We start from the raw sequence: 72,089 nt of genomic DNA, 5'->3' as shown, positions 1-72,089 counted from the left end.
AAAGACACCAGTTATATCGGATTAAAGGTCCAACCTACTCGGTGTGACCTCACCTGAACTTCACTTTTCTGAGAACTGGGAAGAAGACATCATTTAACCCAAAACATCCCCTTAATCCACCTCAAATTATTTTTGTATGTGATATGGCAAATGATAAACACCCAGTTTTCCCAGAAGCATTCACAGAAAATCTCGTTCTTTCCCCACTCATCTAAAATACCCTTTTTTTCATTTATCGAATGTCTGTAACTGTTGGATGCTATATACTGTTTCACTGGTCTTTTTATTCTACTACATGGTCTTACTGTATCTTTATAACAACACTCGAAATGTGGAAGGGAAAGTCCTCCCATCTGCTCCCATCTGAACTTTTTATTATTTTTTAAAAATTATTTATTTATTTATTTGCCGGGGGGGCACATAAGCCTGCAGGGTGGGGGGCAGTGGTGAGGAGCAGAGGGAAAGGGACAAGCAGACTCCATGCTGAGCACAGAACCTGATGCTGGGCTCAATCCCATGACCCTAAGATCGTGGCCTGATCCAAAATCAAGAGTCAGACACTTAACTAACTGACCACCTAGGCATCCCCCCATCTGAACTTTTTAAAAGTGTCGTTTTTTTTTTTAAAGATTTTCTTTATTTATTGGACAGAGAGAGAGATCACAAGTAGGCAGAGAGGCAGGCAGGGGTGGGGGGAGAAGCAGGTTCCCCGCTGAGCAGAGAGCCCGATGTGGGGCTCGATCCCAGGACCCTGAGACCATGACCTGAGCCGAAGGCAGAGGCTTAACCCACTGAGCCACCCAGTGCCCCTAAAAGGTGTCTTAATTATTTCTGGAACTTAGAAATTACACATAATTTTATAATCACCTTGTCAAGAATTTTATAATCACCTTTCACAAAAATCTAAATTTTCACTGGAATTGTAGTTTTTTTCTAAAATATTTTTCCTTTCTCTTTTTATAAAACAATTTTATTTACTTATTTGAGACAGAGAGAGAGCACAAGCAGGGGCAGCAGCAGGCAGAGGAAGAAGCAGTCTTCTCGCTGAGTAAAGAGTCTGATGCGGGGCTCCATCCCAGGACCCTGGGATCATGACCCGAGCTGAAGGCAGATCCTTAACTGGCTGAACCACCCAGGCACCCCATCACTGGAATTCTATTATATCTGTTACCTAATTTTAACAAATACTGACTTCTCAATCCATAACTACAATCCATATTTCCCCATTTAAAAAAAATATTTTTTGATGCCACTTGCTGTATTTCATACATTTTCCCATAGAGTTTTCATATGTCCTATGTATCTTTCATGCTACTACAAACAATTCTTTTATTTCATTTTCTAATAGTTTACTATTGGTGTGTAGATACACAGTTGTGCTTTGGAGATTGAATTCATGCCTAGAAGCCCTGCTAAACTCTCATATTAATATTTTTAATTTATCCATGGATTTTTTTTTTCTCTACAGGATACCTGGCCAATACTCCTTAAGACTATAAATGTCATGAAAAATACAGAAAAATTGAGAAAATGTCATAGACCAGAGAAGACTGAGAAGACATGGGAACGACAGGCAATATAGTACCCTGGAATGAATCCTGGAACAGAAATAGAAAAATTAGAGAAATCTGAATTAAGTCTAAAGTTTACTTAACAATAATGTGCCAATGTTAACTTGACTAGTTTAGAAAATTTGCCGTACTAATTGAACTGAGTATGCAGAAATTCTCTGCACTGCCTTTGCAATTTTCTGTACAAAAGTACACAAATAAAAATTTATAAAGTTTATTTTTTTAATCTGTGGTATTGGTGCAAAAATAAACAAACAGGCCAATGAGAAGAATGAGATCCAGAAACAGACCCACACATCAATGGTCAATACATTTCTAGAAAGTGCTGATGCAATTTCATGTAGACTGAAAATCTTCCCAACAAATGGCCCAGAAACAACAGGACAGCTGCCTGAGGAAAAGAATTCATCTCTCCTTTTTCCTCATACCGGATATCAAAATTAACTTACAGTGTACTACAGATTTAATTGTAAAAGGCAGAACTATAAAATTTCCAGAAGAAAACATTTTCAACTTTGGAATACACGAACATTTCTGAAGATGAGAAACCAAAACACAAGCATCAATGGGGAAATATGGAAAAAAATAGATTTTATCAAAATTAAAAACTTCTGCTCTTGTAGACATAATTGTAAAAGTCAAAGGGCAAAACATGAACTGGGAGAAAATATTTGCAACACATATATCTGACAAAGTATTTGTATCCAGAATCCATGAAGGACTCTTACAACCCAATACCAAGCAATAACCCAGATGTCCATCCACAGGAGAATGGATAAATCAAAGGTTATATATGTTCATATAATGGAATGTCAGGGAAACAATGCTCCATGAATATTTTCATGTTTCTGGACAGTCTGCCTCCTTAAGCAAAGGAAACTGGCACATCATAGAATACCTCCTCTTCTCCTCTTCCCTGACTTTTCTGCTTCTCACACTGCAAGGGGGTTAACCTGGAGCCCTATGTTCTCGTTCAAAAAACAAGAAAACTTATCTCCCCCAGAGCCAAGTGTTTGCAGTCCGTGGTAGGGACTTTCCCCTTTGCCTTCCTGAGAGTATTCATTTACTTTCCAAAGTATTAGTTTGCATTAAAGAGATAGAGCTTCTGTCCCTCTCTCAGAAAGACAGAGGAGCAGCTAAGCAGTGTGTAGCCTATCTAAAGTTCTAGATTCATAATTTTGGGTTTCCTCTCCTGTAGTGCACCCAGGGGATTCACCTGGCTCTCATCACGTCACCCCCAAGGGGAATGGAAGCCAGGGACCGGATGCAATTATTGCTATGGGTAATCCTAAGAATCTGATCTCTGCCCTGGAAACCTCATATTTGCTTTTGACATAAAAATTAACAGATATCATTTCTTTTGATGGCTGAAATCTTGCCATTTGCGACGACGTGGATCGAACTAGAGGGTATCATGCTTAGCGAAATAAGTCATTCGGAGAAAGACAACTATCATATGATTTCCCTGATATGAGGAAGTGGAGATGCAACATGGGGGGTTAAGGGGGTAGGAGAAGAATAAATGAAACAAGATGGGATTGGGAGGGAGACAAACCATAAGTGACTCTTAATCTCACAAAACAAACTGAGGGTTGCTGGGGGAGGGGGATTGGGAGAGGGGGGTGGGGTTATGGACATTGGGGAAGGTATGTGCTATGGTGAGTGCTGTGAAGTGTGTAAACCTGGCGATTCACAGACCTGTGCCCTTGGGGATAAAAATATATTATATGTTTATAAAAAATAAAAAATTAAAAAATTAAAAATAAACAGATATCAAAAACTTATCATGAAACACTCCTAACAATAATTTTTAAAAAGGGGAAGGGGGCAAAACCTACTCATCTGTAGAACAACATGAATGAACCTCAAAGATATTATTATGTTGAATAGAAGAAGCTAGGCACAGAAGAATACCTACTGGATAGTTCCACCAATAGGAAGGTCAAGAAGGGTCAGAACTAATCTGATGGTAATGCAAGTCAAAACAGGAGCCCCCAGGGGGCTCAGCTGTTTAAGCGGCTGCCTTCAGCTCAGGTCATGATCCCAGGGTCCTGGGATCAGGCTCCGCATCAGGCTACCTGCTCAGCGGAGAGCCTGCCTCTCTCTCTCCCTCTGCCTGCCACTCTGCCTACTTGTGCTCACTCTCTCTCTGTCAAATAAATAAAATATTTTCTTAAAAAAAGTCAAAACAGTGAGTTCCTGTGTTCAAGGTATATGAGAAGAAGCATGAGGGAATCTTCTGGAGTGCTGGAAATACCCTATATTTTGATCTTAGGTTGGTAACACGGTTGTGTATATATGAAAAAGGTTAAGACTAGTGTGCTTTAGGTATCTTGTTTTGTGTATGCTATGACTTAATAAAAGAAAAGCTTAAAAAAAAGTCAGCCAGTTGTTTTGTGGGAACTCACAAGTGATTCTAAAATTCATATGAAAATACAAAGGACAAAATTATTTACTCAAATAAAAACAAAATAGAGGGACTTGGTCTACCAGCAAAAAGAAAGGAATTAAAATAGTGTGAGATCAGGGGAGGAGTCAAGATGGCAGAGAAGTAGCAGGCTGAGACTACTTCAGGTAGCGGAAGATCAGCTAGATAGCTTATCTAAAGATTGCAAACACCTACAATCCAACAGGAGATCGAAGAGAAGAAGAACAGCAATTCTAGAAACAGAAAATCAACCACTTTCTGAAAGGTAAGACTGGCGGAGAAGTGAATCCAAAGGGACGGGAAGAGAGACCATGGGGGGAGGGGCCGGCTCCCGGCAAGCAGCGGAGCAACAGAGCACAAAATCGGGACTTTTAAAAGTCTGTTCCGCTGAGGGACATCGCTCCAGAGGCTTAACTGGGGTGAAGCCCATGCGGGGTCAGTGTGGCCTCAGGTCCCGTAGGGTTGCAGAAGGATCGGGGGTGTCTGAGTGTCACAGAGCTTGCAGGTATTAGAACGGGGAAGCCAGTTATAGAGACAGAGCCGAGGAGTGAGCTCACAGCTCGAGGTTACCTTGAACCGGTCGCAGGCTCGGTCAGCTCAGAGCGCAGCCGGAGGCCAAGGTGACGGGAGTAATTGGGTGCTGTTCTCTGAGGGGGCACTGAGGAGTGGGGCCGGAGACTGGGAGGCCGCCATCTTCATTCCCATCCTCAGGAACTCTACGGAAAGCACTCAGAGAACAAAAGCTCCCGAAAGCAAACCCGAGCGGATTACTCAGCCCAGCCCCTGGTAAGGGCAGTGCAACTCCACCTGGAGCAAAGATGCTTGAGAATCACTACAACAGGCCCCTCCCCCAGAAGATCAACTAGAAACCCAGCCAGGACCAAGTTCACCTACCAAGGAGTGCAGTTTCAATACCAAGGAGAGCATCGGAATTCCAGAGGAGGAGAAAGCAAAGCACGGAACTCATGGCTTTCTCCCCATGATTCTTTAGCCTTGCAGTTAATTTTTTTTTCTTTTTCAATTTTTTTTCTCTTCTTCTGCTAAATTTTTTTAACTTTTACCCTTTTCTTTTTTAACATTTTTAACTAGTTTATCTAATATATATATTTTTTTTCCTTTTTATATTTTTTCTTTATTCGTTTTCTTTTTTTAATAGTTTCTTTTTTTTTTTCCTTTCTGAACCTCTTTTTATCTGCTTTCTCCCAACTCACAATTTGGGATCTCTTCTGATTTGGTTAAAGCATATTTTCCTGGGGTTGTTCCACCATTTTAGTATTTTACTTGCTCCTTCATATACTCTTATCTGGACAAAATGACAAGGCGGAAAAATTCACCACAAAAAAAAGAACAAGAGGCAGTACCAAAAGCTAGGGACCTAATCAATACAGACATTGGTAATATGTCAGATCTAGAGTACAGAATGACGATTCTCAAGGTTCTAGCCGGGCTCGAAAAAGGCATGGGAAATATTAGAGAAACCCTCTCGGGAGATATAAAAGCCCTTTCTGGAGAAATAAAAGAACTAAAATCTAACCAAGTTGAAATCAAAAAAGCTATTAATGAGGTGCAATCAAAAATGGAGGCTCTCGGGCGCCTGGGTGGCTCAGTGGATTAAAGCCTCTGCCTTCGGCTCAGGTCATGATCTCAGGGTCCTGGGATCGAGTCCCGATTTGGGCTCTCTGCTCAGCAGGGTGCCTGCTTCCCTCTCTCTCTCTCTCTGCCTGCCTCTCCGTCTACTTGTGATCTCTCTCTGTCAAATAAATAAATAAATAAAATCTTTAAAAAAAAATGGAGGCTCTCACTGCTAGGATAAATGAGGCAGAAGAAAGAATTAGCGAATAGAAGACCAAATGACAGAGAATAAAGAAGCTGAGCAAAAGAGGGACAAACAGCTACTGGACCACGAGGGGAGAATTCAAGAGATAAGTGACACCATAAGATGAACGAACATTAGAATAATTGGTATTCCAGAAGAAGAAGAAAGAGAGGGGAGCAGAAGGTTTATTGGAGAGAATTTCCCCAATATGGCAAAGGGAACAAGCATCAAAATCCAGGAGGTTCAGAGAACCCCCCTCAAAATCAATAAGAATAGGTCCACACCCCGTCACCTAATAGTAAAATTTACAAGTCTTAGTGACAAAGAGAAAATCCTGAAAGCAGCCCAGGAAAAGAAGTCTGTAACATACAATGGTAAAAATATTAGATTGGCAGCAGACTTATCCACAGAGACCTGGCAGGCCAGAAAGAGCTGGCATGATATATTCAGAGCACTAAACGAGAAAAACATGCAGCCAAGAATACTATACCCAGCTAGGCTATCATTGAAAATAAAAGGAGAGATTAAAAAAAACTTCCAGGACAAACAAAAACTGAAAGAATTTGCAAATACCAAACCAGCTCTACAGGAAATATTGAAAGGGGTCCTCTAAGCAAAGAGAGACCCTAAAAGTAGTAGATCAGAAAGAAACAGAGACAATATACAATAACAGTCACCTTACAGGCAATACAATGGCACTAAATTCATATCTCTCAATACTTACCTTGAATGTTAATGGGCTAAATGCCCCAATCAAAAGACACAGGGTATCAGAATGGATAAAAAAACAAAACCCATCTATATGTTGCCTACAAGAAACTCATTTCAGACCTGAAGACACCTCCAGATTTAAAGTGAGGGGGTGGAAAACAATTTACCATGCTAATGGACATCAGAAGAAAGCAGGAGTGGCAATCCTTATAGCAGATCAATTAGATTTTAAGCCAAAGACTATAATAAGAGATGAGGAAGGACACTATATCATACTCAAAGGAACTGTCCAACAAGAAGATCTAACAATTTTAAATATCTATGCCCCTAACATGGGAGCAGCCAACTATATAAACCAATTAATAACAAAATCAAAGAAACACATCAACAATAATACAATCATAGTAGGGGACTTTAACACTCCCCTCACTGAAATGGACAGATCATCCAAGCAAAAGATCAACAAGGAAATAAAGGCCTTAAATGACACTGGACCAGATGGACATCACAGATATATTCAGAACATTTCATCCCAAAGCAACAGAATACACATTCTTCTCTGGTGCACATGGAACATTCTCCAGAATAGATCACATCCTCGGTCCTAAATCAGGTCTCAACCGGTATCAAAAGATTGGGATCATTCCCTGCATATTTTCAGACCACAATGCTCTGAAGCTAGAACTCAATCACAAGAGGAAATTTGGATAGAACCTAAATACATGGAGACTAAACAGCATCCTTCTAAAGAATGAATGGGTCAACCAGGAAATTAAAGAAGAATTGAAAAAATTCATGGAAACAAATGATAATGAAAACACAACGGTTCAAAATCTGTGGGACACAACAAAGGCAGTCCTGAGAGGAAAATATATAGCGGTACAAGCCTTTCTCAAGAAACAAGAAAGGTCTCAGGTACACAACCTAACCCTATACCAAAAGGAGCTGGAGAAAGAACAAGAAAGAAACCCTAAACCCAGCAGGAGAAGAGAAATCATAAAGATCAGAGCAGAAATCAATGAAAGAGAAACCAAAAAAACAATAGAACAAATCAACGAAACGAGGAGCTGGTTCTTTGAAAGAATTAATAAGATTGATAAACCCCTAGCCAGACTTATCAAAAAGAAAAGAGAGAGGACCCAAATAAATAAAATCATGAATGAAAGAGGAGAGATCACAACGAACACCAAAGAAATGCAGACAATTATAAGAACATACTATGAGCAACACTACACCAACAAATTTGACAATATGGAAGAAATGGATGCATTCCTAGCGACATATAAACTACCACAACTGAACCAGGAAGAAATAGAAAGCCTGAACAGACCCATAACCAGTAAGGAGATTGAAACAGTCATCAAAAATCTCCAAACAAACAAAAGCCCAGGGCCAGACGGCTTCCCGGGGGAATTCTACCAAACATTGAAAGAAGAACTAAATCCTCTTCTCCTGAAACTGTTCCAAAAAATAGAAAGGGAAGGAAAACTTCCAAACTCATTTTATGAGGCCAGCATCACCTTGATCCCAAAACCGTACAAGGATCCCATCAAAAAAGAGAACTACAGACCAATATCCTTGATGAACACAGATGCAAAAATTCTCACAAAATACTAGCCAATAGGATTCAACAGTACATTAAAAGGATTATTCACCACGACCAAGTGGGATTTATTCAAGGGCTGCAAGGTTGGTTCAACATCCGCAAATCAATCAATGTGATACAACACATTAATAAAAGAAAGAACAAGAACCATGTGATACTCTCAATAGATGCCAAAAAAGCATTTGACAAAGTACAGCATCCCTTCCTGATCAAAACTCTTCAAAGTGTAGGGATAGACAGCACATACCTCAATATTATCAAAGCCATCTATGAAAAACCCACCGCAAATATCATTCTCAATGGAGAAAAACTGAAAGCTTTTCGGCTAAGGTCAGGAACACGGCAGGGATGTCCGTTATCACCACTGCTATTCAACATATTACTAGAAGTTCTAGACTCAGCAATCAGACAACAAAAAGGAAATTAAAGGCATCCAAATTGGCAAAGAAGAAGTCAAACTATCACTCTTCGCAGATGATATGATACTATATGTGGAAAACCCAAAAGACTCCACTCCAAAACTGCTAGAACTTGTACAGGAATTCAGTAAAGTGTCAGGATATAAAATCAATGCACAGAAATCAGTTGCATTTCTCTACACCAACAACAAGAAAGAAGAAAGAGAAATTAAGAAGTCAATCCCATTTACAATTGCACCCAAAACTATAAGATACCTAGGAATAAACCTAACCAAAGAGACTAAGAATCTATACTCAGAAAACTATAAAGTACTCATGAAAGAAATTGAGGAAGACACAAAGAAATGGAAAAATGTTCCATGCTCCTGGATTGGAAGAATAAATATTGTGAAAATGTCTATGCTACCTAAAGCAATCTACACATTTAATGCAATTCCTATCAAAGTGCCATCCATTTTTTTTCAAAGAAATGGAACAAATAATCCTACAATTTATATGGAACCAGAAAAGACCTCAAATAGCCAAAGGAATATTGAAAAAGAAAGCCAAAGTGGGTGGCATCACAATTCTGGACTTCAAGCTCTATTACAATGCTGTCATCATCAAGACAGCATGGTACTGGCACAAAAACAGACACATAGATCAATGGAACAGAATAGAGAGCCCAGAAATAGACCCTCAACTCTATGGTCAACTCATCTTTGACAAAGCAGGAAAGAATGTCCAATGGAAAAAAGACAGCCTCTTCAATAAATGGTGTTGGGAAAATTGGACAGCCACATGCAGAAAAATGAAATTGGCCCATTTCCTTACACCACACACGAAAATAGACTCAAAATGGATGAAGGATCTCAATGTGAGAAAGGAATCCATCAAAATCCTTGAGGAGAACACAGGCAGCAACCTCTTCGACCTCAGCTGCAGCAACATCTTCCTAGGAACATCGCCAAAGGCAAGGGAAGGAAGGGCAAAAATGAACTATTGGGATTTTATCAAGATCAAAAGCTTTTGCACAGCAAAGGAAACAGTTAACAAAACCAAAAGACAACTGACAGATAGGGAGAAGATATTTGCAAACGACATATCAGATAAAGGGCTAGTGTCCAAAATCTATAAAGAACTTAGCAAACTCAACACCCAAAGAACAAATAATCCAATCAAGAAATGGGCAGAAGATATGAACAGGCATTTCTGCAAAGAAGACATCCAGATGGCCAACAGACACATGAAAAAGTGCTCCATATCACTCGGCATCAGGGAAATACAAATCAAAACCACCATGAGATATCACCTCACACCAGTCAGAATGGTTAAAATGAACAAGTCAGGAAATGACAGATGCTGGCGAGGATGCGGAGAAAGGGGCACCCTCCTACACTGTTGGTGGGAATGCAAGCTGGTGCAACCACTCTGGAAAACAGCATCGAGGTTCCTCAAAATGTTGAAAATAGAACTACCCTATGACCCAGCAATCGCACTGCTGGGTATTTACCCTAAAGATACAAACGTAGTGATCCGAAGGGGCTCGTGCACCCGAATATTTATAGCAGCAATGTCTACAATAGCCAAACTATGGAAAGAACCTAGATGTCCATCAACAGACGAATGGATAAAGAAGATGTGGTATATATACACAATGGAATACTATGCAGCCATCAAAAGAAATGAAATCTTGCCATTTGCGACGACGTGGATGGAACTAGAGGGTATCATGCTTATCGAAATAAGTCAATCAGAGAAAGACAACTATCATATGATCTCCCTGATATGAGGGAAAGGAGATGCAACATGGGGGGTTAAGAGGGTAGGAGAAGAGTAAATGAAACAAGATGGGATTGGGAGGGAGACAAACAATAAGTGACTCTTTTTTTTTTTTAAAGATTTTATTTATTTATTTGACAGAGAGAGATCACAAGCAGGCAGAGAGGCAGGTAGAGAGAGAGGAGGAAGCAGGCTCCCTGCCGAGCAGAGAGCCCGATGCGGGGCTCAATCCCAGGACCCTGAGATCATGACCTGAGCCGAAGGCAGTGGCTTAACCCACTGAGCCACCCAGGCGCCCCCCCATAAGTGACTCTTAATCTCACAAAACAAATGGAGGGTTGATGGGGGGAGGGGGGTTGGGAGGGTGGGGTTATGGACATTGGGGAGGGTATGTGCTATGGTGAGTGCTGTGAAGTGTGTAAACCTGGTGATTCACAGACCTGTACCCCTGGGGATAAAAATATATGTTTATAAAAAATAAAATTTAATAAAAAAATAGTGTGAGATCTGGCAATATAATAGACAAAGAGACCAACAGAACAGAGCATAGTCTATACACAGACCCATTAATGAATGACATTTAGTTTATGAAGAAGACAGAGTTTTAGCAAAAAGATGATTTTTTAATGAACAGTGCTGAGTCTGCCAGACTTACATAAAAAATAACATTTGAACTCCAAATTTAAATCACATAAAAATCAGTTCAAGGCAGATCATAATTTTACATGTGAAAAATAAAGCAGTAAAGTTTTCAGAAGAGCCCTTAGAAGAATACCTTATGATCCTAGGGTGGGATAACATTTTTTAAACAGGGCACACACACAAAAAAATTACCATAAGAGATATAATTGGTAAGTTACACTATATTATACTTAGAAACTCCTTACTCTATTGAGAGAGCAGAAAGGCAAGCCACAATAAAGGGAGAAATGTTGGTAACATATAGAACTACCAAAGGTTTCATATTCAGCATATGTAACAAATTTTTTCAAACAAAAATAAAATAAAAAGACGACCTAATAGAAAAAATAGGCAAGAAATGGGAACAGATCCTTGACACAAGGATATATCCAAATGGCTAATAAACTTATGAAAAAGTTCTCAGTGTCATTGCAGCTGATGGAAATGTAAATTGTTATAACCACTTTGGAAAACAGCTTTGTCATTATTTACTTAAGCAGAAATATGTCTGTCCTATGACCCAGTAATTACACTTCTGGGTATATACCTGCCAGAAATATGTGCACCTAGGCAAGAGATATGAACTAGAATGTTCCAAGAAGCACCAGTGCTCATAACTGTAAACAGGAAATAATCTAAATGTCATCAAAATAAAATGTATAAAGAAATTATAGCATAATTGATAACAGAGTTGCACTAAATCTTTAGGCAGTAACACAGATGATCCTTAGCTTAATGTTGAGTAAGAGAAGCCAGATACAATGGAATACACACTGAATGACTGATTCTGGGGAGGAGGGAAGGGGAAAGAGGACAGTCTCTGTAGGGTTAACATTGTTTTATTTCTTGACTGGGTGATGCCTATCAGTGCATTCCCCTAGTGATAACTCCCTGAGCTGTAACATCTGTCTTGGTGCATTTTTTCTGTATGTATATTATACTTAACAATTTTAAAAAAGTTTAAATGCAGGGACCACTTCTCCAAAACATTTCTGGAAGAATTGGAAGAAGGTCTGATGAGATAGGATTCCATAAGGTTTTAACTGTTTTGATATTATTAAGATTTGAGCAGACAGCATAATGTAAACACCGTTAGGAGTCCCAAATATCCACAACGAGTGGCAGGGTAGACTAAAAGAATTTCGGAAATCTCCTAAAACTGGATGCTTATTACCTCCAGGACTCTTTCCTTTCCCCCTTTTCCCCAGCCCTCATCTGCCCTCTAATCTTCAGGTTTACTTTTGGAAGCTTAGTATATTCTGAACCTGCCCCTGACTATACCTGTGTGTCCAGGAATGAGCATCAGTTCCTAGTCACAATGTAGTTTAAGATATGGAAATCACACCAATGTTGCATTTTTTTGTAAACTAATAAGTATAATCTTCTTATGTGTGTTATTTTGCAGTTCACCCCATTAATGTATTTCCTTTATTTTTTCTTAAGTGCAGAGGCCTATAAGGAAGTCGTTATGAGTGACACAGGCTTTGGAATTAGATTAACCGGGCTTTGGATCCCAGTTCTGTCGTTTATTAAGTGGACAACATGACCTGGCATGTTTCCTCATTTTGTCATTTGGGAGAATGTGACTAACTCACAGAACTGTTGTAAGGGCCTGAGAAGGTGGTAAATGTAAAATTCTTAGCATGATACCTAGCTCCAAGTAAGAATTCAGTAACCTCGTGTGATGGGATGATGGTGATGATCATCAAGATGTATCATTCCTGGAAACTGTTAGGAGTTCAACTGGAATGGGAAAAGCTTTGTATTTTTTGTTAGTAGTATTAGTGCTGGGGTTGAGGGTGGAAGGTATTGGTTTACAGCCTTGCTGATCAAAAAGCTCAAAAACCCATACATCAGATCCCACAAAATTAAGATCTCAGCAGGTGGTAAATCATGGCAAGAAGGATTGTCATCTAGACATTTCTCCAAAGAAGACATACAGATGGCCAACGGACACAGCATCTGTCATCAGGGAAGTGCCTATCAGAACTACAATGAGAAATCACCCGTAGCTGTCAGAATGGCTAAGACTAAAAACACAAGAAACAGCAAGTGTTGAGGAGGAGGTAGAGAAAAAGGAACCCTCCCGCACTGTTGGTGGGAAAGCAAACTGGGGCAGCCACTGTGGAAAACAGTATGGAGGTTCCTTAAAAGGTTAAAAATAGAACTACCCTAAAATTGCATAATCATGCTACTGGTAGTTACTTCCAGTATTTGCCAAATAATACAAAAACCGTAATTAACAGGGACCCATGCACCCCTATGTTTATAGCAGCATTATTTACAATAACCAAATTATAGAAGCAGCCCAAGTGTCCACGGATAGATGACTAGGTAAAGAAGATGTGGTATATACATACAGTGGAATATTACTCAGCCATAAAAAGAATGAATCTTGCCATTTGCAACAACATGGACAGATCCAGAAGGTATAATGCTAAGCAAAATAAGTCAGTCAGAGAAAGACAAGTACCACAGGATTTTACTCATATGTGGAACTTAAGAAATAAAACAAATGAGCAAAGGAAGAAGAGGGACAAATCAAGAAAGAGACTCTTAACTATAGAGAACAAACTGGTGGCTACCAGAGAGGAGGTGGGTGGGGATGGGTGAAAGAGGTTAGGCGGATTAAGAGTGCACTTATCCCGAGGAGCACTGAACAATGCCTAATGTTGACTCACTGTATTGTACACCTTAAACTAATATAACACTGTATATTTCCTATACTGGAATTAAAATTAAAAACTTTTTAAAAAGATTTTATTTATTTATTTGACACAGAGAGCACAAGCAGGGGGAGCAGCAGAGGGAGAGGGAGAAGCAGGCTTCTCACTGAGCAGAACACCCAACACCAGGTCAATCCCAGGACCCTGGGATCATGAACAGAAGGCAGACACCTAAACGACGGAACCACCCAGGCTCCCCCAAATTAAAAACTTAATAGAAAAATAAGGCACCCATCAGGAAAAAAAGAAAAGAAAGAATGGTTGTAATCTTTATGACAGAAGAAAACATCAGTTTGAATGTGCTGAGTCGTTTCAAAAATCTTCTGAAGGATATACTAGGATTTATTTTGACTGGGAAAGTTTAGACTAGGAGACAACCGGACTGCCTCTTCCTGCAGTTCACAGGGTGGGGAAGGAGGCAGAATTTAAAGGTACAAAGGAAACTCCCTAAGGTGAGTTCCAGGTCATAGGTAAAAACAAAAGGAGTCATGAATACACTCTTGAATTTAATGCATGGAAAACATCAACTGAACACTTAGCAATGTTTTAGGTCCCACTCATCCTACAAGAACCACAGGCATCTGGGGAGGACAGAGAGGTGAATTTGTTACAGGTAGCAGATGGTGAAATTCTGACATGCTGTCTGACAAGTGCAAAGGGGAACTTGAAGAGGACAGAGGGAAGACGTGTGTACTGAAGGAACAGGACTGTTACTCCCCAAGTTAAGAAGGGAAGGGGATAAGGGAGGGAGGAGGGCTATGGACATTTCTGCTTTAGCTCCTTTGGGGCCAGGAATGATTCCTATTTGAATAGAAACGCAAATAAGTCCTAAAGTTTAGATACCAAAAAAAATTGGCCCCAAATACTTTTGTGGCAAATATATGTCACATTTAACCCACTAGATTTAAAATGACAAGGATGAAACCCTACTAATAAAATTGACAGTCAGTAAAAACAACAGTAATTCACCACAATGCTGATGATCTACGATAGCGTCCTTCCTAGGAGGCCAATGCCTTATCCATTAGCGTCCTTCCTAAAATGTTCAGTCCTTCCTATTGCTTACTGAACCAGTAAGACCCCAGCCAGGAAAACAGTGGAAGTAACTACCAGAAGCAACCCCTCCTCCCCCAGGGCTGAAGGAACAAAGGGAAGATGTGGGGGTTCTATCCTGGCAGAGGAACCCGGAAGCTGGAACTCTGGCCTCTGCGAATGGACCCGGCCAGCCCACTGCTGGTGTCTCTGAGGGGGCGCAGGGAAGCTGGTTCTGGGAGTATGGAACCAGCTACACCTGCCAAGGTGAGGGGACACTGTGGGGCATGGCTAAGGAAAACGGCAAAGAGGAAGCGCACTCCCCTGGCTTCTCCTCCAGCTGTCAGCGTTCATCCAGCGGCCCCTATGGATGGAACCTAGAGGAGTCGGCTGACAAATGTTTGTAGAGTCCCACTGTGGCGTCCCAACACGGAGCCCAGCCAAAAGGACAACCGACCGGGACTTACTCTCTGTTTCCAAGTCTTCCTGTGGAGAAGGAAATGGCATATTTAGGGCACTCTTGAAAATCCTGCCCGTCCTCTCACTCCCTCCCAGCAAAAAGACTTCTTTCTTTTTCAATTCCTTTAGATTCTTTTTTTGTAAGATGAAGGTAGTTGAGCTAAATTCAGGGGTTTAATTTTGTATCCTTTGGTTATCTGTGAGGAAAAGAGGGAACACACCAGGGGTCTATTTTAAGGCGGTGCCCAGCCTTTAGAACTCCCTCTCAGGGACCAGGGCTGAGACTGGCTCTCAGGTTTTCTTTATCCCGTTTTAATGATTTCAACACATTATTTCCCTTGCACCCCCGCCGTCCCGTTTTGAAGAGCCTGGGACCTAGAAGCGGGCCCGTGTGGAAGTCTGCAGGCCCTTGCTCACAAGCTCGCAAGCTAGGGGGACTTCATTCAAGCAGACGCCTCGCCTTTATGCGTTTCCCTCTCTCTTCTGTGCAGTGGAACAGTACCCGTTGCAGGTGGAGAAGACTGCGTGAAATCAAACAACGCATGGCAGAGTGCCTGCGGGTATGTTGAGGAAGAGCCATCTCCTTCTTCCGGCACCGAACTCTGACATTCAGAAGTGCGGAGGAGCGACTCTCGGGCCTGAATACCAGACTCACTTGCCGGCGTGCTCACCTCACTCTCTCTTCCCCGGGAGCGAGGCTTTTACCTGCACCCGCGACCTCGCAGGTGGGGACGTGGACACTCGCTCAGACTCTCGGAACTGCGCGGCTGGGGAGCAGAAATCGCGGGGTCCCTCCCCTCGCGCTGGCATCCAGCTGGGCGGCCGCGGAACGCGGGTGGGGCGCAGCCGGGGTACCGCCTCCTTGGGCTCCGGGCTGCAGAGAGAGCGTCGCGCGCCGCCCCAGCAGCCGAGGGCCGGGGGCGCCGAGGAAGACCGGGCTCGAGGGGTGGGGGGCCGCTGCGGGCCGCCCGCCGAGATGTGACCCGGCTCCGCCGCCCATGTGGGCCCGCCGACCCGCGGCGGGAGCGGCGGCCGGAGGGGTCCAGGAGCCCCGCCGCCAGGCCCTGCGCCTGCTGCTGCCGCCGCTACTGCTACTGCTCGCGGCCGCGCCTTCGGGCAGCGCAGGTGAGTGGATGGCGGCCGGGCCGCCTGGTGCGGGACGCGGACGCGGACGGGAGCGGGCCGGGCCCGCCGCCTGCCCAGCGCCGCCGGGGTCCGTCCGCTCGCGGGTTTCGCGTTCGCGCGCGCCGAGCGGGAGGTGCGGGGGTCGGCGCTCCGAGCCCCGGGGAGAAACTCCCCACCGCCCCCCGCGCGCCTGCTGCGGCGTCAAGGCTGCGGGACTGAGAGTTTCATTCTGCCCGTCGCGGGGCTGCAGGGAGGCGGAGGGAGTGTGACCGCGGTCGCTCTAAGGGGAACCCGCAGCTCGGGACTCGAGGTTGGCGACGGTGACCGTGCGCTGCGCCCTCGGCCGCACCGACCCGCCGCCCTTTAACAGGTACTAATCCCGCGGCTGGCGGTGACGGTTCTGCTTCCATGAAAATACCGAGTCCCGGGAACGCTCTGCTCCGAAAGAACAGGGTCTAGAAAGAGGCGGTGTTTCTAGTGTAAGATGCCTCTCTCGAGTACGGCATTGTTTTTCCTTTGCAGTTAGGACCCTGTACAGATAGATACGTGCTCTTCGATTTTTACTTTTAACTCTTATATTAAAAGTAAATTTTTAACTGATTTATGACATCAGGTAACTGAAATTTGCTTTGCTGTGCTGTTCAGTTTAAATTCTACCAAGTGGAATCCAGTAAGCCAGGATGATTCATTAACCTGATTTCTTTTTTTCTTCTGGTATGTAAGAAAAAGGTTTCTTTTAAAGCAAGAAATCGGGGATTTTTTTTTTTTTTAATTAAAACCAACAGAGCTTCCCAGAATACTGTACTTTGTAGGAAGGCGGTTCAGGCTTTAATGTCTAATGACTTTTCACCCAGAGCTGAACAACAGTGAATGCAGAAGGAAAGTTGCCCTCGAAAGTGCAGTGTTCTTAGTAGTCAAAGAAAAACGGTTTTAAATTTGATGCAGTTATTTTGGAAGTAACCCCAGTGTCTGAAGATGAATGGATGAAGATGTGATACACACACATACCACATATGGGAATATTACTCACTCATAGAAAAGAATGTGGTCTTGCCATTTGCAACAACATGGGTATTACACTAAGTGAAATAAGTCAGGCAGAAAAAAACAAATACCATATGATTTCACTTATGTGTGGAGTTTAAAAAAACAAAACAAATGAATAAACAAACAAAAAGCAGAAACAGACCCATAAATAGTGAGACCAACCTGATGATTCCGGGAGGGAAGGGGTGGGAGTTGGGAAATGGGCAAAATGTGTGAAGGGGAGTGGGAGAGGCAGCTTCCAGATATGGAATGAGTGAGTCCTGGGGATAAATGGTACAGCACAGGGACTATAGTCAGTGGCTTTATAATAGTGTTGTATGGTGGTAGTAGGTATACATGTGAGCAGAGCATAACTATACTTGTGGATCCCTATGTCGTACACCTGAAAGTAATGTAACATCGTGTGTCAACTATGCTTCGATAGGAAGGAATCAGGGAGGGAGACAGTGAGAGACTATGGACTCCAGGAACCAAACTGAAGGTTACAGAAGGGAGGGGCGTGGGGATGGGGTAACAGAGTGATGGTTATTAAGGAGGGCACGTATGGTGATGAGCACTGGGTGTTTTACGCAACTAATGAATCGTTGAACACTACATCAAAAACTAATGTTGTACCATATGCTGGCTATTGAACATAATAAAAAAAATCTTTTAAATAAAAAATAAAAACACAGTAATAATAAGTTCAATACAGTCACAAAGATTATGAAGTGTGCATATAGATGTTGGAAAGATCGTTGAACCATAGATATTATACCCCCCAAAATGTTTCTCTTCTAAATCCTACATTTATTAAAAATTATAGTTTTTAATTTTGTATTTATAAATATATTCATGATATATTATGAGTTTTTAGTTCTTTCCTACATATGCTGAGTGGGAAGAGACTACTCCTGACTTATGCAAATATTGAGCCTTCAACTAACATATGAATTTGCTTGTTTCTTTTTTTTTTTTTTTAATTTTTTTTAAAGATTTTATTTATTTATTTGACAGAGAGAGATCACAAGTAGACAGAGAGGCAGGCAGAGAGAGAGAGAGAGGGAAGCAGGCTCCCCGCTGAGCAGAGAGCCCGATGCGGGACTCGATCCCAGGACCCTGAGATCATGACCTGAGCCGAAGGCAGCGGCTTAACCCACTGAGCCACCCAGGCGCCCCAAGAATTTGCTTGTTTCTATATTTAATCAGAGAGAGAAATAAAAAGCTTGCTCCAGGGGCGCCTGGGTGGCTCAGTGGGTTAAAGCCTCTGCTTTCGGCTCAGGTCATGATCCCAGGGTCTTGGGATCGAGCCCCGAATCGTGCTCTCTGCTCAGCAGGGAGCCTGCTTCCTCCTCTCTCTCTCTGCCTGCCTCTCTGCCTACCTGTGATCTCTGTCTGTCAAATGAAATGAATAAAATCTTTAAAAAAAAAAAAAAGCTTGCTCCATAATTGGGTTAGGGGCTGACATTAGAAAGTAGTAATATTCTTAGCATCAGAGCAAAATTTGGGGGAAGAAAAACAGAAGAAACTCTTTCCTGATCCACAAGATCTAGGTACTTTCTTAGCTCTTCTTTAAGCATTGCTCTTTTCTTCTGGGTCTTCAGGCAACCTAAGGACTGCTGGAAAAACCAGGTTAGAAGCTACCTGGAATACCATACTTACCTCTTAATAGAGAGTGATTTCTATCCTGATAGGTCAGCCACAATATCTGCTAAACAATGTGAGCTTTCTTTTTTTTTTTTTTTTTAATTTTTTTTATTTTTTTCAGCATAACAGTATTCATTATTTTTGCACCACACCCAGTGCTCCATGCAATCCGTGCCCTCTACAATACCCACCACCTGGTGCCCCCAACCTCCCACCCCCCACCCCTTCAAAATTCTCAGATCGTTTTTCAGAGTCCATAGTCTCTCATGGTTCACCTCCCCTTCCAATTTCCCTCAACTCCCTTCTCCTCTCCAACTCCCCTTGTCCTCCATGCTATTTGTTATGCTCCACAAATAAGTGAAACCATATAATAATTGACTCTCTCTGCTTGACTTATTTCACTCAGCATAATCTCTTCCAGTCCCGTCCATGTTGCTACAAAACTTGGGGATTCATCCTTTCTTTCTTTTTTTTTTTTTTTTTTTTTTTTTTTTTTTTTTTTTTTTTTACAGCTTTATAAACATATATTTTTATCCCCAAGGGTACAGGTCTGCGAATCGCCAGGTTTACACACTTCACAACACTCACCATAGCACATACCCTCCCCGATATCCATAACCCCACCCCCTCTCCCAACACCCTCCCCCCATCAACCCTCAGTTTGTTTTGTGAGATTAAGAGTCACTTATGGTTTGTCTCCCTCCCAATCCCATCTTGTTTCATTTACTCTTCTCCTACCCCCTCAACCCCCCATGTTGCATCTCCTCTCCCTCATATCAAGGAGATCATATGATAGTTGTCTTTCTCCGATTGACTTATTTCGCTAAGCATGATACCCTCTAGTTCCATCCACGTCGTCGCAAATGGCAAGATTTCATTTCTTTTGATGGCTGCATAGTATTCCATTGTGTATATATACCACATCTTCTTTATCCATTCGTCTGTTGATGGACATCTAGGTTCTTTCCATAGTTTGGCTATTGTAGACATTGCTGCTATAAACATTCGGGTGCATGTGCCCCTTCGGATCACTACGTTTGCATCTTTAGGGTAAATACCCAGCAGTGCAATTGCAGGGTCATAGGGTAGTTCTATTTTCAACATTTTGAGGAACCTCCATGCTGTTTTCCAGAGTGGTTGCACCAGCTTGCATTCCCACCAACAGTGTAGGAGGGTTCCCCTTTCTCCGCATCCTCGCCAGCATCTGTCATTTCCTGACTTGTTAATTTTAGCCATTCTGACTGGTGTGAGGTGATATCTCATGGTGGTTTTGATTTGTATTTCCCTGATGCCGAGTGATATGGAGCACTTTTTCATGTGTCTGTTGGCCATCTGGATGTCTTCTTTGCAGAAATGTCTGTTCATGTCCTCTGCCCATTTCTTGATTGGATTATTTGTTCTTTGGGTGTTGAGTTTGCTAAGTTCTTTATAGATTTTGGACACTAGCCCTTTATCTGATATGTCGTTTGCAAATATCTTCTCCCATTCTGTCAGTTGTCTTTTGGTTTTGTTCACTGTTTCCTTTGCTGTGCAAAAGCTTTTGATCTTGATAAAATCCCAAAAGTTCATTTTTGCCCTTGCTTCCCTTGCCTTTGGTGATGTTCCTAGGAAGATGTTGCTGCGGCTGAGGTCGAAGAGGTTGCTGCCTGTGTTCTCCTCGAGGATTTTGATGGATTCCTTTCTCACGTTGAGATCCTTCATCCATTTTGAGTCTATTTTCGTGTGTGGTGTAAGGAAATGATCCAATTTCATTTTTCTGCATGTGGCTGTCCAATTTTCCCAACACCATTTATTGAAGAGGCTGTCTTTGGTCCATTGGACATTCTTTCCTGCTTTGTCGAAGATGAGTTGACCATAGACTTGAGGGTCCATTTCTGGGCTCTCTATTCTGTTCCATTGATCTATGTGTCTGTTTTTGTGCCAGTACCATGCTGTCTTGATGATGACAGCTTTGTAATAGAGCTTGAAGTCCGGAATTGTGATGCCACCAACTTTGGCTTTCTTTTTCAATATTCCTTTGGCTATTCGAGGTCTTTTCTGGTTCCATATAAATTTTAGGATTGTTTGTTCCATTTCTTTGAAAAAAATGGATGGTACTTTGATAGGAATTGCATTAAATGTGTAGATTGCTTTAGGTAGCATAGACATTTTCACAATATTTATTCTTCCAATCCAGGAGCATGGAACATTTTTCCATTTCTTTGTGTCTTCCTCAAATTCTTTCATGAGTACTTTATAGTTTTCTGAGTATAGATTCTTAGTCTCTTTGGTTAGGTTTATTCCTAGGTATCTTATAGTTTTGGGTGCAATTGTAAATGGGATGGACTCCTTAATTTCTCTTTCTTCTGTCTTGTTGTTGGTGTAGAGAAGTGCAACTGATTTCTGTGCATTGATTTTATATCCTGACACTTTACTGAATTCCTGTACAAGTTCTAGCAGTTTTGGAGTGGAGTCTTTTGGGTTTTCCACATAGAGTATCATATCATCTGCGAAGAGTGATAGTTTGACTTCTTCTTTGCCGATTTGGATGCCTTTAATTTCCTTTTGTTGTCTGATTGCTGAGGCTAGGACTTCTAGTACTATGTTGAATAGCAGTGGTGATAACGGACATCCCTGCCGTGTTCCTGACCTTAGCGGAAAAGCTTTCAGTTTTTCTCCATTGAGAATGATATTTGTGGTGGGTTTTTCATAGATGGCTTTGATAATATTGAGGTATGTGCCGTCTATCCCTACACTTTGAAGAGTTTTGATCAGGAAGGGATGCTGTACTTTGTCAAATGCTTTTTCAGCATCTATGGAGAGTATCATATGGTTCTTGTTCTTTCTTTTATTAATGTGTTGTATCACATTGATTGATTTGCGGATGTTGAACCAGCCTTGCAGCCCTGGAATAAATCCCACTTGGTCGTGGTGAATAATCCTTTTAACGTACTGTTGAATCCTATTGGCTAGTATTTTGGTGAGAATTTTTGCATCTGTGTTCATCAAGGATATTGGTCTGTAGTTCTCTTTTTTGTTGGGATCCTTGTCTGGTTTTGGGATCAAGGTGATGCTGGCCTCATAAAATGAGTTTGGAAGTTTTCCTTCTATTGCTATTTTTTGGAACAGTTTCAGGAGAATAGGAATTAGTTCTTCTTTAAATGTTTGGTAGAATTCCCCCGGGAAGCCGTCTGGCCCTGGGCTTTTGTTTGTTTGGAGATTTTTGATGACTGTTTCAATCTCCTTACTGGTTATGGGTCTGTTCAGGCTTTCTATTTCTTCCTGGTTCAGTTGTGGTAGTTTATATGTCTCTAGGAATGCATCCATTTCTTCCAGATTGTCAAATTTGTTGGCATAGAGTTGCTCATAGTATGTTCTTATAATTGTCTGTATTTCTTTGGTGTTCGTTGTGATCTCTCCTCTTTCATTCATGATTTTATTTATTTGGGTCCTCTCTCTTTTCTTTTTGATAAGTCTGGCCAGGGGTTTATCAATCTTATTAATTCTTTCAAAGAACCAGCTCCTCGTTTCGTTGATTTGTTCTATTGTTTTTTTGGTTTCTATTTCATTGATTTCTGCTCTGATCTTTATGATTTCTCTTCTCCTGCTGGGTTTAGGGTTTCTTTCTTGTTCTTTCTCCAGCTCCTTGAGGTGTAGGGTTAGGTTGTGTACCTGAGACCTTTCTTGTTTCTTGAGAAAGGCTTGTACCGCTATATATTTTCCTCTCAGGACTGCCTTTGTTGTGTCCCACAGATTCTGAACTGTTGTGTTTTCATTATCATTTGTTTCCATAATTTTTTTCAATTCTTCTTTGATTTCCTGGTTGACCCATTCATTCTTTAGAAGGATGCTGTTTAGTCTCCATGTATTTGGGTTCTTTCCAAATTTCCTCTTGTTATTGAGTTCTAGCTTTAGAGCATTGTGGTCTGAAAATATGCAGGGAATGATCCCAATCTTTTGATACCGGTTGAGACTTGATTTAGGACCAAGAATGTGATCTATTCTGGAGAACGTTCCATGTGCACTAGAGAAGAATGTGTATTCTGTTGCTTTGGGATGAAATGTTCTGAATATATCTGTGATGTCCATCTGGTCCAGTGTGTCATTTAAGGCCTTGATTTCCTTGTTGATCTTTTGCTTGGATGATCTGTCCATTTCAGTGAGGGGAGTGTTAAAATCCCCTACTATTATTGTATTCTTGTCGATGTGTTTCTTTGATTTTGTTATTAATTGGTTTATATAGTTGGCTGCTCCCACGTTAGGGGCATAGATATTTAAAATTGTTAGATCTTCTTGTTGGACAGTTCCTTTGAGTATGATATAGTGTCCTTCCTCATCTCTTATTATAGTCTTTGGCTTAAAATCTAATTGATCTGATATAAGGATTGCCACTCCTGCTTTCTTCTGATGTCCATTAGCATGGTAAATTCTTTTCCACCCCCTCACTTTAAACCTGGAGGTGTCTTCAGGTGTAAGATGAGTTTCTTGTAGGCAACATATAGATGGTTTTTGTTTTTTTATCCATTCTGATACCCTGTGTCTTTTGATTGGGGCATTTAGCCCATTAACATTCAGGGTAAGTATTGAGAGATATGAATTTAGTGCCATTGTATTGCCTGTAAGGTGACTGTTATTGTATATTGTCTCTGTTTCTTTCTGATCTACTACTTTGAGGGTCTCTCTTTGCTTAGAGGACCCCTTTCAATATTTCCTGTAGAGCTGGTTTGGTATTTGCAAATTCTTTCAGTTTTTGTTTGTCCTGGAAGCTTTTAATCTCTCCGTCTATTTTCAATGATAGCCTAGCTGGATATAGTATTCTTGGCTGCATGTTTTTCTCATTTAGTACTCTGAATATATCATGCCAGCTCTTTCTGGCCTGCCAGGTCTCTGTGGATAAGTCTGCTGCCAATCTAATATTTTTACCATTGTACGTTACAGACTTCTTTTCCCGGGCTGCTTTCAGGATCTTTTCTTTGTCACTAAGACTTGTCAATTTTACTATTAGGTGACGGGGTGTGGACCTATTCTTATTGATTTTGAGGGGGGTTCTCTGAACCTCCTGGATTTTGATGCTTGTTCCCTTTGCCATATTGGGGAAATTCTCTCCAATAATTCTCTCCAATATACCTTCTGCTCCCCTCTCTGTTTCCTCTTCTTCTGGAATCCCAATTATTCTAATGTTGTTTCGTCTTATGGTGTCACTTATCTCTCGAATTCTCCCCTCGTGGTCCAGTAGCTGTTTGTCCCTCTTTTGCTCAGCTTCTTTATTCTCTGTCATTTGGTCTTCTATATCGCTAATTCTTTCTTCTGCCTCATTTATCCTAGCAGTGAGAGCCTCCATTTTTGATTGCACCTCATTAATAGCTTTTTTGATTTCAACTTGGTTAGATTTTAGTTCTTTTATTTCTCCAGAAAGGGCTTTTATATCTCCCGAGAGGGTTGCTTTAATATCTTCCATGCCTTTTTCAAGTCCGGCTAGAACCTTGAGAATCATCATTCTGAACTCTATATCTGACATATTACCAATGTCTGTATTGATTAGGTCCCTAGCCTTTGGTATTGCCTCTTGTTCTTTTTTTTGTTGTGAATTTTTCCGCCTTGTCATTTTGTCCAGATAAGAGTTTATGAAGGAGCAAGTAAAATACTAAAAGGGTGGCAACAACCCCAGGAAAATATGCTTTAGCCAAATCAGAAGAGATCCTGAATTGTGAGGGGGGAGAAAGTGGATAAAAAGGGGTTCAGAAAGAAAGAAAAAAAAAAACTATTAAAAAAAAGAAAGCCGATAAAGAAAAAAATATAAAAAGAGGAAAATATATATATATATTAGATAAACTATTTAAAAAACGTTAAAAAAAAGAAAATGGTAAAAGTTAAAAAAAATTTAGCAGAAGAAGAGAAAAAGAAAAAAAATTGAAAAAGAAGAAAAAATTAAATTAACTGCAAGGCTAAAAAATCATGGGGAGAAAGCCATGAGTTCCGTGCTTTGCTTTCTTCTCCTCTGGAATTCCGCCGTTCTCCTTGGTAGGTGAACTTGGTCCTGGCTGGGTTTCCCGTAGATCTTCTGGGGGAGGGGCCCGTTGTAGTGATTCTCAAGCGTCTTTGCCCCAGGCGGAGTTGCACCACCCTTACCCGGGGCCGCGCTGAGTAATCCGCTCGGGTTTGCTTTCGGGAGCTTTTGTTCCCTGAGCGCTTTCCGTAGAGTCCGGAGGACGGGAATAAAGATGGCGGCCTCCCGGTCTCCGGCCCGGAGGAGCCGAGAGCCCGGGGCCCCACTCCTCAGTGCGCCCTCAGAGAACACGCCCAATGACTCCCGCCACCCTGGCCTCCGGCCGCGCTCCGAGCTGACCGAGCCTGCGACCGGTTCAAGGCAACCCTGAGCTGAGAGTCACTCCTCGGCTCTGTCTCTGCAGCCGGCTTCCCCGTTCTAATACCGGTAAGCTCTGCGACACTGAGACACCCCCGATCCTTCTGCGACCCTGCGGGACCTGAGGCTGCGCTTACTCCGCCTGGGCTTCACCCCAGTTAAGCCTCTGGAGCAATGTCCCTCAGCAGAACAGACTTTTAAAAGTCCTGATTTTGCTCCGTTGCTCCGCCGCTCGCCGGGAGCTGGCCCCTCCCCCCGCGGTCTATCTTCCCGTCGCTTTGGATTCACTTCTCCGCCAGTCCTACCTTGCAGAAAGTGGTTGATTTTCTGTTTCTGGAATTGCTGTTCTTCTTCTCTTCAATCTCCCGTTGGATTTGTAGGTGTTTGCAATCTTTAGATAAGCTATTTAGCTGATCTCCCGCTACCCGAAGTAGTCTCAGCCTGCTACTTCTCCGCCATCTTGACTCCTCCCCCCCAATGTGAGCTTTCTAAGGGTTAAATGACATTCCACTCTTGGGCAGGAAGAATACTTTAATTCTTTGAATGTTTTCACACAAATATTCAGTCACCCAACTCAGTATTTGCATCAGGCAATATAAACCAAACATTCAAAGAGAAAGAAAAAAAATTCAATGTAGCATCAACGTTCTAGGAAAATATTGATATTTAATTTCAGGTAAGCTTTTAATGGAATTCAGAACATCTGTGATGTTCCCTCAAGATGGGCATGACACCCACATTCACTGTCATTCTCTACACCCACATTCACTGTCATTCTCTACATTCTTTAGGGACAGAAGTTTCTCCGGCGAGTTTATCCCTGTTGCATATCAAACTCTGCCTTTTTGGCCCATTCCCATGTATATTCTTCAGTGAAGATAAGGAGCTGTGGTCAGCATTATATAAGCAAGCATCTGAAGCCAATTAGAGAAAGTGGGAGAAGATGACTTCCTAAGGTCATCTATCTCCTCCTCAAGACTTTCAGAAGTATCCAGTGCCATAGAATAATTCTGCACTCGCCTGCAAGGTTTCTTGTGGACCACTCCTCCCTGTCGTGCAGGTTTACCTCACACCACTTACTTCCTGCACGGTCCTTTTTCCAGTTTGGAGAGCAAACCAAACCACTTTTCATCTCCGAGATGTCATACTTGTAGTTCCTGCCACTAAAGTGTTCCTACCCACTCTACCCCCAGCTAACTGTGACTCCTGCTCAGACTTGGCATCTCACCTCCCGTATGCCTCCCTCAAGGAGATCTGCCCAAAATCCCCAAGGAAAGAAAAGAATATGGTGTTTATTATGTCTAGGAACAAATGAGCCTTGCTTTAGTTTTTGGAGGTTTTACAACACAGTCTACATATTCCTACTATATGTATGCTTATTAGAACTAATATACTGTAACTGACACAGTGAAGGCATTTGTTCAAATGTCTCTGATATCAACACAGCAGCGTTTGGATATTCTATTTCACTGAGTAGTTACTTGTACACACACAGATGGTTCCAGTGAGCTAATTAAGCTCCCCTCGTTATTTTTTTCACTTTTAATTTTGAAATAATTTGAAACTTACAGAAAAGTTTCAGGAACAGTAGTCTTTCCGTAAATCCCTTAGCTGGTTTCTCCCAAGTTCAACATCTTACCTAACCATTGTACGATATTCAGAAGCAGGCCATTAACACTGGTATAATATAATCACCAAACTCTGGACCTTGCCAGATTTCAGCCATTTTTCCACTAAGGCTCTTATTCTCTTCCAGGATCCTGCTTTACAGTCAGCTGTGATGCCTCCTTCGTCTCCTCCAATCTATGACAGTTCTTCAGCCCGTTTTTGCTTTCATGTCCTTGACACTTTGGGCTGTCATCTCTTCTTGGAATGTCCCTCAATTTGGGTTCATTTGGTGTTTCTTCATGATGAGAGTGAGGTTATTCTTTTTGAGCAAATTATATTTGTTAGGTCCATTATTAAATGAAAAGAGACTGAGACAAAGTGAAAGTTATTTAAAGCTTTATTTTATGATAAGTATTAGAAGTTAGACTGATCGGCCAGGGGAATGAGACTGAAACAAGGTGAAAGTTATGCAAAGCTCTATTCTATGCCAAGTATTAGAAGTCAGGCTGACCGGCCAGGGCCGTCTCCGAAGAGAGCAACCCCTCTCCATCTTCACAGACTAACTTTTATAGAGTAAAAGCCTGGCCACACATAGGTGGCCAATGAGATTGTAACATTGCATAGTCATGTTAGGCCACACGCAGGTGGCCATTGAATTACAATTTACCCTTTAGTAGCTCTTTGAACTAACCTATTACTCTGGTCAGAATTGGCGCTCAAGTTTGGCGCCCAAAAGGTGGGGTTTACATTCTTTGGTGGTTAGGGAGACAATATGTGTGCTTTTTACTGATTGGATGTCTCCACCTGGCCTGACTCGTCCTTGTATTCTGGGCTCTGTTATTAGGAACAAGCAGACCATATTTTACTGGTTTCCCAGACTTGCTTCTAAGTAAGTTTCTCGGGGGGAGGGGGGGGCATGGTCCGTTTAAGTTTTACTGCACAAACAACAGAATGGCTTTTAACCGAGGTGGAGTCGCTCTGGCTAAATAGGCCCTCACACTATTGTCTTTCTCAGTGCATCCTGACAAAGGATTTATGATATCCATATGTCTTGTTCGTGGTGATGTTAACCTTGATCGCTTGGTTAAGGTGGCGTCTGCAGGGATTTTCATTGTGTAGTTACTATTACTTGGAGCAGACATAAGGTCATTCCTTGTACATTTGCATGGCTTCCACATCTCTCAGCTAGAGATACTTCCCCAGCCTGTCTAGAGGTCATTGAGTATCCCAGATCCAAGCGTGTTGTATAAGATCACCAGCCTCTCTCTTCAGAATGTACCTACTGCCTCTAACTATGTGTTGAGCTTCCTGCAGAACGAATCCAGGAAAGGCAGAATAGCTGAGGATATCCATTACCTCTAGGAGGTGGTGTGGTATAGGAACAACATGGTAGGGTTGAGGAGGTACCGACAGTTCTCTGAGTATACCTTTTGCTACAGCTCTGACTGTTAGAGCCATGGGTGGGACACATATTTCCCATTTAAGCATAAACTTTGGACAAAGGAATAGGCAGATGGAATTATTCGTGTTATAAAATGAATATGTTAGGATAAGCATTTCAATATAAAATGGTAACTATTTTTATAATATTTTATTTAAGATTTTAAAATTCATTTTAGAGAGAGAATGGGAGCAGGGGGCAGGAGGGGAGGAGAAGAGAGAGAGGGACAAGCTGACTCTGTGCTGAACCTGGTGCTCAAACATGGCACCTGATTCCACGACCCTGAGATCATGACCTGAGCCAAAATCAAGAGTCAGACGCCAAGCTGACTGAGCCACCCAGGTGCCCCTCTAATATTTTAAATAAATAGAACTGCATATCTGTGTGTTGCCTTTGTTAGTGCTTTTCACAAAATACTACTCAGTAAATTTGCAGGGTTTTGCTTAAAAGCACATTTCATTACACACATGATGTTTTTTAAAATGATTTTCTATTTGCATCTTTTTCTTCTTTGTACAGCTTTACCAGGTATCATTGACACTTATCTCCATGATGATCAAGGAAAAAAAAAGACATCTTAGAATCCACTGCAGTTTAATGTAACATATATATTTAATAAGTAAAATCATTTTATCCATCTTATTAACATTACACTTTTGCTATGAGTGTGATATTCTAAAAGCATTCTGATTTGTCCTGGTACCTATTTATGATTATTTGACACAAAAGCTGATACCAGAAAAATGAATTAAATCATTATAATCAATTCCAAGGAATGTCAATTGCTTATAAAATTGGAGAACAAGAAAACTTTAGGGAAAAAATTGCCAGCTGGAGAAATTAAATACATCCTCTAGTTTTCAGAATTCCTTTGGATATAAGAACCTGGTGTTGACAGGACGTTATTAAAGTCCCATCCAAGTGTTTCTCATATGAATCAGCTCTAAAGCATTACTTCCAGATCATTACCTGTCTGCTGTTTGAGCACCTGTCATCACGGGACACTCACTGCCTACCAAGGCAGGATGTCCTGTCACTGCAGACTTCCAATTATTACAATGTCTTTCCATGTTATGAGCTAAGAGCTTACTCTCTTGCATCTTCTCCCATAGTTGGTCCTCAGTCTCTGCTGTGGAAGCCATGCAGAACAGGATATGCAGATAACTGAACGCCCCATCTGTGTCTTCCCCCCTCTCAGCCAACCACCTTCCCAGTTACGTCATGCCAGCCTCTCTCTCCTCGTCTTTCTAGCGTGTGTGCGTTCTCTGCAAGTTCCCAAGCTGCATCCCTGTAGATCATGATGAGATGGCCCATCTACTAACATTTCAAGCACTATGCCTGGCATGTTTATCCTTAAATGATTCAGCATCAGTTTCTTAATGAACACAGGGTTCCTGATGCCTGAAAGCTGCCCTCCTTTTCTTTGTTGTCCTCTCCTCAGAGACACAGACTTGGGACCCTTATTTCAACTCAGGCTTTCAAAATAAGACAATTTCATTTGGTGGAGGTAGTTTTCTTTCTGTTTCCTTCTCGAAGGATAGAGGATGGATGTAGGGCATAATGTTTTATCTTGAGCTTGGGTCTAGATGCAATTAAGGATACTCTTCCCTGGAAAAAAAAATTTTTTTAAAGATTTTATATATTTATTTGTTTGTTTGTTTGACGGTGAGAGAGAGAGCAAGAGCACACAAGCAGGAGGAGCAGCAGGCAGAGGGAGAGGGAGAAGCAGGCTTCCCCCTAAGCAGGGAGCCCGATGCGGGTCGATCCCAGGACCCTGGGATCATGACCTGAGCCGAAGGCAGACGCTTAACTGGCTCAGGCACCCAGGCACCCTGGAAAAAAATGTTTTACTGATTATCTATACAACTCTAGTTCTGTTTTTTGACTGTGGTGGTGACTGTGTTGCACATTGGGCCACAAAATGGCTCCCACACAGCTGCCTCAATCCCTTTACGTGCTGCTTTCTCAGATACCCACTCTGCCTCCAGTCCCAGAAAATTGGCATACTTTTTCCTCTACAGACTTGTCAGTAAGTTGTCCTCATACTTCTTTTTTTTTAAGATTTTATTTAATTATTTGACAGACAGAGATCACAAGTAGGCAGAGAGGCAGGCAGAGAGTCAGGAGGAAGCAGGCTCCCCGCTGAGCAGAGAGCCCGGTGCGATGCGGGGCTCAATCCCAGGACCCTGAGACGATGACCTGAGCCAAAGACAGAGGCTTAACCCATTGAGCCACCCAGGCGCCCCATTTGTCCTCATACTTCTTGATTCTCAACATATATGCTTTTCATCCAGCGTCCTCAAAGTTCCATCCCATAAAGTTGCATTTGTATTTTGGTAATAGGAGTTTTGTTTTGTTTTGTTTTGTTTTGGCAACTGCCTTGTCCTAGCTCAAGCATTTGTTTACATTATTCCCACCGTTTAAATTTTCTCCTCAACTTCACAGATATCTTGCCTCTTGCGTCAATCCCCTCATCTTTACTTTCTGGAGATTCAGCAGCCCTTAAAGCATTCATTGTTCTCCTCAGTGAACACTGTGTTCATTTTTGAGGAAAGGTACAAGCAAGCAAAGACACCTCCGGTATTAGTTTTCTGAGGCCGCCATAACAAAGTACCACAAACTGGGTAGCTTAAAATAATGTAAATTTATTATCTCACGGCACATTCTCCCTATTTGAGGAGGAAAGATGCATTATATAAGCAATGAAGTGTGGAAGTAAATGTCTTGCTATGAGTAAATATTTGCGATGCTTTTAGGAAAAAACAAATTTAATAAATAGTTACAGGTAGGCTGTTATCCATATTTCATAAAACAATGATAACTTAATATAAATTCAGCTCCTTTTCATTTCAAATATTAGCAGGAGAATACAGGCATACTTCATTTTGTTGCATGTTGTCTGTAGGGCGTTTTTCACAAACAAGATTTGTGGCAAGCCTGCATCACACAGGTGGGTCTGTGGGCGCCACTGTCCTCAACAGCATTTGCTCACTTTGTGTCTCTGCATCACAGTTGGGTAATTCTGATGCTATTTCAAACTTTTTCATCAGTATTATATTTGTTATGGTGATCAGTGATCTGTGATCAGTGATTGTGAACTTGATGACTGTTCAGAGGATGGTTAATAGTTTTAGCAATAAAGTGTCTTTCAATAAAGTTATGTACATTGTTTTCTTAGCCATAATGCTACTGCGCATTTAGGGGACAACAGTAGAGTGTAAACGTAACTTGTGTACTCACTGGGAAACCAAAAAATTCATCGTACTCACTTATTGTGATACTCACCTCGGTACAGTGGGCTAAAATGAAACTGCAGTCTCCAAGGTATAGCTGTGAAGCCAAGTCCCGCTCTGAGGGCATTCTCTCTATAAATTACCAGGTAGTTAATATTCCTTTTCACACCTATGGTTCTTTCTTATAAAACTACAAATCACTAAACAAAATGGGGGCGGGAGTAAGGAGCTTAGTAGCTCTAGGACAGCCTGACTTCATGGTCATTGGCAGCCTCGAGTCACAGCGGTCTGCGGCTCTTTGCTATACCGAAGCAAACCACACACGGTTATCAAAAGGCACAATTGTTACAGCTGTGGTTTTGCAAGATAAGGTTGGTGTCCTAGGTGCTATTTCCTACTTCCTTAATCAACACAGCCCTTTGGAGGCTCTGTCGGTGTTAGTGAGCACCAGCAAAGGGACTGTCTTAATGGACCCATTCTCTCAGTTGTCCCTGGAGAAGTTCCAAAGCTGTCAGTGCAGCAGTGCCCTTGACTTCTCTGCGTGGGTCTTCTCATTGTTGCTTTGCTTTTCTCATGACCTGGGCTTTTCTACATCTTGGTGGCAGTTAAGAAACTTAAATAGCTGATCTTCGGTGTGGCCCAGGTAGCATGTGGGACTTCTGCTCATTTTATTGGATATGGTTACATAATTCCATCAAGCCACAGATCAGCCCCAAAGAGGTCTCATCATAGTCCTGGTCACCCTCAAAAACATCAAAGCGATTACTTGTCACTACAGAGGAGAGTTAGCCTATTGAAAAAATTTTACCTTTCTGACAGTATACAATTCCATCTTGGTCTTGTTCAATTGGAAAGTCTCAGATTACAATGGCGATCACACCAACAACCTCATTTACCTCAAAATCCCAGTCGAAAATGAACAAGAAGCAAATACTATTAATTACATCAAAATCACCACTAAATTATTACTTCCAAATTACTTTACACTGCATAATTATTTTTAAAACTCTTTTTTAATTAATTATTTTCTCACATTTTTGTGTTGTTGACGTTCCCTCTGAAAATTTTAAGTGATAGAGTTATGAATAAAAGAATGGCTTTGGGGGCGCCTGGGTGGCTCAGTGGGTTAAAGCCTCTGCCTTCGGCTCAGGTCATGATCCCAGTGTCCTGGGATCGAGCCCCGCATTGGGCTCTCTGCTTGGCCAGGAGCCTGCTTCCCTTCCTCTCTCTCTACCTGTCTCTCTGCCTACTTGTGATCTCTGTCTGTCAAATAAATAAATTTAAAAAAAAATAAAAAAAAAGAATGGCTTTGCTTCTGTGAGGATAAAAAGAAGTACTAGTTGTAAAAATGATTTGAAAAATAGTTGATATTTAATTAATACCTGTTGATTGAAGTTGGAATTCCCAACAGCTATTCTTTTCAATACCTGAGTGGTCCCAAATGGGCTGCCCTTAACTTTCTTCTTACTTTCATCTTTTCTTTTCTAAGACAAGTTATCAAATAGTAGAGGCTCCAACCCACATTCAAATCTACTTCTTCACAGTTACTATGATGTTCATTATTACAAATCAAGATAATTTAAAGATCACAAAATGTAGAGAACGTCAAGTTCCTGTCCTCAAAGGGCTAATTTCTAAAAGGGACAGGAAGACATTTATATAAGAGATGACGTAAGATAGTACAACTGGTTTTCTAATAGTGGGGCTGACATACATAAGTTAGTAATGGCATCTTCAAAATAGGCCTTCTGGAAGGAGATGCACAGAAATCTCACCACAATGTATTTCTTAAACTCCTTTTTTTCAGAGTTCCAAGTAGAAACAGCACATGTGGGTCAGAATAGCCCTTTAAATGCCAAACCTTCATCTTGGAGGTATGATTTAATTTTCAAAAGCATTCCAAGCCATTTCCAACAAACTTGGGTAATCAAGCTGGGAAATCAGGCTATAATTGGGCAAAAATAAGGTGCGACTATTTAAAAAAAATGAGATGGAATGTCTTGCATGTTTACAAGTTACCTCTGAGTGGGATCGAGCCCAGGCTGGGTCAACCCTCCTAAGGGAGTTTGCTCTAGAAGTTACCTCTGAAAATTATTATAACTGAAAGGAAGCATACCACAAATGCCATGAGCTGAGCAACACCATAGGAAGAGTTATAAACCCTCCCCTGGGAACTAAATGGATGATGCACTCTCTCTTTGATGGGTAAACTCCAATATATTTCTTTTATTTTTTTTAATATTTTATTTATTTATTTGACAGACAGAGATCACAAGTAGGCAGAGAGGCAGGCAGAGAGAGAGGAGGAAGCAGGCTCCCTGCTGAGCAGAGAGCCTGATGTGGGGCTCGATCCCAGGACTCTGAGATCATGACCTGAGCCGAAGGCAGAGGCTTTAACCCACTGAGCCACCCAGGCGCCCCTCCAATATATTTCTTTTAAAAAGTTGTCTCGACTTTAAGGTCTTGCTTGCTACTAGGTACCAACGGCAAATAGTCAAAAACATGTTTAAGCACATAAATTTATTTATTGAGGTGTGACTCTAAAGAAATAGCACTGCTTTTTCTGTATGACTCATGCATCACTCATCCACATAAATGTTCATATTCCTGGCAGGGAAAGCATATACTGATGGATTGTGTCCCAGATTCAGACAATGCCTGCTGGCTCCATGAGAGCAGGGCCTTCTGTGTGTTTCTGGGCTCTGCTATCCCCTAGTGCCTATCAGTTTCTATTTCAAGCACACAGTAGGCGTTCAGTAACTATGTATGAATGACGTGATTGTGTACAGTTCCACCAGGAAAAGCTTCAATGAAAAAGAAATACTTGGGATTTCCTCATTGAGTTTCTTCTATCTCTCCTTAGAAGCAGCCATCCATCACATGCAAAATTTATAATGATCATACAATCATCCCTTCTTCCCACGTCAGTGTTCTTAGGAGCCTAAAGGTGGTAGGTAAGCATCCTACTATAGGAAGTCTGTCATAGTCAGAACCCTTGGTCTCAGTCAAGTATCCTCCAAATGGCTGAGTCCAACCATGGTCAAGTCATACAGCTTCTCTGGGGCTCTGTCAGTTCAGCTGTAAAGTAAGAATAGTAACAAGGGAGGACAACATTACACAAATATTGACTGAGCTCTTTCTTTGTCCCGGGCACTGTTCCAGGAGGTCTATGTAAAGAACCTTATTTAATCATCCCATCAATTCTATGAAACACATAGTATTGTTTTATTTTACAAAGAGGAAATTGAGGTGCAGAGGTTAAGTGACCGACTCGAGGGCACATGGTAAGTGGTAAAGCAGGGAGTGGGCTCCAGGGTGGCTCTGGAACTCTGGTTCTTAGAGCTTCTCTCTGACCCACTCACATAAACAATGACTAAAAGCCAGTGAGAAAGGGCAGGGGGCAGGCCTGTGTGAGGTCCAGTATTATTAGAGAGAAGATGGAGGCAGCACACACATACAACAGTGAGTGGGCCAAGAGAGATTAGAGAAATAACTGTGGAGATGGTGGTTCAGGGAAGACCGTCAAGTTTACAGGAACTAATGTTAATGTCAACCCATGCTCTCTCATTTATAGAGCACAGCTGTGTATCTTTTCTTAGGTAAATCGTTCCTGAATCAAATTTTCGGGGCTGTTTTTAGATGCTTGTTTTTTAAGGGCCCTTGACATATAATTAGAGAGAAGAGGAGAAAGAGGGGTTAATATTTTTCAATAGAACTGGTTTACAACTTGAAACAAAAGAAAATCTGCTTTTTCTTTCAGCATGATGAAGTTAGAACGAGACCAAAGACAATCCATCTAAAGGTAGCAATACAGTTGGGCTCTCCTTCGGTGGTTAGGATGAGTTCTGCACAGCTCCTGCTTTCTGGAATTGGTTCATTACCCTCTGGTGCTTTTTGTTAACTGTTTTAACCTCATTCCCCACAATAAAGAACTGATACAAGCATATAAAGGAATTTTCCCTATTTCAAAAGACACTTGCAATATGTAGGAGCCACTTGCCGTGTGTGGACTACTGTTCCTTCATTAAAAAGCATCTGTTGAGTGTCTTTTGACTGTGTCAATCCCCTGTGTACAATGTAAGTTGACCAAGGCAGTTTCAAGTTACCAAGACTTGGCAGTTCAGGCGGTTCACACCCCCATTCAATCCTCAAGTGAATCTGGGTCCTTCCCTGCCTCCATGATTTATGTGAGGCCCATCAGCCCCTGGTTAGTTCAGTTCAAAAGCATGTATTTGTCAGGTGCTGGGGATACAAAGACTGTAAGACGTGAAGCCCAATCTCAAATGGCTCAGAACCTGGTGATTCCTTAACTCTGCTCTAGCTTCAGAAGGACAGAAGGGGCAGGGGGCTGGAGACCTTCTCTGGGTAAAGCTGGGCAGGGTTTCCTCTATGCCCAGTTTCCCTAGTTGGTCATGAGCCTGAGAAACTTGAATGGACCCAAAGGGGACGTCACCAGAGGTAGACACATTTGACTGTTGAGCCTCTTACAGCCTGGTTGTTCTCCTCACTGGCAGATGAACATACAATCTGTAATAGGAAAATCAAATTGCCTCAGCCCCAAAGACAGAGGTTTGCAAGACCACAAGACTGATTACCCTGACCTTTCATGAGTTCGCTCTGAAAACCTCACCACTTTTTATGGGTGTATATTAAGTACTAATTTATACATGAGCTTTCCCCACAGTATAATGAAATGGAAATATCTCTGAGGGTCAGGCATATAATTAAAACTGCAGTATTCTTAGAGGAGGTAGTATTAGCTTTAAGGCCACTAGGAAAATGCTCCCTACCATTTCGCTACACCTAGAGATCTGTATTTATACAACATAACTCTTGGAACAAATGTAGTAGCCACATTTTATAATATTTCACCAATGAAGTTGTCACAGATTTACCCATTTCAATTTACCCATGTCATTTATCTATTTTTTTCCTAGAGACAGGACTTTCTCCTTATGGTGTATAACATAAATGAGGCTGGGCTAGAAAAACTTCCCCAAAGGCCAAGATATTACAAAAGGAAAACAAACACGGAGAGTGGGCACAAATCTGAATGATGTGGCTTACAGATAGAGCTAACCAATCATTAAAGTTCATTATGTAGACACCTCCTTGCTGACCTTTCACGGCTTTGATAAGCCAGAGGCTATCTTAAATAATCATAACTCAAGGGGCACCATTAAGTAGCCCTCCATTGCTCAAAGCCCATACCTGGTGAGGGAAGCTCAAAATGAGCCCAGAGGTCCCACTCCTTTTTGAGGTCTGTTGAGCTCCATTTTTTTCTTCAAAGACCAGCCTCTTACCCAGATGACTGTCATCGAGAATGCTCCCCCCATCCTTTACTGGGGACCAAGCATAGCTTATATACCATCATAGCAACATCACATCATTAAAATAGTCCAAGCCAATATTCATTAAATGGATACACACATGGAGGAATGAGGGTTCTTTCAGTTCCAAAAGATGCTGTAAGAGGAGGGCACCAAAATCATAAAAACACAGAACAGTGGAACAGGTTAGGGTACCACAGGTAATTTGGTGTGGCTGGTGAACATGGTGCAATTGGCAGAATTGCAAAAGGAAATTTCAGACCAGATCATGAAGAATCTCGTGCTCCAAACTAAAGTCGTAATCCTACAGCACTCCCAGAAACAAAACTCTGTGTGCCAATCCAACAGCTCTATGATTTAGGACATGAAATGGACGGACTATCAGAGAATTCGAGCTGTACTTACAGGCCATAAATCTATGAGAACAAAAATGCTTTTGTTACTCATAAGTTGACACATGACTCCTGACATCGATGTGGGTGTGACATATTTTCACTTCAGTGCTGAATAAATTATCCTATCAGTACTGGCAGGTTAGAAAAATGACTTATCTCAATTTAAATGTTTACTTAGGAATGTCTTCCATTATGTTTTCCCAAATTTGAAACATAGTGCCTAAAAACTTTACAAACATTTAAAAACCACGAGAAAATCCTAGTTATCAACAACTATCTTTGTTTAAGTATGCTATTTCTTTTCCTAAAAAAGAAAGTGCTAATTCTATTTTTTATTACTCCTTTGCATCATCAAAACATAGAAGGACAAGTATTCCTTGATAAATCCTCGTCTGTTAGCTTTCACAATGTAGGAATTCTGTGGCTGAGACTCTTGGAGGTCTACCTCTCAGGAGGCCCTGTTGTTTCTACTTTGAAAACAGAGCTGTGAGCTGCCCCCCATCTTCACATCCACAGCCAGCATCAGGGCCCAAGCCCAGCCTTCCTCACCAGGACTGCTGTAATTAATGGTCTTGTTGATCTCTCCGGTTCTATTCCTGCCCGCACCCAATCTTTCTCCCTTCAGTAATGAATCAATCTGTTTGAAATACAGATAGGTTTGCGGTGTCCCCTGTATAAAGGGCTTCAATACTATCCCACTGAATTTTAGATGGAATCCAGATTCCTTCCCAGGCCTTATAGCGATGGGAACTCCAGTTCTATGTGCTTCTTCAAATTCTTCTTGCCCACTCTCCTCTTCCTCACTTTTTTTTTTTTCCCCAAACACACTGGTCTTCTGACAGTTCCAAGGAACTGTCTTTTTGGATGAGATTTTTTTCTGTCTCAGGGGTCTTTGCCTTGAACCCTGCCTCCCACCCCAAGCTGACTCCCAAGACCCTCTCTGAGTAAGTTCTGTGACCCAGTCCTCCAACCTTATTCCTGTTCATAGCCTAATCACCAAATTTATAAGTACCTGTTTGTTTATTTTTTTTTTTTTACCTGTTAACTGTGTCCCTTTTCCTGCTAGTATGGGAACTACAGAAGGGCAGGAACCCAGCTGTACTCTGCATTAGATATCGACATAGTAGCACCTACATTCATTTCCTGCGGCTGCCTTCACCATGTACCACAGGATGAGTGGCTTAAAACAACAGAAATTTATTTTTTTTAGTTCTGGAGGTTAGAAGTACAAAATCAAGGTGTTGGCAGGACTGTGCTCCCTCTGAAGGCTCTAGAGATGGCTCCTTCCTTGCTTCTTCCAGCTTCTGGGAGTCCCAGGCATTCCTTGGCTTGTAGGGAATCCAGTCCCCCATTTTCAAATAGCATTTTGCCTGTGTCACTGTGTCTTCATCTGGCCATCTTAAAAGGAGACCAGTCATATTGGGTCAAGAAGTCCTCTTTAGTCCAGTTTGAGTTCATCTTAACTACTTATGTTTGCAACAACCCTTTTTCTAAATAAGGAAACATTTTGGGGATTAGGGATTAGAACTTCAGTATATCTTTTTGGGGAGGCCACAATTCAACTTAAAATAGCACCTAACAAATATTAGTTGATGTTTCTCATTAATATGAATGGAATTGACTGTAGTGTATTCTGTATAGGAGACAAAGAGCTAAAGCTCAAGGCCAAGGCAAAATATGTTATTTCTACAACTTTACATTTTGCTATAGTTCCAGACTGACGGAAGACCTGTACTCAGCAAAAGACACCAGAACAGACTCAAACACACCCTTCTAAGAACCCCTGATTTTCTAGTCACCATACCTTGTCTGAAGATTGTGTCAAAGCAGAAATAGAGTTCCTACTTGCATTCTTCAGGATCAGATATGGGCCAAAAAAAAAAAAAAACCAAAAAAAAACCACCAAAAACAAAACAAAAAAAAAACCTCTGACAGGGAAAGGAAAATGGTCTCTTACTACAGGGTGTGGTGGGATCTAAAGAAATAAATCAATGGCATCAATATCTAATATTTATTAGTACTTATACAGTTTTATATATGAATGGCTAGGATAATAGGTGTTTTTGCATCAGTCTTGTCTTTGTTTAAATTCTGATACAGATTAGTTTGCAAGGGTAGCCAGTGAGTGAGGAGGTTAAGAGTGCAGGTTCTGAACCCGGCTCCTTCACTTAACAGGTGTGTGAACTTGTACACCTTCTCCATGCTTCAGTTTCCTCATCTGTATAATGGAGATGATAATGGGGATACCGTCCATAGGACTGTTATGGGAATTGTAGGATTTAGTTGTATAAAGTGCATAGAATCATGTCAGCTACATGGTAAGGATTCAATAAATGTTAGCTACAGTTTTCAATATATGCTAGCCATTTGCCTCACTTCAACGAAATATGATAACATGTAAAGGTTTTCACAATGTGTAAAGTCTTATGCAAATTAACTTTTATTCACATACTGTACTACTATTAAAACAAAATCTCTTAGCCTGTCATGAATGGATCTCACAATCAACATAAATTTTAATATTGCCAAAAGATATCCTACTGAAACCAAAACTAACTGAAGCTAGCAGACAGTCCATATAACTCTTCTTTGCAGAAAGGTCAAACCTCACTTTGCCAAGGGACCTCTTTTTCCATTGATCAAAGATAAATTATTAAAATTCCATAATTAACACATGTTATAAATGATACAAGTAAATAAATTACTATGAACCCCCCCAAAATGATGAATATACATTTCTGGAAATACATGCATAGAGACAAGATGGGAAGAAAGGTAATTACATAGCTTAATTTTGCTCTGATGAGAAATGGTTCAGAAACTAGGAGACCATGTCATAACAAGCTCTGTTTTATGTGCTGGGGTGAGAGAGATGGGCTGATATCAGAACGTGACCTCCTTTTTCATGGTAGGGCAGTTCCTTGATAATACTTTGACAAGGAATATGATTCAAGGGAATGACTCCAAATTGATATCTTTTCTGCCTATGTATTCAAATAAACAATGTCAATCGAAATGAAGGCTCTGCAGGCTAAAAGCTGGAATATTCTTTCCTCAGAAATAGTGTACCAGGAGTGCCTGGGTGGCTCAGTGAGTTAAAGCCTCTGCCTTCGGCTCAGGTCATGATCCCAAGGGCCCTGGGATCAAGCCCCACGTCAGGCTCTCTGCTCATCGGCGAGCCTGTTTCCCCCTCTCTCTCTCTGCCTGCCTCTCTGCTTACTTGTGATCTGTCTGTCAAATAAATAAATAAAATCTTTAAAAAAAAAAAGACAGAAAGAAATAGTGTACCAAACCCTAATACCCATTTTTTAATGGAATTCTATTAAGGGTTTTAATACTCTGAGTCCTTGTCAGTGGATTTACAATGAACTTAACTAAGAATTTATCTTTTTAAAATAATGTATCCAAAAAGTTATCACTGCAATCCTCACTTGCTATTAAAAGGCAAATAAGTTCCCAGTCTTCTCACTGGGTTTTTAATTTTTTATAAAGATAAAATCAAATTATTAAAACATAGAGAGCAATCCAGACACAACGTGTGAGGGGATATACAGGCTGTGAATGCCAGGAGGAAGAGATTATTGAGGGCCATCTTGGAGGCTGGCTACCAAAATTGTGGTGATATATAGGATTTACCCATAACGTAGACTTTTGGAGGAGGTGCATATGCATTTCACAACATTTCTAATTAAATATATCTTCTTTTTAGAAAATAGAATGACATGAGAAAAAAACTGTTTAATGTTTTAGTTTATTGTCACACTATTAATTTTCTTTAACCTATTTTGATAATTGACACAGCATTTTTTTAATCAGACAAAATAGACTTTATTTTTTTAAATAATAATAATTTAATGAGGCAAAATTAACCACTTTAAAGTGAACAATTCAGTGGCATTCGGTGCATTCACTACTGTGACATAGCATTTCTAGAGGATCATTTAAACAATTATAAAATATGAATCAAGATGTCGGTTGCACCAATGAAGATTAATGATTGACAGCACATTCCAGAGAATGGTTCATTTCAGAATAACAAAACTGCTTTATTTCCTCTTAACAATGACCAAGAAAATTAAATTACATTAACTTGAACAACACTTTCTTTTTAATTCCAGGTTATTTCTTAAAACTGTTTTGGGTATGTTTTAGGCATCTTGAGAATTCTGTCAGTTTACTTACATTACAAGATAAGAAGGGGAACCTGGGTGGCTCAGCTGGTTAAACAACCTACTCTTGGTTTCAGCCCAGGTCATGATCTCAGCCTCTACAGACAGACCCCCCAACCCCATCAGGTTCTACCCTCAGTGCAGAATCAGCTTGAAATTCTTTCCCCTCCTCCCTCTCTCTCCCCTCTCTTCTTCCCCACTGAGCACACTCTCGTGTTCTCTTTCTGTCTCTCAAATAAATAAATAAATAAAATCTTTTTTAAAGACGAGCAGAAATCAGAGTTGTTGAAGATAAGGATTTATATAGATTAAACATTGGAACATATGTCTGGACTCTAATATCTAACATAACTTGTGTTTTAGATCTCCAAACTTAAGTTGCCATACATTGGAATGTTCCGGTTTCTGATCAGTTAGTTCTATGGAGCTAATATATTTTGGTAATATCTTCCATCTATGATATTATAATACACAGTCTATTTTAATTTTCATTCTTAGAAGATGCTTACCATTCTTCACGTGCACATATCAGATGAACATGGAGACCACACATTTTAGATCTGAAAGACCCTGGGAACTTTTTATGTTAAAAGTGTTGCTCACTTTTGAAGAGTTGGAAAACAGGATGCTTCATGGTACTAACCCTGCCCCATGTTCTCAGTTTCATCCTCAAAGCTCTTATTAAAAATCAGAACTTGGGGGACCTGGGTGGCTCAGTGGGTTAAAGCCTCCACCTTCAGCTCAAGTCATGATCCCAGGGTCCTGGGATCGAGCCCCACATCAGGCTCTCTGCTCAGCAGGGAGCCTGCCTCCCTCTGTCTTTCTACCTGCCTCTCTGCCTACTTGTGACTCTGTCTGTCAAATAAATAATTTTTTTAAAATCGAAACTTATTGATAGCACAGAGCAGTATTAAATCACTGATAATTATTCATGGCGTATGATCTCCAGAAAAAAAGACTAATACCCTTGATACACGATGGTTCCAGAGAGTTAGAAGGATAAAAATTGAGACAGACATTGGGCAAGTTGTGTCCTTTTGAGATTTCTCTGCCCCTACCAGATATATACCCATACAGTGATCAGCTAATAGTGCTTCTCTTTATTTAACTTTCCTCTTAAAAATGAAACTGAGATTTTTTTTTAAATGATCAAGTTCAAAGTAGGAACCATTACAAATATAACATATGCACACCTAAAAACACACTCAGCAACCTATATTTTGGTTACTCTGCTGCATGTGAAAGAGCTCTTGGTTTAGCATTTTAGGGTTGCAGTTGCAAAGTTTAATTCTAAAGCAAAGAACTTTTTTCTGTCTCTTCATTTGGTTTGTGGAATTACAATACATCATATAGAGCTAATCTTAGCCAGGGATTACCCCAAGGATAAAACTAACTTCTTTCTCTGACATTAGCCCCAGCCAGTTTACACAAGAATTATGGGATTGTAGCTAAAATTAGAAGTCTTCAGTGACTTAGCTGAATTTCACTTCCTAAGTTTTGTTTGCAGTATCAAAATTTGTTATTTTCCAAGTTCATTGACTAAAATATGTGTATTTATGATGAGATGTGTCCTTCATAAAATCTGATTGTTTATAACCCAGAGCTTTGTGGTTTCTCCAATATTTTAAGTTAACATTTTGGTTCTTACATGTTACCAATGATTCTTTCTTTAATTTTATTTATTTATTTTACAGACAGAGATCAAAAGTAGGCAGAGAGGCAGGCAGAGAGAGAGAGAGAAGCAGGCTCCCTGCCGAGCAGAGAGCCCGATGCGGGACTCGATCCCAGGACCCTGAGATCATGACCTGAGCCGAAGGCAGCGGCTTAACCCACTGAGCCACCCAGGCGCCCGTTACCAATGATTTTTAAAATTTATTTTAATTCAAGGATCATCTTTGTTTTCTTTTATAAGAAACTGTCCTCCACTTTCCTTTTGTCTTTTTCTCATTTGTTGGTAGTGTCTCAATTCTTTATCATTTCTCAACAGAAGATTTCTACAAATCGAACCTCTAGGATACAGTTATTTTAGAGCACAATTATATGACCATATCAGCATTTAATTAAGTATGTTGTCGTCTTTCAGTGGTTTCTTTTCTAATTATTGCTTTATTATATACTTTAGCAAAGCTAACCTATTGCCAATCTCCAAAACTTGAGCATTTCGGGGCCATTTATCCTAAATTTTATTTCTGTATCTAGTAAGGAGATTGTTTCTGTTAACTGCTGGTGCATTAACCAACTACCCACAAATGGTTTAAAACAATCACTTTATTAACTCTCACAAATCTGAGGGTTAACAGAGGCTCAACTGGATGGTTCTTTCTCTGGTCTCATTTGGAGTCTCTCATGCAGCTTCTGTCTATGGCAGATGGGGCTGGAGTGTCCATGGTGCCTTCATTCTGGCCTCCTGATGGGAAGGCTTGGCTCCGCTAGGACAGCTGAACATTTCCCTTTCTGCGTGGCCTTCAGCAGAGTGGCGCAGCTTTTTACATGGCAGCTCAGGACTTCCAAAAGTAGAAACTGCCAGACCTTCTAAAGACTTAGTCCCACGGTTAGTTCTGCCACATTCCATTGGTTGAAGTCATCGGGTCGGCTCAGGCTTAGGAGGAAATAGGACATAAATACTGGAAGGTGCGGCTAGTTGAGGCCATGTCTGAAGACCAACTACCACAGGGGTTATGTTTTCTTTTTTTTCCATTAAGACCTTGTTTCTTCTCTACTCCTTTTTTAGTTCTCTGCATCTCTGGTGGTTTACCCAAGCCTACAAATATCACCTTCTTATCCATAAATATGAGGAATATCCTACAGTGGAGCCCACCAGAGGGCCTACAAGGAACTGAAGTTACTTACACTGTGCAGTATTTCATGTAAGTTGGTTCTTTTGCTTTGGGCTGGTTTATAAACCCACGATTCAGACACCTAGTAACTGTGCAAAGATAAACCATCTATTGTAGTAAGTGGAAAAAAGAAAAGTTTTCAGTATTCCCTGCTAAATTTTCTTGGACTGTTCTGTGAGATTAAATTAGAAAACCATTTCTTGGTGAAGACAGAAGCATTGGGGGCTTAGGTGAGGGAAAGTTATGTTAAGTGGGGGAGAAGTTGGTCAAAATGTTATTCTGTGGCTGAGAAAACAAGGAAATCCATTGTCTCTGAAATGTCTAAACTTAATTGGAATTACAGACATTTTTAAGTGAAACTGAGTGCAGATTACTGTGCCGTTAGCTCTTCCTATTGAAGATAGTGAATGGACATTTCCACATTTCACCTGTCCCCCAAAAAGCATTATACATCAACAATGAATCTTGGAACACTGCATCAATAACTAATGATGTATTTTATGGTGACTAAAATAACACAAATTTTAAAAAATTCATTGCAAGCAAGAAAGAATGCAAAATGTATAGATGATGCCCATGTTCAAGGAAACCGAGGAAATGGCCAAACCTCAAGCCACAAGCCATGGAGCGTACAAACGAAATATTGTGAAGTCTGAAGAAAAACAACTGCAGAAACTGAAAATGAATCTATACCTTCTTAAACTCCAACAGTAGAAAATAATTCTACAAGAATAAATGTCATAGTATTAAAAGGTATACCTAACAACCTAAGGATTTCTGCCACTAGAAATTGAGGAAATGTCCCCCATGATCCCCAGTTTGGAGCCACGGAATGTCAGAGAAGGAAGAGTTGAAAGAGAAGTCGTGTTCAAGTGACACTTTCACTTAGAGGCCCAGTAGCCCCGGTGAGGTGGGTGCAGGAGGGAGGAAAGGTGATGATGGCTGGGAGGCACCGATGGGGGACTACGACTTTATTAATGTGTCGTATAGCACATCAGCCTCTAGCAGTTGCCAAATGTGAGGGTGGGCAGGCTCTCCAGAAAAGGGAATAATATGATTTGGAGAGCAAGTGTGTGACATTCCCTCTGTCCTATACCCATTTGCCCAAAGAATCTGGCATAGGACCTCTCCATTATTACCAGAAGGAAGAAAGACAAACATACACACACACACACACACACACACACACACACACACACAAGTGAAAAGTTCCTTAAAAGCTTTCTCATGGAACCAGGAGAAAATTTCAGACAAATAACTATTTGTCGTTTGAGTCTATATACAACATGATCCCTAATGGTAAATCCGAAGGGAGAGAGGGAGGGAGGGAGGAAGGAAGGAAAAAAGGACAGAAAGAAGAAGGAAAGAAGGGAGGGAGGGGAGAGAAAAAGAAAGCAAGCAAGAAGTTAAAGAAAATATTCTAAGACAAGGGGAAGAATTTTTAAGCAGGCGGCAGAGCTTAGGGAAGAGTTGGAAAATAAAAATGCTATATAGAGATGAAAACTCTATGGCTAACTGATAGTAATTGAACAAGTGAGAATGTCTGGAGTTGTGCATAATGAGTACATGCTCAATCTAGGAAAATATAATAAAAACAATAGGAAGACTTATCCTGGTGAGATTATTGAACTTTAGGAAGAGGAAGTACTTTATGACTGTCATAACAAGAGCAGGGCGCTCAAGGGATACAGGGGTAGGGGGATGATTTCTGTCTGCTGACACTCAACAGAAGAAAGTGATACATCCTCTGAGGGAAAAATAGGTGTGATCTAAGATTCTTACCAAATTTCAACAGACATATTTTCAAGCAAGTGAGATGTCGGGAGAGCACTCCCGTGAGATCTTCTTGAGGGGGAGAAAACCATTAACTAAAGATGATATCCAGCTGACAGAGGTAAAGATGACCCTGAAGGAAGAACTCAGTACTGACAAGATTAATTGTCATTGTGAAAAGACTGGTACATGCACTGAGACTATCTAAGTGAAGAACTGAGACTAAGTATTGATGGGGAATGGTGTTATCGAAATTTCTTGTAAATGTTTGAAAACTAAACAATGATATAACAAATTAGAAGGTGGGAAATATCTATAAGTGTACTGAGTTTCATAGCAAGAAGCCATTAAATGTGATCTAAAATGAAAATATTTCATCACCTTGATAACCAAACTTTCAATATTTTTCATAAACCATTTTCTTACTTCAAAAGATCTTTTAGAAACCACTATCTCTTGTGATGATGAAACACTTGAACTACAACAATTCTTTTAATTTCACTTCAATTTCTTTTTCTGTTGAAGTTCAAATCAGAGGGCATCTATGTGGCTGAGTTGGTTAGGCATCCTACTCTTGATTTTGGCCTCAGTCATGATCTCAGGGTCCTGGGATTGAGCCTGGGTGTGGGTTCTGAGCTCAGCGTGGAGTCTGCTTGGGATTCTCTCTCTCCCAACTTGCACTCAATAAATAAATAAATAAATCTTAAATAAACTTCAAATCAGGCTAAATTTGCAATCTTGATTAAAACCATATGTATGGTATAATCTAGTTATTGTCTGTATATGCAGCCAACTAGTCATTCCTGTGTGAATAGAGAAACATAACGAGATGTCCAGAATCATGTATGCCAAATGTTTTAGGCTAATGGGTTTTAGAGTGACTTCCTTCTCTGTTGATTATACATTTTTTATTTTCTGAGTTAAAGAAAAAAAAGTACCCTATTAGCCACAACAAAAAGAACAAAGTCATTTTTCTCTATGAAGAAGATATTCTGACCACTAAGGCAGGGAAATACTTCAACAGCTATTCATGATGACCTCACTTATCTAGAGCCTCATTTTCATTTTTGAAGAGTTTCTCTGGAAGCTGGTGTTTTAGGAAAGGAGACATCACTCTGCAAAGAGGAAGCGGCTGTTGAGTGTGCCCTGGCCTCTTTTTCCATTAAGTGAAGCAAAGAGTCTGCAATGTCCTTTACATGTTTGATTCGGAAAAGGAAAACAAAAAAATAGAGTGATCACTGCTCTGTGAGAGCAAATAACTTAGACGGTACAAATTTCCAAAATAAATAAAGAAACTCGCCATGTTGGAGGTCTGACATGCTCGTGCACGTCCAAGATGGACAGAAATACAGAGCAGTGTCTGTCACTGACAGGGTTCCAAGCTCAGCTCCAAGGCCAAACAGTCTTTGGTTTGCAGCCAGGCTGTCATCCTAGCCAGGTAACCTTGGGAAACTTACATATTATGATTTCACACTTTGGAGTGAAGTTTGTTTCCAAGTAAAAGATGACATTTTAACAACAGTTTAAACTCTACCTGCCAAGAGAATTTAGTGCAGAAAATATATAGTGCACTATGGAAAACACAAGCTTTGGAACAAGCTATGGAAAGTGGCTCAGAATCCAGTAAAGTGTATTTTCTCCTCCATCAGCCTCTGTCATGGGAAGCTGCCCTGCCCCTGGCAGGAGTGAGGAAAGTGAAGGAGAGGGGATCAAATGGGTGATGGCAGTATTTTCCAAACCCTAAGTCAGGACCTGTTGTTGGACCATGAAATCAGTTTTGACGGACATAGCTAGCATTATTTTCAATGGAAAGGACTGGAATGGTGTGAAGTGGACTGGAGTGGAAAATCACTGAACTGATGGCATACACTACAGTTTAAATAGAATCTTGTGAAACCTTTGTTTTAATATGTTAAATATATGTATGTTTCTGTGAGCTGGGTCACAATGTAAAATGAATTATGTCTTTCGGCTCACAGACAAAAAATGTATGAAAGCCCTTAGGCAATGGGGACTGCTTCCTGGAGAAGTTGGTCGACAAGATCTTAACTGTATGTCTAACGTCTTCGGGCAGGTATGGTGCCTACAAAACAGAGAGAGTATCCTTCAGAAATCTGTTGCCATATTCTGAAAGGAGAAGATACCCTTAAGCTTGAATAACACTTGATAAAGTCCACATTTCCTCATTCTCAAGACATGCTCTTGCCTTATGTGATGCCTGTTTCTCCTACTCCCACTCTAGCTGTTATTTCTTTTCTTTTTTATTTTTTAGGTAGGCTCCATTCCTAGTGAGGAGCCAGTACAAGGCTTGAACTCAGAACCCTGAGATCAAGACCTGAGCTGACACCAAGAGTCAGATGCTCAACTGAATGAGAAGCCAGGTGCCCCTAAATTGCTATTTATAACTGTACTTTGCATCCAACCTTTAAAACTTCATGATCCTGGAATTTTATGCTAAGCTTTGCTCTGGCTCCAGGATCATTTCATTCATACCTAAGCCTTCAATGAACAGTTTTGTGCCCTTGATTTCAAAATCACTGCCTCCCACTCAGTCGTCTTTCCTGAGCCCCAGGGCCTACTGGGCATTCATGCAGCTGGATGTCTTTCACATACCTGAGGCTCAATGTGCAAAAAACTGAACTTTTTACCTTTCCTTCCTCCTCTCCCCTCCTCCCCATTTCCCAAACCTATTCCATGGTATTCTTTCCCTTGGGAAACGTTACCACTATCTCAGACAGAAAGAGACACCATCCTGAACACCTTCATCTCCCTCATCTCTTACCTCCACTCAAGTCACCAAGTCCTGTTTCCCCTAAAGTTCTTCCTTTTGTCTTGTCATTTGTTCTACTACCACCATCCTTGTTCAAGCCACCAACATCTTCCCAGCTGGACCACCACAGGATCTCCCCAAGTGTTCCCCAGACTGCCACCCCTACCCCCCTGCATTCTCCATGCTACACCTGTTAGCTTTCTAAAACCCCGGCACACCTGCTTTAATGCCTTCCTAGCCTCCCACGCAACCCTCTCTCACAGGCTCAGCTGGTGGCACTTCACCTCTCTATACCTCAGTGTTTCCCATCTGAAAATTGTTAAAAATATTTTCCCTTCTCTACCTGCTAGAGGTGTGTGTCTTTAATAAAGGAAAGAAGAAATCAATATCAATAACCGAGTCAATATCATCACTATCACTACATGCCACAGTTGGCATGGACTCTACCCTAACCAATTTTCTCTAGACCCTGCATAGAAAGTAGATACTAAATTTATGAGAATGTCAAGTTATTTTTTCTTCCAAGAAAAAAATGGCTAGTATTTCTTAAAAATAGCCCATCAGGGGCACCTGGGTTGCTCAGTGGGTTAAAGCCTCTGCCTTCGGCTCAGGTCATGATCTCAGGGTCCTGGGATTGGGCCCCGCATCGGGCTCTCTGCTTGGGGGGAGACTGCTTCCTCCTCCTCTCTCTCTCTCTCTCTGCCTGCCTCTCTGTCTACTTGTGATCTATCTGTCAAATAAATAAATAAAAATCTTTAAAAAAATAGCCCATCAAATTGACCTTAATAGGCATAGTGCACTAAAATCGTACATAGATAATTACTAGAAGAATTGATCATATGATATGTAAAATTTTTACTGTAGACCAAGAATAAAAAAATACAGGCTTTCAAAATGTACTACCCACCTTATAATTCACAGAAAAGAGAGGTGATTGCAGAAACTCTGACTCATGCTCCTGAGAGGTAATGAAAAAAATTGCCAGCAGCAAATCTGGATTCTTTTTTATCTCAGTGACAGGTACTTTTGTTGTTCCACAGTGAAGGTCTGAACTTCCATTGAGTTTTGTGTAATAACTGTTTTTTTTCTTATTGGAAAGCACATAGGGCACCTCATTATTAATTCAGTTTCTTTCTCAGCAGATATGGGCAAAAGAAGTGGCTGAATAAATCCGAATGCAGAAATATCAGTAGGACCTGCTGTGATCTCTCTGTGGAAACTTCTGATTACGAACATCAATATTATGCCAAAGTTAAGGCCATTCGGGAAACGAATTGTTCCAAATGGGCAGAAACTGGACGATTCTATCCATTCTTAGAAAGTAAGTAACACACTGTAAACTCCAATAATAACAAGTTCTTCTGTCCATCAAGCATACAGTATCAGCCTCGCAGACAGCCTACCTAGGAGGCCAGGGCTCTGAGCACTCTGTTCTGCGCTCTGTCCCTCAGCTTCTGGGTGACCAGCCCATGGTGCCCCACCTCACAGCATCTCAGAGTTTCATCTTGACAATGACTGGTTTTGCTTGCTCATTGTCAAACTAAGTGTCTTCTTGTTCTGAACATGGTACTGTGATGACGTATTTCTAGGTGTAACTCAGAATTCAGGCAACAACTTCCTGATGTTTGCTTCTTTCATTTTTCCATCCCTTGTTCTGTGGCTGATTCAGCCACAGAGGACCCACTCAGAGCTGCCATAATGAAGTTTACAAGAGCTTCTCACTAGAGCCAGAACCTCTCCAATGGTGCCCTTCTAGATCAGACTTCAGCAAACTATGTCTTCAGATCAAATACACCTCGGCCCCCTTTCCATTTGTCTACGGACCGAGAGCTAAGAATGCTTTTTACATTTACATAAATAAGAGCTACAACAGAGATCATATGGCCTGTAAAGCCTAAAGTACTTCCTGTCTGAACCTTTATAGCAAAAGTTTGCGAACCTCTGTTCTAGACCATTCTAAGTTATTTAACACTGTTTGATTCCTCCATGGCTGATTTCCACCACACATCAAATCATGTTAATGTTATTTATCACCAACTTTTCAAGTCACAGGAGTGTTGTAAACACTTTTAGTTGTATCTACCACCTGTTTACCCATGAGATTAGGCACCAAGTAAATACAAGACTTGAATTTTCTGTTTTCATATTGTATCAGGGAGTATGAAATGATTGTTTCAGGATGTGGCATAACTCAGACTCACCTGAGAACAATCTGAGTCATCTCAACTAAGAGGGGGGGCTTTAGACTTTGATTCCAGTAAGGTGATATTGTAGTTTTATCCATGGTGATTTCTACATCTGAATATGATAACGTCCTCTCCCCTCCCCTTTAAGCACAAATTGGCCCACCGGGGATCGCTTTGACGACAGATGAGAGATCCATTTCCATTGTTCTGACGGCTCCGGAGAAGTGGAAGAGAAATCCAGAAGACAGTTCTCTTTCCATGAAACAGATATACTCTAATCTGAAGTATAATGTGTCCGTATATAATACTCAATCTAATAGAACGGTGAGCCTGGGATGGAAGAGGGGCCTTGAATCTGTGCACTTCCTGCAGCTAGTGCTGGAACCAGCAGCCCAGGGGCAGGGAATCTGGGAAGGTGTGATATTCAAAGACATGCTGGGCGAGATATAGTGGAAGCTGATACATAGACATCTCAACAACGTCCTTCGGATTTCCCTTACAGACCCTCTCTGTCAGTGGGGTCTGATGTTGCTGTTGGGTGTGGAACAATTGTCCACCTCACTCTGATGGAAAGCTTCGTCTTGCATGACATCTGTCAATCACTCTCCAAGAGAGAAAAAATGTCAGCAAGGACATAGGGCAAGATGAGCAAGAAATCCGTCCTTATGTTCTTATTTAGAATGGTCCCCAGAATGGTCCCAATTCTGACCATGCTCTGCTGAGCTAAAGGAAAAGGGTATTTTAAAGCTGATGCTAGAAAAAAAAAAATTTAAAAATCTTAACTCAGATCTCCATTTATTAATATGGAAAAATGTTCATACTTCTACTTAAATTTTTAAAAATACATGACAGTATATGTTAACTAAATTGAATTTAAATAAAACTTCTTTTTTTTTTTAAGCCCAGCTTGAAGCAATAAAGAAGGATTTAGTGGTATCTCAGTGTTCTATCTCCTTCTAGAGCTGTCTGTCTGGGTGGTACTGGAATTCCGTGGCTCTAACTGCTGTTTGCCATCCCCTGCCCTAGTGGTCCCAGTGTGTGACCAACCATACGCTGGTGCTGAGCTGGCTGGAGCCAGACACTCTGTACTGCGTCCACGTGGAGACCTTCGTCCCAGGGCCTCCTCGCCTAGCTCGGCCTTCTGAGAAGCTGTGTGTCCGTACTTTGAAAGGTAAGCCTAAAAAGTCTCAGCTGGTCTGAGGAGGGAACTCTGAGGAAACTAGGAGAAGTGTGGCAGTTAAAAACAAGGTTTGGGTTAATCCATGTCTACCAGGAACAGGTTGAGACAAAGGCAGAAACAATCATCGCCATAAATGCATTGAGTAGCCTGGGACTCTGCTGTTGAACTTGGCCAGCATTAGAGCATGTTTGCATCTTCTCAAGGAACTCTCAGCACTTGTCCTGATATCTGCTGCCAACAAGCTTCTTCCATGGGAAAAAAAAGCAATTAGAATTTTACACACATCTTTTTATTTCTTGATTTTAGTCCCTTTCGTCAAGAGAAGTTCTGTGGTCTTCAAGAACGTCAAATGTTAGTGCTAGAAACAAAACACTATTCTAACAACACTTGCAGACAGCAGGCTTTGCTCACCCTCGGGAGTACAGATTACAGCTCTGCAAGCTGCATTCAGCTATCACTCACAGGCTGCACGAGCATCTGGGATCAGCAAATCCACACTTACTCCCCCACTTATATTGCTTCTCTCTCTTTCCTTTTGTCTTCTCATGTTTTCTGAGCTTGGCTGAAGAGTCTCATTCCTGTTAGGAGACATAGGGTTAGGAGCTTGGCATTTGTGTATTTGTGCTTCCCCAAGGGTCAGAGGACCCTCCACTCAAAACCTGAACATGGAAAATTAACCCTAAAGTTGACCTTCCTCAAATGGACCCTCATCCATTATTCTTCCATCTCCCTTTTCCAAACCCTCTGGCTCAGGACAAATGTCACCCTGCATCCCCTAGCCAGCAATGGTTCCATCGCCAGCAATGGGATGGCCATGGTGACAGGAGCCCTGCTTTCCTCTTCCCTCAGGCTGCACAGAGCACAAGTTGAAACTGTCATAAGGAATCCAAAGGGGATTTTGTGATTTTCAAAAGTGAAAAGCTATATTTTTGAATCTCTGTCCTTTCATACCTTCCCCTAAAATGAAGGGTTCTCTGCCATATGTCAAATAAAACTGAAATGCAGAGCAAGCAAAAGGCAAAACAAAGCAGACTGAAGAAATCATTTCTGTATTTGGAAAAAGTGCTCTGTTTACAGCTTGATCGGGGTCAAGTGGTAGGAATGAATTTCCAGTGGAGAACATTTAAGCAGTTGGCAGACTGAAAGCAACTCAAATATGGATTCCATTAAATACTTCCCAGTAAGAGATGCAGCCAACTTTCTCACTAGTCTAGGAGAGGTGACAAAATAAGGACATATCTTTCTGGGTTCTGACCTTTTCCTTGATAGCCCAGCTGGACCACCTCTTCTGGGACCATCTTTGAGAAATACTTCTGCTCTCCATAATCCCCTTGTACTAAAATACAATTACAGTTTATTAGGCTTATTGTGCAAACATGTTCTGCCGTATACTGAGTGTCATTGGTCATTGTTGTCATGGCATGTTTTAAGTAGGGCAAGTTCAGTCCAGAGACCAGATTCTGCATTCAGAGGACTAGGCTGCATTGTGGCCTCATGTGCGGTCAGTGATGCTGGCCACCTGCACCACCTGCCTTGTGCTTTGCCACCTTTCCTTGTAGAACCTGATGACAGATGTGCTCCTTGGGAGCAGTTTGGGGTGGAAGAGGCCGCCCTTGGAGCCCTGTACCTCTACTTCTCTCACTGGCTCTTGTTGACCTCCCTCATTGTCCATGACACTTCTGTTTCCCTTCTCTCACTGGATAGCTATCTGGAGAGTGACATCATTGCTTTGTCTCAGGCGTAGGCATCAAGAGTATCCAAACAACTGTACAGATGAAAGAGCTCCCATGACACTCTCACTGAATTCATCAGTATGTAAGGAATATACTAGAACTTTTGCTATGTGCACTAAAACTCTTTTTCTACTGCTGTATTAGTCAGGGTTCTCCAGAGAACAGAACCAACATATTACATATGGAGAAAGACAGAAAGATTTATTTTAAGCTGATGCCTCACATGACTGTGGAGACTGGTGAGCTCAAAATCTGTTGGGCAGTCCAGCAGGCTGGATTCTGAGGAAGAGTTGATGCTACACTTCTTTTCTGAATGTTATCTGCTGGCAGAAATCTCTTTCTCAAGGTGAAACTATTTTTTCTACTAAAGCTATCAACTGATTAGACGAGGCCACCCATATTATAAAGAGTAATGTGTGTTACTCAAGTCCATTCATTTAAATGATGATCTCATCGAAAAATGCCTTTCAGGAACATCTAGAATCATGTTTCACCCAATATCTGGGCAATATCGCCCAGTACCATGGCCTAGCCAATCGACACAGACAATTAACTATTACAACTTCCAGTATCCTAGAGGAGCCCAACAAATATAAATCAGTCACATGAGTCCTATTCACAACTGTATAGTCTCATGAATGGAGGGCCAGCACTGCTTTTTTTTTTTTTTTTTTTTTTATGTGACAGAGAGAGAGATCACAAGTAGGCAGAGAGGCAGGCAGAGAGGCAGGCAGAGAGAGAGGGGAAAGCAGGCTCCCGGCTGAGCAGAGAGCCCGATGTGGGGCTCGATCCCAGGACCCTGAGATCATGACCTGAGCCGAAGGCAGTGGCTTAACCCACTGAGCCACCCAGGCGCCCCCCAGCACTGCTTTCTTAAAAGCTGTTCACCAAGTCTTTTCATTCTTCTATGGACTTTTACTTGTCATGAACCCACAGTATAATAGGACCTGGAGGGAAGTCACTGCCATTCTCAGCAACACCAGCTCAGCCACTTCCTACAAACATCCCAAGCTCTAGACCTACCCAGAAAGTCTAGCCAACCCACTCAGAGATGGTTCTGTTAGCTGGACATAAGGTAACGCCACACATTCCCGACTTCTACTGAATATTTGGAAATGGTTGAGTTAAATGACAGTATGGAAAAGTGAGGACAGCTTAATAGGATCTTATCAAGAGGGTTCTGTTGCTTGGTTTAAAGTGTATAAGTTGCTGGAATAATAGACACACTTAGCTTCAAATATACGAACCTGCATGAATCTCACGGCGAGACAAACATGTTGGAATATCTGCTGATTGAGTTGGTGATGCATCCACACTGTAAGGTTTGCGACAAGTCCAGATGAGTTCTGAAGACCAGCTCTTGTCAGAGTAAGAATTCTGAGACCCCCTTATCACTTTTCCTTCAAGCTTCTCAATTTATAAATGAAAAACTGAGCTCCTGATTGTAAGTAATCAACCCAAAGTCACCTGACATTACCAATGTTTTCCTACCACCACACTGAATCACAATGCTCTATTTCTGTCTTTTTTTTTTTTTTTTTTAACAGACCAAACATCAGCAGTGAAGGTTAAAATCATCTTCTGGTATGTTTTGCCCATATCTGTTACTGTGTTTCTTTTTTCTGTGATGGGCTACTCCATGTACAGATATATCCATGTTGGCAAAGAGAAACACCCAGCAAATTTGGTGAGTGCTCGGTGTGGCAGGAATGATCATAAACCCTCCCTTCCAGACCAGTACAAAAGGAAGCTCTAAAGCAGACACAGCTCCCTTTTACAGGCAGCGTGGGTTTAAAGAGTGATGAATAAGAAAACACTTTTGCTGCTAGTCTCTAGTAGCAAAGAGATTCCTCAGCTTTGACAAAGATTTCACATGTCATGAGCAGATTAGACTAGGTCGCGAGGTACACAAATAAATTTAAGTCAGATCCATGCCCTTCTGGAGGTTCAAGTTAAGTTGGGAATGGGAATTTCAAAATGATACTTAAAGGTTATGATGAAAGCAGACAGTTAGGACTGTAGATGTACAGAGAGTTACAGGGAGAGCGTGGAAACCATGAGTAGGGGACCAGTAGAAGTTTTACATCCAGCTATGATTAGGAAAGGGGAGAAAGAGTTAGAGCCCATACTTCTGGCAGAAAACCCAGAAGGGCCAAGGTGCGTGGATGTTTGGAAAACCACATGATATTGCTGGACCACAGGTTGCTGATGAGGAGTTACTGAAGTAAGACCAGAGAGTGGGTGTGAGGGCCAGGTAACAGGAGAATCGGGTGTTATTCTAAGCAGTTTGGGCTTTATATTGTCTTGGCTAGGAGAAACCTCTATGGCGTTTTGAATAGGCAGTGTTGAGGTCAATATCGTGTTTAAATCCAGTTAGATAGTGGGTCTAGTACACTGCTGGAGCTAATAAGACTAGAAGCAATAAAAGGAGCTAGAAGACTGTGCCAGTTCTCCAGGGCAAGAAAGGGAGCGTCTGAAAGAGGAGAATGGGATGTAGAGCTTGAGACTGGCATGGAATGGGGAGTACATTTAGGAGGAAAATGGCCAGGACAAGCATTCAGAGCAAGGAGAGCAAGAAAATATTAAGAAAGAATAAATACGCTTCCGGAGGGTTTAGAAGGGCTGGGCATATTTTAACAATAAGAGTGATTTATTTGCAAAGTATTAAAATATTTATTCACATATATATGTTGATGCATAAGGTATTCCTCTTAGTTTGGTTTTAAATGTTTCTCTTATTCTGCCTGCTTTTAGACATTAGAGGTACGTTCCTAATGGCACAGGGAGACATTCCTGGGAGAAACATTCACAGGAGAATTAAGCATATGTGACTTTCTGAAACTGAAATGTTATAAAAGAATGAGGCTGAGGAATGTTAATGTTAAATGAACTCACTTCACGGGGTGGACAATGAGGATTCAAACTTAAGTCATGACTGGACATCACAAAAGACACCTTCCACATATCCCCAGCACTATTTTAATCTCAAACCAGTTTTCCTGACATGACTTAGAGTTTCTCTATCAGCCATAAACAGGCAGATGGATTTCCCTTTTTGGCCCCATTACAGTGGGATAGCTATGGGGGAAGTGAGTGAAACCATCCCTACTCATGAGCCTCCTTCCCTCTTTGCATCCAGTTTGCATGCCCATCCACATTTCATGTCCAGGGTGTATCCCAGCCAGGCCTGGGAGTCCAGGAAACCACTGCTAGTTAACAAATACATGGTCAACAGTAATTAACAAAGCGATTTCCAAACTCTCTCCCTCAGCCCTTGCCACTTCTCATGTGGCAGAAATTCTGATTTTACACAATTAAAAACTGAGGCTCAAGAAATTAAATAAGTGCCCTGAATTCCCTGGGCCGGTTAGGGGAGGGGGCTTTCTACCCTGATCCTTGGATGGGATACCGCCACCTGCCCCCCAGGGACCACTGTTCACTTCCATAAGCCTTTGTGTGTTCGTGTCTCAGGTCTCTTGCCTCCATGGGAATGAGGCTTTCTGTTTATCCCAAGAATAACTGTCACTTCCATGAGTTAGTAAGAATAGGTTTTTAGAACTATGTGATGACAGTATAAGTTCTACTTAACAGCTGTTTTTCATGTCTCTCTCAAGTGAAAAGGTGAAACCATTCTCTTCTCTCTTTATAGATTTTGATTTATGGAAATGAATTTGACAAAAGATTCTTTGTACCTGCTGAAAAAATTGTGCTTAATTTTATCACCCTCAATATTGTGGAGGATTCTAACACTTCTCATCAGGATGTAAGTGTAAGAGGAAAAAGCAATGATGTATGGGACCCGAATGAGCCCCTCGAGGACCAGGAGCCACATCAGGAGGAAATGGAGGTGAAGAACTCAGGGTATGCTTTACATTGGATGGATATTTTCTGTGACTCTGAGGAAAGCTCCAAGGGTATGTCCCTAACCCAGCAAGGGTCACTGGGTGGAACAATGGCCACAGATAAAGCTGCCGTTGGATATGAAGAGGCTGTAAGAACTGTTGACATCTGTGTGGGGCCTGGAGATCAAGAGCTCAGACTGCAGGAAGAGGCATCCCTCCAAGGACAATTCTTGGAGCAACAGGCAGCTTTGGCAAACCTGGGCTCCCCAAAACCACTGTATTCCTATGCCCCTCAGCTGCGAGACTTGGGCCAGCTGTTGCCGAAGCATGTGGATGTGGAAGAGGAGCCAGGTGAAGAGGCATTCACCACACTGGTGGACTGGGACCCTCAGACTGGCAGACTGTGCATACCATCCTTCTCTGCCTCTGAACATGACTCTGAGGGATATCAGCAGCCTGAGTACGAGGAGCTCACAGAAGAAAGCCTCTTGTGTAGACTCTATGAGGATCAGGCTCCAGAAGAGTCGTCAGAAGAAAACAAAGCCTATCTCCTGAAATTTATGGAGGACTGGGGATTACACGTGCAAATGGAGGACTAACACCTGAACTTCCCTTTACCACACCCCTGCTGTTACGAGGCACATGAGTGCAAACATAATAGTAACCAAACAATAAAGGATGTGGGATGAAAGAAGTTGACTCTGATTTTATGTGTCTGTGAGAATTATTTATCTCTTCTCTATTCTCAAAGTGCTTGTTTCATTCTGCCTCAAATGGGGGTTGGTTCATGCATGTGGGTCTCTCGTGATGATGGTGGGCATCTGGAATGCAGGGGCTGATCCACTATGCTGTATGCATTCAGAAAGCTTTGGAGGGCACGTATGGCATGGAGCACTGGGTGTTGTGCATGAACAATGAATCTTGGAACACTGAAAAAATAAAATTAAATTTTAAAAAGAGTTTTGCCAAATTGGATGAAGAATTTACTCAGGTGAGCGTGTTTGGCTTCTTGGTTGACTATTTTCTTTTTTCTTTTTTTTTTTTTAATTTCTTTTCAGCTTAACAGTATTCATTGTTTTTGCACCACACCCAGTGCTCCATGCAATCCGTGCCCTCTCTAATACCCACCAACTGGTTCCCCCAAACTCCCACCCCCCGCCCCTTCAAAACCCTCAGATTGTTTTTCAAAGTCCACAGTCTCTCATGGTTCACGAACTCCCCTTCCAATTTCCCTCAACTCCCTTCTCCTCTCCATCTCCCCATGTCCTCCATGCTATTTGTTATGCTCCACAAATAAGTGAAACCATATGATAATTGACTCTCTCTGCTTGACTTATTTCACTCAGCATAATCTCTTCCAGTCCCGTCCATGTTGCTACAAAAGTTGGGTATTCATCCTTTCTGATGGAGGCATAATACTCCATAGTGTATATGGACCACATCTTCCTTATCCATTCGTCCGTTGAAGGGCATCTTGGTTCTTTCCACAGTTTGGCAACCATGGCCATTGCTGCTATAAACGTTGGGGTACAGATGGCCCTTCTTTGCACTACATCTGTATCTTTGGGGTAAATACCCAGTAGTGCAATGGCAGAGTCATAGGGAAACTCTATTTTTAATTTCTTGAGGAATCTCCACACTCTTCTCCAAAGTGGCTGCACCAACTTGCATTCCCACCAACAGTGTAAGAGGGTTCCCCTTTCTCCACATCCTCTCCAACACACGTTGTTTCCTGTCTTGCTCATTTTGGCCATTCTAACTGGTGTAAGGTGGTATCTCAATGTGGTTTTAATTTGAATCTCCCTGATGGCTAGTGATGGTGAACATTTTTTCATGTGTCTAAAGCCATTTGTATGTCTTCATTGGAGAAGTGTCTGTTCATATCTTCTGCCCATTTTTTGATATGATTGTCTGTTTTGTGTGTGTTGAGTTTCAGGAGTTCTTTATAGATCCTGGATATCAACCTTTTGTCTGTACTGTCATTTGCAAATATCTTCTCCCATTCTGTGGGTTGCCTCTTTGTTTTGTTGACTATTTCCTTTGCTGTGCAGAAGCTTTTGATCTTGATGAAGTCCCAAAAGTTCATCTTCGCTTTTGTTTCCTTTGCCTTTGGAGACATATCTTGAAAGAAGTTGCTGTGGCTGATATCGAAGAGATTATTGCCTATGTTCTCCTCTAGGATTCTGATGGATTCCTGTTTCACGTTGAGGTCTTTTATCCATTTTGAGTTTATCTTTGTGTACTGTGTAAGAGAATAGTCAAGTTTCATTCTTCTACATATAGCTGTCCAGTTTTCCCAGCACCATTTATTGAAGAGACTGTCATTTTTCCACTGTATATTTTTTCCTGTTTTGTCGAAGATTATTTGACCATAGAGTTGAGGGTCCATATCTGGGCTCTCTACTCTGTTCCACTGGTCTATGTGTCTGTATTTATGCCAGTACCATGCTGTCTTGCTGATCACAGCTTTGTAGTAAAGCTTGAAATCAGGTAACGTGATGCCCCCAGTTTTATTTTTGTTTTTCAACATTTCCTTAGTGATTCGGGTCTCTTCTGATTCCATACAAATTTTTGGATTTTATGCTCCAGCTCTTTGAAAAATACCGGTGGAATTTTGATCGGAATGGTATTAAAAGTATAGATTGCTCTAGGCAGTAAAGACATTTTAACAATGTTTATTCTTCCGATCCAAGAGCATGGAATGGTCTTCCATCTTTTTGTATCTTCTTCAATTTCTTTCATGAGTGTTCTGTAGTTCCTCGAGTACAGTTCCTTTAACTCTCTGGTTAGGTTTATTCCCAGGTATCTTTTTTTTTTCTTTTTTTTTTAATTTTATTTTTTATAAACATATATTTTTATCCCCAGGGGTACAGGTCTGTGAATCGCCAGGTTTACACACTTCACAGCACTCACCATAGCACATACCCTCCCCAATATCCATAACCCCACCCCGCCTCTCCCAACCCCCCTCCCCCCATCAACCCTCAGTTTGTTTTGTGAGATTAAGAGTCACTTATGGTTTGTCTCCCTCCCAATCCCATCTTATTTCATTTACTCTTCTCCTACCCCCTTAACCCCCCATGTTGCATCTCCTCTCCCTCATATCAGGGAGATCATATGATAGTTGTCTTTCTCCAATTGACTTATTTCGCTAAGCATGATACCCTCTAGTTCCATCCACGTCGTCGCAAATGGCAAGGTTTCATTTCTTTTGATGGCTGCATAGTATTCCATTGTGTATATATACCACATCTTCTTTATCCATTCGTCTGTTGATGGACATCTAGGTTCTTTCCATAGTTTGGCTATTGTAGACATTGCTGCTATAAACATTCGGGTGCACGTGCCCCTTCGGATCACTACGTTTGTATCTTTAGGGTAAATACCCAGCAGTGCAATTGCTGGGTCATAGGGTAGTTCTCTTTTCAACATTTTGAGGAACCTCCATGCTGTTTTCCAGAGTGGTTGCACCAGTTTGCATTCCCACCAACAGTGTAGGAGGGTTCCCCTTTCTCCGCATCCTCGCCAGCATCTGTCATTTCCTGACTTGTTAATTTTAGCCATTCTGACTGGTGTGAGGTGATATCTCATGGTGGTTTTGATTTGTATTTCCCTGATGCCGAGTGATATGGAGCACTTTTTCATGTGTCTGTTGGCCATCTGGATGTCTTCTTTGCAGAAATGTCTGTTCATGTCCTCTGCCCATTTCTTGATTGGATTATTTGTTCTTTGGGTGTTGAGTTTGCTAAGTTCTTTATAGATTTTGGACACTAGCCCTTTATCTGATATGTCGTTTGCAAATATCTTCTCCCATTCTGTCAGTTGTCTTTTGGTTTTGTTCACTGTTTCCTTTGCTGTGCAAAAGCTTTTGATCTTGATAAAATCCCAAAAGTTCATTTTTGCCCTTGCTTCCCTTGCCTTTGGTGATGTTCCTAGGAAGATGTTGCTGCGGCTGACATCGAAGAGGTTGCTGCCTGTGTTCTCCTCAAGGATTTTGATGGATTCCTTTCTCACATTGAGATCCTTCATCCATTTTGAGTCTATTTTCGTGTGTGGTGTAAGGAAATGATCCAATTTCATTTTTCTGCATGTGGCTGTCCAATTTTCCCAACACCATTTATTGAAGAGGCTGTCTTTTTTCCATTGGACATTCTTTCCTGCTTTGTCAAAGATGAGTTGACCATAGAGTTGAGGGTCTATTTCTGGGCTCTCTATTCTGTTCCATTGATCTATGTGTCTGTTTTTGTGCCAGTACCATGCTGTCTTGATGATGACAGCTTTGTAATAGAGCTTGAAGTCCGGAATTGTGATGCCACCAACTTTGGCTTTCTTTTTCAATATTCCATTGGCTATTCGAGGTCTTTTCTGGTTCCATATGAATTTTAGGATTATTTGTTCCATTTATTTGAAAAAAAAATGGATGGTACATTGATAGGAATTGCATTAAATGTGTAGATTGCTTTAGGTAGCATAGACATTTTCACAATATTTATTCTTCCAATCCAGGAGCATGGAACATTTTTCCATTTCTTTGTGTCTTCCTCAATTCCTTTCATGAGTACTTTATAGTTTTCTGTGTATAGATTCTTAGTCTCTTTGGTTAGGTTTATTCCTAGGTATCTTATAGTTTTGGGTGCAATTGTAAATGGGATGGACTCCTTAATTTCTCTTTCTTCTGTCTTGTTGTTGGTGTAGAGAAATGCAACTGATTTCTGTGCATTGATTTTATATCCTGACACTTTACTGAATTCCTGTACAAGTTCTAGCAGTTTTGGAGTGGAGTCTTTTGGGTTTTCCACATAGAGTATCATATCATCTGCGAAGAGTGATAGTTTGACTTCTTCTTTGCCGATTTGGATGCCTTTAATTTCCTTTTGTTGTCTGAATGCTGAGGCTAGGACTTCTAGTACTATGTTGAATAGCAGTGGTAATAACGGACATCCTGCCGTGTTCCTGACCTTAGCGGAAAAGCTTTCAGTTTTTCTCCATTGAGAATGATATTTGCGGTGGGTTTTTCATAGATGGCTTTGATAATATTGAGGTATGTGCTGTCTATCCCTACACTTTGAAGAGTTTTGATCAGGAAGGGATGCTGTACTTTGTCAAATGCTTTTTCAGCATCTATGGAGAGTATCATATGATTCTTGTTCTTTCTTTTATTAATGTGTTGTATCACATTGATTGATTTGCGGATGTTGAACCAACCTTGCAGCCCTTGAATAAATCCCACTTGGTCGTGGTGAATAATCCTTTTAATGTACTGTTGAATCCTATTGGCTAGTATTTTGGTGAGAATTTTTGCATCTGTGTTCATCAAGGATATTGGTCTGTAGTTCTCTTTTTTGATGGGATCCTTTTCCGGTTTTGGGATCAAGGTGATGCTGGCCTCATAAAATGAGTTTGGAAGTTTACCTTCCATTTCCATTTTTTGGAACAGTTTCAGGAGAATAGGAATTAGTTCTTCTTTAAATGTTTGGTAGAATTCCCCCGGGAAGCCGTCTGGCCCTGGGCTTTTGTTTGTTTGGAGATTTTTGATGACTGTTTCAATCTCCTTACTGGTTATGGGTCTGTTCAGGCTTTCCATTTCTTCCTGGTTCAGTTGTGGTAGTTTATATGTCTCTAGGAATGCATCCATTTCTTCCAGATTGTCAAATTTGTTGGCGTAGAGTTACTCATAGTATGTTCTTATAATTGCCTGTATTTCTTTGGTGTTCGTTGTGATCTCTCCTCTTTCATTCATGATTTTATTTATTTGGGTCCTTTCTCTTTTCTTTTTGATAAGTCTGGCCAGGGGTTTATCAATCTTATTAATTCTTTCAAAGAACCAGCTCCTACTTTCGTTGATTTGTTCTATTGCCAATCTAATATTTTTACCATTGTACGTTACAGACTTCTTTTCCCGGGCTGCTTTCAGGATCTTTTCTTTGTCACTAAGACTTGTCAATTTTACTATTAGGTGACGGGGTGTGGACCTATTCTTATTGATTTTGAGGGGGGTTCTCTGAACCTCCTGGATTTTGATGCTTGTTCCCTTTGCCATATTGGGGAAATTCTCTCCAATAATTCTCTCCAATATACCTTCTGCTCCCCTCTCTGTTTCCTCTTCTTCTGGAATCCCAATTATTCTAATGTTGTTTCGTCTTATGGTGTCACTTATCTCTCGAATTCTCCCCTCGTGGTCCAGTAGCTGTTTGTCCCTCTTTTGCTCAGCTTCTTTATTCTCGGTGATTTGGTCTTCTATATCGCTAATTCTTTCTTCTGCCTCATTTATCCTAGCAGTGAGAGCCTCCATTTTTTATTGCACCTCATTAATAGCTTTTTTGATTTCAACTTGGTTAGATTTTAGTTCTTTTATTTCTCCAGAAAGGGCTTTTATATCTCCCAAGAGGGTTGCTTTAATATCTTCCATGCCTTTTTCAAGCCCGGCTAGAACCTTGAGAATCATTATTCTGAACTCTATATCTGACATATTACCAATGTCTGTATTGATTAGGTCCCTAGCCTTTGGTACTGCTTCTTGTTCTTTTTTTTGTTGTGAATTTTTCCGCCTTGTCATTTTGTCCAGATAAGAGTATATGAAGGAGCAAGTAAAATACTAAAAGGGTGGCCACAACCCCAGGAAAATATGCTTTAGCCAAATCAGAAGAGATCCCAAATCGTGAGGGGGGAGAAAGGGGATAAAAAGGGGTTCAGAAAAAAAAAAGAAAAGAAAAGAAACTATTAAAAAAAGAAAGCCGATAAAAAATATAAAAAGTAAAAAAAAAAAAAAATATATATATATATATATATATATATATATATATATATATATATTAGATAAACTATTTAAAAAACGTTAAAAAAAGAAAACGGTAAAAGTTAAAAAAATTTAGTAGAAGAAGAGAAAAAAAATTGAAAAAGAGAAAAAAAAATTAAATTAACTGCAAGGCTAAAAAATCATGGGGAGAAAGCCATGAGTTCCATGCTTTGCTTTCTTCTCCTCTGGAATTCCGCCGCTCTCCTTGGTATTGAAACTGCACTCCTTGGTAGGTGAACTTGGTCCTGGCTGGGTTTCTCGTTGATCTTCTGGGGGAGGGGCCTGTTGTAGTGATTCTCAAGCGTCTTTGCCCCAGGCGGAGTTTCACCGCCCTTACCTGGGGCCGTGCTGAGTAATCCGCTCGGGTTTGCTGGGTTTGCTTTCGGGAGCTTTTGTTCCCTGAGCGCTTTCCGTAGAGTTCCTGAGGACAGGAGTGAAGATGGCGGCCTTCCAGTCTCCGGCCCGGAGGAGCCGAGAGCCCGGGGCCCCACTCCTCAGTGGGCCCTCAGAGAACAGCGCCCAATGACTCCCGTCACCCTGGCCTCCGGCCGCGCTCCGAGTTGACCGAGCCTGCGACCGGTTCAAGCTAACCCCGAGTTTAGAGCTCACTCCTCGGCTCTGTCTCTGTAGCCGGCTTCCCCATTCTAATACCTGTAAACTCTGCGACACTCAGACACCCCCGATCCTGTGACCCTTTGGGACCTGAGGCCGCGCTGACCCCGCCTGGGCTTCACCCCAGTTAAGCCTCTGGAGCGATGTCCCTCAGCGGAACAGACTTTTAAAAGTCCTGATTTTGTGCTCCATTGCTCCGCCACTCGCCAGGAGCCAGCCCCTCCCCCCGCGGTCTATCTTCCCGTCGCTTTGGATTCACTTCTCCGCCAGTCCTACCTTGCAGAAAGTGGTTGATTTTCTATTTTTGGAATTGCTGTTCTTCTTCTCTTCAATCTCCCGTTGGATTTGTAGGTGTTTGCAATCTTTAGATAAGCTATTTAGCTGATCTCCCGCTACCTGAAGTAGTCTCAGCCTGCTACTTCTCCGCCATCTTGACTCCTCCCTCCTATTCCCAGGTATCTTATTGTTCTTGGTGCTATAGTAAATGGAATCGATTCTCTAATTTCCCTTTCTGTATTTTCATTGTTAGTGTATAAGAAAGCCACTGATTTCTGTACATTGACTTTGTATCCTGCCACGTTGCTGAATTGTTGTATGAGTTCTAGTAGTTTGGGGGTGGAGACTTTTGGGTTTTCCATATAAAGAATCATGTCATCTATGAAGAGAGAGAGTTTGACTTCTTCATTGCCAATTTGGATACCTTTTATTTCTCTTTGTTGTCTGATTGCTGTTGCTAGGACTTCTAATACTATGTTGAACAAGAGTGATGAGAGTGGGCATCCTTGTGTTCCTGATCTCAACAGGAAGGCTGCAAGCTTTTTCCCATTGAGGATGATATTTGCTGTGAGTCTTTCATAGATAGATTTTATGCAGTTCAGGAATGTTCCCTCTATCCCTATACTTTGAAGCGTTTTAATCAGGAATGGATGCTGGATTTTGTCAAAGGCTTTTTCTGCATCAATTGAGAGGACCATGTGGTTCTTCTCTCTTCTCTTATTAATTTGTTCTATCACATTGATTGATTTGCAAATGTTGAACCATCCTTGTAGCCCAGGGATGAATCCCACCTGGTCATGGTGGATAAAATCTTTTTAATGTGCTGTTGGATCCTGTTTGCTAGGATCTTGTTGAGAATCTTAGCATCCATATTCATCAGTGATATTGGTCTGAAATTCTCCTTTTTGGTAGGGTCTTTGCCTGGTTTGGGGATCAGGGTAATGCTGGCTTCATAGAAAGAGTCTGGAAGTTTTCCTTCTGCTTCAATTTTTTGAAACAGCTTCAGGAGAATAGGTGTTATTTCTTCTTTGGAAGTTTGGTAGAATTCCCGAGGGAATCCATCAGGTCCTGGGCTCTTGTTTTTTGGGAGGTTTTTGATCACTGCTTCAATCTCGTTACTAGATATCAGTCTATTCAGGTTGTCGATTTCTTCCTGGTTCAATTTTGGGAGTTTATAGTTTTCCAGGAATGCATCCATTTCATCTAGGTTGCTTAGCTTATTGGCATATACTGTTGATAATAACTTCTGATGATTTTTTCTACATCCTTGGTGTTAGTTGTGATCTCTCCCTTTTCATTCATAATTTTAGGAATTTGGGCTTTCTCTCTTTTCTTTTGGATTAGTGTGGCCAATGGTTTATCAATCTTATTGATTCTTTCAAAAAACCAACTTCTAGTTTCATTGATACATTCTATTGTCTCTTGTTTCTACCTCATTGATCTCTGCTCTAATCTTGATTATTTCCCTTCTTATGTGTGGAGTTGGTTTGATTTGTTGTTGATTCTCCAGTTCTTTAAGATGTAGAGACAGCTGGTGTATTCTGGATTTTTCAATTTTTTTGAGGGAGGCTTGGATGGCTATGTATTTCCCCTTTAGGACAGCCTTTGCTGTATCCCATAGGTTTTGGACCGAAGTGTCTTCATTCTCATTGGTTTCCATGAATTGTTTCAGTTCTTCTTTGATCTCCTGGTTGATCCAAGCATTCTTAAGCAAGGTGGTCTTTAGCTTCCAGGTGTTTGAGTTCCTTCGGAACTTTTCCTTGTGATTGAGCTCCAGTTTCAAAGCACTGTGATCTGAGAATATGCAGGGAATAATCTCAGTCTTTTGGTATCGGTTGAGTCCTGATTTGTGACCCAGTATGTGGTCTATTCTGGAGAAGGTTCCATGTGCACTTGAGAAGAATGAGTCTTCTGTTGTTTTAGGGTGGAATGTTCTGTATATATCTATGAGGTCCATCTGGTCCAATGTGTCATTCAATGCTCTTGTTTCTTTATTGATTTTCTGCTTCAATGATCTATTTCTGAGAGAGGCATGTGAAGATCTCCTACTATTAATGTATTCATATCAATATGACTCTTTATCTTGATTAACAGTTTTCTTATGTAATTGGCTGCTCCTATATTGGGGGCATAGATATTTACAATTGTTAGATCATCTTGGTGGATAGTTCCTTTAAGAATTATGTAGTGTCCTTCTGTATCTCTGACTACAGTCTTTAGTTTAAAATCTAATTTATCTGATATGAGAATCACTACCCCGGCCTTCTTTTGAGGCCCATTGGCATGAAAGATGCTTCTCCATCCCTTCACTTTCAGTCTGGGTGTATCTTTAGGTTCAAAATGGGTCTCTTGTAGACAACATCTGGATGGGTCCTGTCGTTTTATCCAATCTGCAACGCTATGCCTTTTTATGGGTGCATTTAGCCCATTCACATTGAGAGTGATTATTGATAGGTACGTTTTTATTGATATCGTGTTACCTTTGAAGTCTTTCTTTCTGTAGATTGTCTCTATATTTCTGTTCAATGCTTCTCTTAGGATTTTTCCTCTTTTATAGAATCCCCCTTAATATTTTCTGCAGTGTCAGCTTGGTGGTTGCATAGTCTTTTAAGCCTTGCCAGTCTTGAAAACTCTTTATCTCTCCATCCATTTTGAACGTCAGTCTTGCTGGATAAAGTATTCTTGGCTGCATGTTCTTCTCATTTAGTGCCCTGAATATATCTTGCCAGCCCTTTCTGGCTTGCCAGTTCTCTGTGGACAGTTCTGACGTTATTCTGATGGGCTTTCCTCTGTAAGTAAGGAGCCTCTTTGCCCTAGCGGCTTTCAAGAGATTGTATCTACAATTATGATTCCTCAATTTGACTACGAGGTGCCTTGATGTTTTTTTGGAATCTATAATCTTGGGTGGAGATCGTTTGGCCTCTAGTCCATGAACGCTGGTTCCATTCGTGAGATTGGGAAAATTTTCATGAAGAACTTGTTCCACTATATCTTCTAGACTTCTTTCTTTCTCCTCTTTCAGGGATTTCAACAATTCTGACATTGGAACATTTCATGGCATCATTTATTTCCCTGATTCTGTTTTCGTGGCTGCTAAGCTGTTTGTTCCAGGCTTCCTCCTGATCCTTTCTCTCTGTTTGTCCTCCAGACCACTAATTCTATCTTCTGTCTCAGTTACCCTAGCTTTTAGAGGATTTAGATTAGATTGGAACTCATCGAGAGCATTGTGAACCTCATCCCTGGTAGCTTTCAGCTCTGCCCTAACATTGTGAACTTCATCCCTGTTCGCTTTCAGTTCTGCCCTAATCAATTCCAACCAACTGAGCCACCCAGGCGTCCCAGCCCTAATCAATTCCATTTGGTCATCCATGGCTTTCTCCAACCTTGCTATTGCCTGAATAATTGTTAGCCTGAATTCTCTTTCTGACATATTGTCTATATTGATAGTCGTTAGCTCTGTTGCAGAAGGCCCATCCTCTGTATTTTTCTTCTGTTGAGCATTCCTCCTCCTAGTCATTTTGGTGAGAGATGACTGAATGGATGTAGCTGGATGTATCAACTGTGGTGCAGTCAAGGTGCACCCTGGAACACTTCTGAGCAATCGGGGTTCCCCACCCAAATGAGAGAAAAAAGAAAAGAAAAAGAAAAAAAAGAGAGAGAAACAGGAAAAAAAGGGGAAGATAAAAGAGAAGGTTCGGCCCAAATGGACCCCAAGGTAAGATTGATGAAATATACAAACAAATACAGACAAACAAAGAGACTGATAAAATATATGACAAGAGGAAAAAAATATATATATATAAGCAAATAAAGGAAGAACCTCGTCAAAAAGAACCCCAAGTATAAGATTTATATACTATCAGGACAAACACAAAAACACAGAAACACTGGCAGAAGAAAAAGATGGGAGAGTGGTTATAAATTCTCAGTGTGGGTGAGGAAGGTTGTTTTGATTCTTCCTGGATGTATCTTGATATCTTTGATAAAGGACTCAACTTTCCTAAGATAAAGGGGGATTAAAAATTGGTTTACCTATAGGGGTAGCATTGATTGGGGAAAGGGGATTACCTTGATGTTTAACTCTATATGAATATTAGAAAATAAAAATAAAAAAGGAATAAACTAGACTAAGCTAAACTAAAATTTAGAAAAAAAATTAAAAAATAGAAATGCAAAAGAAAAACACAGGTGTATGTATCAAAAAGTTCAGGTTAGAAGGTTATTATGGAATTTGATGTACTGGACATCTCACTGCGATGGTAAATAGGTTAAAAAATTATCTATATATAAAAAAAATGAACCAGAATAGTGGGAATGAGTTAAAAATAAAAGTTGTCCTATGAAGTAGTGGTGGTTGTTCTCTTGTAGTCTTTTTTTTTTTTTCCTTTCCTGATTGGTTTTCTGGGGGAGGGGCCTGCCACGTGGATTTTCAGTCAATGATGTTCCCTGAGTTAAGTCCTCCCACCCCCCTCAAGGGGGTGGGCTCTGAGGAAACCGGTTTTTTTCAGGCTTTTGTTCTCTGGAGGTTTTTATGTTTGTTCACTTTTTTTTTTTTTTCCTCTCGCCTTGACCGCTTTTGATGGTTTTTGTAGGTTTAGAGGAAAGCAAACTGCACCCTGACCCCCCTCTCAGAGAGAAGCCTCAGTCTGGTCCCCTGTGGGTGTTGCAGAGCCCATATAAATTCCCCCTTGGCCACTGGCAGAGCAGGTTCTGAGTCCTGGTCTCTGGGGACGCAGGATCTTCTCTGCTTGTACCCAAAACTACGGCAGCGGCGGCTGTCTGGGCAGCTCCAGACCGCCAGAGAGGTTCCAAGCAGCGATCGCACACTGAGATTTTCCCGCTGGCCCGGGCTGGGAGTGCCTGGTCTTTCTGGGTCTAAGAGCGCCGGGTTTGTGCGCACCGCTCTCAAGGGAGGGTTTGGGGCGCACGCGCGTCTCAGGCTCTGAAACAATGGCACGGGTCCGAGAGCACCAGGCTGGGCCTTTGCGCACCTCTCTCAGGGGAGGGTGAGGGGCACGCATGTCTCAGGCTCTGTAACGCAGCTCAGCGTTCGCCAGCCCCTCACAGGAGCCAGACACCACGCGTTCTCGGGCGCGCTGGCAGCTCAGGGACCAAGACCTGGTTTCTCCCCCACACTCTCTCTGGCTCAGCGCCAGGGGAGGCTGTCCTGGGTCTGGGGACTTAAGCCCCTGTCCCTCGCTGCCCCGATTCCCACAATTTCCCCTACTTCCCCCACAATCCTTTGCTCTTTCTAAGTGCTTTCAACCAGTCTCCAAGTTAATGCTGGTCCCCAGATGCAGGGCACTCTCGTATTAGGGGTATTACTTTCCAGTTGGTCGCCTCTGGTGGCTCCCTCCCCCTTTTGTTTATCTTCCGATATCAGTCCCACATTCCCACTCTGATTTACCTGCCCATTGGCGTCTTCTGCCCCTGTAGAGATCCAGACGTGTATAATTCTGATCTCAGGCTGATTTCATGGGTGATCGGAGTTCTTTGGTAGGTAATCAGCTCACTTTAGGGTACAGGTTGAAATGGCACCTCCTCCTACTTCCCCGCCATCTTGTCTCTCTTGGTTGACTATTTTCAAACAAGCCTACTTCTACATTTATTTGAGGGCACTTAGCAAGTGTAAGCACTGTAAAAAATGTTTTATGGAGACCATTTTTTAAATACTCCTTTTTTTTTAAGGATTTGGTTTATTTTCAGAGTGATGAGATACTTAAAACATACAAATACCACTGAATTAGTGGTTATCTGGTCACATTTAAACCCAACCCATAATTCAATCACAATAATCCAAGTTCAGAATGAATAAAACAAGAACAGTTCTTGATATTACACACTTTGGACTACTTAAAGTGACCATATAGGTACTTTATGAGAACTTCTGGAGTGTTGACCTAAATTGCCATTACTGTTTTGTAGTCAGAAAATGTCCTCTCAACAACATAGTAGGCTTGTTTAGTAGGGGGCTAATCTGAAAGAAAATGCCACCTTTTGTGATAGAATAGTACATTTATTTCTGGGTACGTGTGTTTAGAAAGATATTTGAATACTCAATAGACTGGAATGCATTTATCTGCTGAAGCACTATGTTACCATTATAATACTAAATATTTTATTTGAATGAGCAATGCCAAAAGACCCCTTGGGATATGTATGAGTGAATAGCGCCACCTACAGAATTTTTAAATCTATAAACAAGGATACAAAAAAAAAAAGGTAAACAAATAGGTACAGGAGAATGTATGAAAATTTGCCACAATTCACTGTGGGAACTAAAGTGTACCATAAACAACACCATTATCGGTAATTTCCAGCAACTAGTCTCATCTTCACCATTCACCTAGAAAGACAACTCTACTGACTGCATTAATATATGACAAAATCTCTAAGTTGAACCACATAAAATTATTGATATTTGACAATTTTTGACTTGCAGAAGCAGCAATATCATATTATTTGGCCTTAATATATGCTTGTTTTAATCATGAACTCGTGATCCTTTAATGCTCTTGCAGGAAAACAGGTAACATCTGTATTTCCTCATTTATATT

At 41.3% G+C, this 72,089-nt stretch overlaps 1 protein-coding gene across 2 annotated transcripts; it reads left to right on the top strand.

Annotated features, from left to right (window-relative positions):
- Positions 1-15,910: 15,910 nt before the first annotated feature.
- LOC125103243 (interleukin-20 receptor subunit alpha-like) lies at positions 15,911-58,749 on the top strand. Of its 2 annotated transcripts, none has more exons than XM_047735163.1 (7): positions 15,911-16,335; positions 44,259-44,394; positions 50,047-50,228; positions 51,242-51,417; positions 52,120-52,264; positions 55,554-55,693; positions 57,656-58,749. In XM_047735163.1, exons 1-7 carry the CDS (start codon positions 16,209-16,211, stop codon positions 58,445-58,447), a joined length of 1,698 nt encoding a protein of 565 aa, XP_047591119.1. In that variant the 5' UTR covers positions 15,911-16,208; the 3' UTR covers positions 58,448-58,749. The 2 variants fall into 2 exon arrangements, with proteins under 2 accessions (XP_047591119.1, XP_047591120.1); XM_047735164.1 differs by having other exon boundaries at positions 15,915-16,335; positions 50,050-50,228.
- The last annotated feature ends 13,340 nt before the right edge of the window (positions 58,750-72,089 follow it).

The sequence above is a fragment of the Lutra lutra genome, chromosome 6 (assembly GCF_902655055.1).
Source record: "Lutra lutra chromosome 6, mLutLut1.2, whole genome shotgun sequence".
NCBI classification, from domain to species: domain Eukaryota; kingdom Metazoa; phylum Chordata; class Mammalia; order Carnivora; family Mustelidae; genus Lutra; species Lutra lutra.
Note: the sequence above shows the minus strand (reverse complement) of the source record. Positions and strands in the feature narration are given on the sequence as shown.

Coding starts and splice junctions, on each gene's coding strand:
- LOC125103243 (XM_047735163.1), top strand. CDS start 16,209: ATGTGGGCCCGCCGACCCGCGGCGGGAGCGGCGGCCGGAGGGGTCCAG. Junction 51,418..52,119: donor ATACTCAATCTAATAGAACG/GTGAGCCTGGGA, acceptor CCCCTGCCCTAG/TGGTCCCAGTGTGTGACCAA. Junction 55,694..57,655: donor AGAAACACCCAGCAAATTTG/GTGAGTGCTCGG, acceptor CTCTCTTTATAG/ATTTTGATTTATGGAAATGA.